We start from the raw sequence: 60,948 nt of genomic DNA, 5'->3' as shown, positions 1-60,948 counted from the left end.
CCAAGTGAAGGAGTTCAAGGACCTTGGGGTCTTGTTCGCAAGTGAGGGGGAAATGGAGCGGGAGGTTGGCTGGAAATTCGGGACGTATTCAATCGGGGGTCGGCGTATGGGGGGTATTGCATTCAATTTATCGCACCGTTGTCACGAAAAGAGAGCTGAGCTCGAAGGCAAAGCTCTCGATCTAGCGGTCAATTTTTGTTCCTACCCTCATCTATGGTCATGAAAGTTGGGTCATGACCGAAAGAACGAGGTCGCGAGTACAAGCAGCCGAAATGGGTTTCCTCAGGAAGGTGGCGGGCGTCTCCCTTAGAGATAGGGTGAGGAGCTCAGTCATCCGTGAGAAGCTGGAGTAGAGCCGCTGCTCCTTTGCGTTGAAAGGAGCTAGTTCAGGTGGTTTGGGCACCTGATAAGGATGCCCCCTGGGCATCCTAGGGAGGTGTTCCAGGCATGTCCAGCTGGGAGGAGGCCTCGGGGGAAGACCCAGGACTAGGTGGAGAGATTATATCTCCAAACTGGCCTAACCCTAACGACTCGGGGTTCCCTAATCAGAGCTGGTCAATGTGGCTCAGGATAGGGAAGTTTGGGGCCCCCTGTTGGAGCTGCTGCCCCCGCGACCCGAAACTGGATAAGCGGTTGACGATGGATGGATGATTGAAATCTCCAGCCGTGATGAAGAATCAGTCCGGATGTGCTGATAAAGTTTGCTCAGTGCCTCGTTGCTATCGCTGTTGTTGGAGCTGGGGGGGGGGATGTAGACAGCAACCAGCAAGATGGCTGAAAATTCTCTCGGCAGATAGAAAGGCCATTACTCTCATGAAAACTCTAGTGTTGCAACTTGGTGGTGCCTGATTGACGGTCTGACGCTACCGTGAGTGAATAATAGTGACTAGACTCCCTGCAGTGCAACCTGTTGGACTAGTCATTGCTCATGAGGTGTTGATTAGGATTAGGATCATTCTTCACTTTGACGAACTATAGGGAAGTTTGTTTAGAGATCTGGCTATGGAGCTGTATATGAACAAATGGAAGAGGCAAAGAGTTTATATTTACTACTTTGAATTGATAAAGTGTGCATTTAGTACATTTGTGAATGTTTACCACTCTCAGCTGGATACTACACTACAAGAAGTACCAATGTAGATCACAGGTCACCTAATCAGTTTAATCTAAAATCCCCTGGACTGGGCCAGGTAGGAGGGCTGGTTTCATTACTATGGGGGAGTGGAGGGGGCTCTAACTCCTGTCTGAGATGAATGTAACAGGAATGGAAGTGGTGACTTCCTCTCATGTCTTCATGGGAGAGTTCTGACAAGGACCATGTGATCTGATGTAGAAAACACAAGAGTTTATGACAAGTTAATATGATGACAGAGTGTGGATTAGTGTGTGGTGAGGCCAGATTTAAGGTTTCAATGACACAGATGACAGAGGCAGAAAGGTAGTTGATCATGATAGGGATGATGAAGATTATTAGGAAGGCTGACTAGGATGATTGTGGTATTTTTTAAAAGGTTACACTTCTTAAATTACTGTCCAGTAATTATTCAGTATCAGGGATGTTGACCAGCCTGATGAATGTATGTCTCTGATGAACACTAAGTCTGAATGAGAGAGTTTAAAAAGATATTTAAAGATAATGTTTTGTTTTCTATAAGTCATTTCATATCTAAACGTTATGAGCCTAAAGGTTTTCAGGACCGCTGTGACATGAGAGTGGGTGAATTGACAAATGAATGTAATATCTGTTAACTACATCTGTTTATATTAGTTACTATACTGTCGCTAAGCAGTAATGTAGTACAGCAGTGTTATGTTACCTAACACCTAATACATTTACATTACATTTACATTTATGCATTTAGCAGACGCTTTTATCCAAAGCGACTTCCAAGAGAGAGCTTTACAAAAGTGCATAGGTCACTGATCATAACAACGAGATAGCCCCAAACATTGTGGGTAGCCAAAACATGAAACATACATTGTGAAAACCAAATAAGTCCCAAAGGGAAGAACCATAAGAACATGTAGTTCAACAAGTTACGATTAAACAACATGAACCTCAAAAGTGCAAGGGTGTACCTTTGGAAAAAAGCAAGCAACAAAAATATATTTCACAGCGAGTACAATAGTTTTAAGTCAGTTACAACAAACCAACAAGAGCAACAAGTCTCTCAATAAGAGTCAGTGTGATTCTGGAGGAAACATCAGGTCCAGCCAATCATTCCTAAGTAGCATTGTACTCCCTAATAGGACGTGCACCTGCGCACTATTGGCCAGGTTGTAGTGTTCAATGGGTTTTGTGGTTTGACTAAACGACACAAACCGTTTCTCCACACACAAATACACACATTTGACAATGAACACCACTGATATATTCAGCTCAGTGTAACAAAGACCAGTCAGTGTTCCATGTCACTCTCTCTTCCCTCTCAGCAGCTGCAGTAGGTCTCAGCTGTAGCAGTGCAGTCACTGTGCAGTCTGATCGAGGGAGGTTTTTGTACGGCTCAGTATCACTGTGTGCACACCCAGACACTGTTAGGGTAGTGCCAACTCTGACAGTAGTAATCTCCTGCATCTTCAGCCTGGACTCCACTGATGGTCAGAGTGAAGTCACTCCCAGATCCACCACCACTGAATCTAGATGAAGTCCCAGACTGAAGTGTTTTAGCGTGATTAATGAGGAGTTTAGGAGCTTCTCCAGGTTTCTGGAGGTACCACGCTAGACACTGGTGACCTGATGATTGACCATTGTAACAATCTCCATACACATCACTGCTGGTTTTACACTGCAGAGAGACTGTCTGTTCTGGGAGAACAGCTTTCACTGCAGGAGTCTGAGTCACAGTGATCTTTCCTCTGGACTCTATGGGTGAAAAGAGAATGTTATTACCATACAAAAGCATCTATTTTAACTCAATTAACAGGAGGACATCATTTAATCATCCGTCGTTTGAGCTGTTTGAATAAATTGTGTTTCATAGATCTCTCTTACCCTGTATGTAGACAGCTAGAGTCCAGATGAAGATGGTGATCAGAGTCATGGTTGTTGTGGGTTCTGTTGTCATGAAGGACAGCTCTCAGTCAGGAGGTGTTAAACTCACAGGACTATAAACACTCCCAGACCACTGAAGCATGTGCTGCCTATGCAAAGTGTCCTCTCTGTACAGACAGACTTTCTTGGACCCACAGAGAAACTGTAGTTGAAGAGATGTGTGAACTGAGGCTTGATGCTGTGTCGCAATAATGACAGTCTCTGTCTCTCTCTAGTGGTCAGTGTTGGTACTGTGACAATTATGAGGGCTGATTACGATTGTGATTTCTTTTAAACTTACAATAATTTGTATGTCACGTCACAGTTGACCTCTTTTAGTCTCCAGTGTCATATTCAGTATGAGTTACCAGTTGTTCAGTAATAACAGCAATGATAATATTCTGCTCTGTGTCCTGTTGAATGTATAACAGCCTCACAGTCAGTGAGAACAGGTTTCAAACCAATCAATTAAGATTACTTTGAGTTTTTTATATGTAATTTGATAGTATGTGCAACTCAACATGCTTAAGTGTCTTAAAGACTGCTTTGACATGAGGGTGGGATGGTTGACATTATGAGCATGTAGAGAAGGTGATTGGCTGCAATCTGCCTACCCTCGAGGACCTGCACACCTCGAGGACCCTGAGGCGAGCGAGGAAGATTGTGGCCGACTCCTCCCACCCTGGACACTCCCTGTTTCAGTCACTCCCCTCCGGCAGAAGGCTGCGGTCTATCAGGACCAATACCTCACGCCACAAAAACAGTTTCTTCCCTTCCGCTGTTGGCCTCTTCAACAAGGCCAAGGGACCACACTGACTCATTGCCTAAATCACTCTGCTTTTGCACTGCACCATAACATGGTATCTTGTACATTTGTATTTTTTGTAATATTTGTATTTTTGTATTTTATATTGTAATTTACGGCAACTTATATTTATCCCACTTAGTACTGCTAGTTTATGTACCCTTAGTATAGTTAGTCCACATATTTAAATTTTAGGTATATGTTTATTGTATGCACCTTCCTGCCAAAGCAAATTCCTTGTCTGTGCAAACTTTCATGGCGAATAAATCCCTTTCTGATTCTGATTCTGATTCTGATGTATTCAACTCAGTGTTACAAAGGCCAGTCAGTGTTCCATGTCACTGTCTATTCCCAGTCACTGTGCAGTCTGACTGAGGGAGGCTTTTGTACGGGTCTGTATCACTGTGTGAACACATGGACACTGTTAGGGTAGTGTAAACTCTGACAGTAGTAATCTGCTGCATCTTCAGCCTGGACTCCACTGATGGTCAGAGTGAAGTCACTCCCAGATCCACCACCACTGAATCTAGATGGGAGTGATGGTGGCTGAGCGGTGAGGGATAGTAATCCGAAGGTTTCCAGTTCGATTCCCGGTCACGCCAACTGACGTTGTGTCCTTGGGCAAGGCACTTCACCCTACTTGCATCGGTGGGAATGTCCCTGTACTTACTGTAAGTCGCTCTGGATAAATGACTGCTAAATTACTAAATGTAAATGTAGATGGAGTCCCAGTCTGGAGGGTTTTAACAGTGTGGATCAGGAGTATGGGTTGTTCTCCAGGTCTCTAGAGGTACCACGCTAGACACTGGTGACCTGATGATTGACCATTGTGACAGTTTCCAAAGACATTACTGTTGGTTTTACACGGCAGAGAGACTGTCTGTCCTGCGAGAACAGCTTTCACTGCAGGAGTCTGAGTCACAGTGATCTGTCCTCTACACTCTGCAAAAGAGACAAGAGGCATGTTAAACACAATGTTGAACATGACAACATTTTAAATGTTTTGACTTGAAAAAGACATGCATCTGTCATTGACTTCTTACCCTGAATGAAAAGAGTTAGGATCCACACTGTTACGGTACAGCAATGTTCGGACCTTTAAAACGGACTTGGGAGGCGAAGGTTCAGAAAAGGTAAGTATTTAATGTTGTAGCGGAGTTAACAATCTGGCAGAGTCTGGATGGTGAGCAGGGTTTACATAGATCGGTGATTGCTGATCTGCCACAGGTGAGGATGGTTGTCTGTCCCGGGAGACTCCGCCCATGCACACACACACAGGGAAAGGGAGGGAGGAGAACACAAAGTAAAAGAGAAACACAAAACAGCGTCACAGCCAGGGGCGTGACGCTCCTCAAGCCAGGGGCGTGACGCTCCTCAAGCCGAAACCGGCTTGAGGAGGGAAACGTGAAAAGATGCGTGGACCTTCAGGGAGGCAGGTAACTTAAGGCAAACAACAGAGGGGTTTATGACCCTATCAACAACAAAAGGGCCAACAAACTTAGGTGCCTGTTTCTTCGAGTCCACTTGAAGGGGAAGGTCACGTGACGACAGCCAAACCCTTTGTCCAGGCTGGTAAGCTGGGGATGGCCTGCGATGTCTGTCTGCCATTTGCTGGTTACGGGCTGCTGTGCGCTTGAGGGCGGCACGAGCAGCTCTCCACACTCGTCGACAGCGTCTCAAGTGCGCCTGGACTGATGGGACAGCCACGTCTCCTTCTTGTTCAGGGAAAAGGGGAGGTTGAAAACCCAAAGACACCATGAATGGTGACATACCTGTGGCAGAGGAAACCAGAGAGTTGTGGGCGTACTCAATCCAGGGTAAACAGGAGCTCCACGTAGAGGGGTTGCGGGCCGTGACGCAACGTAGAGCGGATCCCAGGTCTTGATTGGCTCGCTCTGTTTGACCATTGGATTGGGGGTGGTAACCAGATGAGAGGCTGACTGAAGTTCCCCAGGGCTTGACAAAAAGCTTTCCAAACTTGAGAGGTGAACTGAGGTCCTCTGTCTAACACAATGTCTGTGGGAATGCCATGGAGCCTGTACACATGAAGGACCAAGAGTTTAGCGGTTTCGCTGGATGTAGGTAATTTGGGAATGGGAATGAAATGAACAGCTTTTGAAAAACGATCCACAACGGTTAGTATGGTTGTATTAGCCTCTGATACCGGGAGCCCGGTCACAAAATCCACAGCAACATTGGACCACGGTCTCCTGGGGATAGGCAAAGGGTTGAGGAGGCCCGCTGGAGCTTGATGGTTGGACTTGCTACGGGCACAGATAGAACAGGCAGCAACAAAAGAACGAGTATCTTGGCTCAGAGGGCCACCAGAATCTCTGCTTGAGGAAAACAAGGGTCCGGTGGGACCCAGGATGGCAGGTAAGTTTGGAACTATGCCCCCACTGGAGGACCTGAGCTCGAACTGAGTCTGGGACAAACAAACGATTAGGCGGACCACTGCCTAGGTCGGGTTGGTTGAGTTGAGCCTCGCGGACCTCTCTCGATCTCCCAGTGTACTGCACCGACCAGGTAAGGTGATGGGGCATTCTTGGACAGGGTGTTTGACTCGTCCACGTCAACCAAGTGGCGGGCTGAATGGAACCAGGCTGGGACTCTGGGTCATCAGGCATGGATTGGCGTGACAAGGCGTCCGGCTTAACGTTCCGGGGTCCAGGGCGAAGTGGAACCTTCCCAGAAACAGCGCCCATCTAGCCTGTCGAGAGTTCAACCTCTTTGCTGATTGGAGGTAGGAGAGGTTCTTATGGTCTGTCCAGACGATGAACTGATGCTCTGCTCCTTCAAGCCAGTGTGTCCATTCCTGCAAGGCCAGTACCACTGCTAGATGTTCACGATTGCCTATATCATAGTTTACCTCAGCGGGAGAGAGCCGCCGCGAGAAAAAAGCGCATGGATGTAGCTTCTGATCCTCAGGTGAACGCTGGGACAGGACTGCTCCCATACCGGAGTCTGAAGCATCGGCCTCGACGACAAACTGCCTGGAAGGGTTAGGGTGAGAGAGCACAGGTGCAGAAGTAAACAGTCCCTTTAGGATGGAAAAAGCCTCTTCAGCCTCTCTGGACCACTTAAAGGGAAGGAAGGTGGAGGTGAGGCGAGTCAGTGGGGCAGCCTTTCGGCTGTAGTCTTTGATAAACCTCCTGTAAAAGTTGGCGAACCCAAGGAAACGCTGAAGCTGTTTTCGGGTTTTCGGGCCTTGGCCATTCTGCCACAGCTTTTACCTTGTCGGGATCTGCCTTCACTTGCCCCTGCTCGATTACAAAACCCAGAAAGTGAACACAAGCAGTATGAAAAACACACTTCTCGGCTTTGACAAAAAGCTTGTTCTCTAGGAGGCGCTGGAGTACTAACGTCACATGCCGTATGTGATCTTGAAGAGTCCTGGAAAAAATAAATATGTCATCAAAGTAAATGAAAACAAACTTGTTCAGCATGTCCCGGAGAACGTCATTTACGAGGGCTTGGAACACAGCAGGTGCGTTTGTAAGGACAAAAGGCATCATCAAGTACTCAAAATGTCCTAGTGGAGTATTGAATGCAGTCTTCCATTCATTGCCCTGTCTGATGCGCACCAGGTGGTACGCGTTCCTCAAATCCAGTTTTGTGAATATGGTGGCTTGAGGGAGAGGTGCAAAAGCGGAGTGAGGGGAAGAGGGTATTTGTTCTTCACAGTGATCTCTTTTAACCCTCGATAGTCTATGCAGGGCCGCAGTGTCTTGTCTTTCTTATCCACAAAAAAGAATCCTGCCCCTACAGGTGAGGAGAAAGGACGAATCAACCCCGCTGCTAAGGAGTCCTTAATGTAACCTTCCATTGCCTCTCTCTCAGGACGGGAAATCTTGTACAGTTGGCTGGTAGGCAACAGGGCACCAGGAAACAGTTCAATGGCGCAATCATAAGGGCGGTGAGGAGGCAGGGACAGCGTTCGCTGCTTGTTGAACACCTCACGAGACCATGGTATTCAGGGGGCACAGCAGATAGATCAGGAGGACTAGGTGGCGGGGTGTCTGCTTGTTTGCTAGAGATCACGGCCGACCGAAGACAGCTGGAGTGGCAGAACTCGCTCCAGCTGACAATCTTGTTGTCTGTCCAGTCAATGTGTGGGTTGTGTCTCTTTAACCAGGGAAGCCCCAAAACCACCGGGGCATGTGGTGAAGAAATGACCAAGAACTTGGTGACCTCCCTGTGGTTTCCAGACACCACCAGAGTCAGCGGAACAGTGAGGTGAGTGATTCTGGCTAATCTCTCTCCATTCAGAGCATTAAAATCATGAGGGCGACCTAAGGGCTCCACAGGGACGTTAGCCCGAGAGACGATGCTGGAGTCAATAAAGTTGTCATCTGCTCCTGAATCGACTAATGCGAGAAGAGGAATGGACTCACGTGACCATAGAACGGTGCACTGGAGTTGGAGCCTTTGGGGGGGTGAAGACTGGAGAGAGAAAGTGTGGCTCACCAGGATCTCTTTTGGCAGCATGGGGCACGTGTTGGTGTAATGTCCGGCTTGTTCACAGTAAAGACACAGCCCGGACCTTTGCCAACGTTGGCGTTCGGCAAGTGTAAGACGAGTCTGACCAAACTGCATAGGTTCCTCTCCGGCAGATGGGAGACGAGCCTTGAGTGAGTGTCAGTAGCCTTTTAGCTGCTTCTTTGCCCTTAAGAGGGTGATCAAATACCTTCCTCATTTCCAAAGTGAAAACAGCATAGGAGTCACACACAGGAGAGTTACTCTCCCAAACTGCTGTAGCCCATTGAGCTGCTCTGCCAGTGAGTAAACTTAACAAAAAGGCAATACGGGACTTATCTGCATGATAGGTGTTGGGTTGCTGATCAAACACAAAGGAGCACTGGAGGAGAAACCAGCCACAGGCTCCAGGATCACCCGCATAGCGCTCTGGAGTCGGGATGTGAGGCTCTCGAGCGCCTGCGGTGAGGGGCTGGTCCGAAGACCGTGCAGGGACCTCAGGTTGATCCCTGGAAGGCGATGGTGGTGCAGCCAGCGTGGACACCTGAGCGGTGAGGTGGATCATTTGGCTGCCAAGCTGAGTAACGTCAGCGGCGAGCCCATTGAGCTTTTCTATCAACTCCCGTAAAACCTGTTCATGCTGGCCCACTCGGGTTCCTTGTGAGAACAGCGCCGTCCGAAGCGCGTGTCGCTCCGTTTGGTCCATTTGGCCATATTGTTCTGTTGCGGTACAGCAATGTTCGGACCTTTAAAACGGACTTGTGAGGCGAAGGTTCAAAAAAGGTAAGTATTTAATGTTGTAGCGGAGTTAACAATCTGGCAGAGTCTGGATGGTGAGCAGGTTTTACATAGATCGGTGATTGCTGATCTGCCACAGGTGAGGATGGTTGTCTGTCCCGGGAGACTCCGCGCCCACACACACACACACACACACACACAAAGAGAAACAGAAAACAGCGTCACAGCCAGGGGCGTGACACACACAATGCTGATAATCAAAGTCATGTTTGTTGTGGGTTCTGATGATATGAAGAGTGAGTCACCAAGTGTTGTACTCACATATAAACACTCCCAGACTACTGAAGCTCATACATTCAGTATGCAAATAAGTCCAGTATCTATTTCAGTTACTGGGGATGAGATCTGAACATCATTATATCCTTCTCCTTAATGGTGTTAAGTATGTCTATATGGATATTAAATACAACCATGAAAACATTTGCACAAATTCATATCTTTGAATAAGAATACAAAGAGTGCTTTGTAAGAATAAAGGAATATACTACATGGATCACTGTCCCAGCTGCTCTCTAGCCTGTGGAAAATATGGAGGAATACTAACAATGGATCTAATGCTGGACACTTCTGTTGTCATGGACATGGAATTTGAAATGCCAATAAAAACCACTTGAACCTTTTACTTTTTTAGTTATGTATTACATTTAGTCATTTAGTCATTTAGTTTAATGCACAGCCGTGCAAACCTGACTTCCTTTGTCCATCTCCTGTGATCTGGTTGCGCTACACATACGGGTCCCAGTGTGATTGCCAAACATGGTACACCCTTTCAAGGATAGATAGACACTGTAGCATTCTATGTATAAACTTGATGTCTAGTGCTGTACCCTAAAGGAAGTATTGTATGGAAACTGTACCTAATAACCTGTGTACATGAATATTTCTTGGTCATTCTGACAAGACCATCAGCAGAGTTCATCTTCCTCATGTGGTGATGTATGCTATCAGCAGCCTGTTCACTCATGCTTGGACTAAGTTCCTCAAATCAGTCAGTGAACACTTGTGTCAACTACAGCTGCTGGGATTCTCTGCTAGTGGAGTCTGTCCTCTGTGACTTCACCTCTACTGTTAAGTCTGGGATCAGCATGTAGAATAAAGGAATATACTACATGGATCACTGTCCCAGCTGCTCTCTAGCCTGTGGACAATATGGAGGAATACTAACAGTGGATCAAAGGCTGGAGACTGCCTCTTCTGTTGTCATGGACTCTGATGAGAACGACACATGAGAGGTTCACCAGAGTAGGTCCTGAAAAATGAAATAGGAATACAAGAAGGACCCAACTCACATGATGTTGGAGACAGAACCTCGGCTGCTGTTGAAGAGAGTGTAGCCGGTGTAGAGTGTAGTGCAGGATTGTGTAGTATGCTGTACTACAGTGCAGTGTTTTGTGAGTCCAGGTTGTAGCAGACAGCAGCTGTGTGCTCTGGTAGAGCTGCAGCATCACAACACACAGAGGTTTTTGTACGGCGACTTAACCAGAGTCAATCACTGTGGTGGACTTTTGGTGGAGGCACCAGACTGGATGTTGGAAGTAAGTATCTGAAAACGATTGAATATTCTCTTTGTTTGTGTTAATAGATCTTTACATCAACTGGCACTTCTCCGAATATTTTTTTTCAACAATTATGAAAATTCAGAATCATTGCGTTTCAGAATTTTTTATAGAAAATAAATGTGAAACTCAAAGGTTTTTTCATTATTCACTAAAGTAGCTATTAAAAGGGATCACTCAGGAAGTATTCTTGCTTTTTAAACAACTTAACTAAAGTCTAAAGAAGCTGTGAATTCAGCAGCAATAGGAGGGAGGTTTTTGTACGGGCAATGATAGGTATTGTATCACTGTGGTACACATTTGGTGGCGGTACCAGACTGGATGTTGGAAGTAAGTGAAAAACTTGACTTAAATGGATGTAACTTTTTGAGTGTCTGCTTTTTTATAGAAATGTCGAGATTTTTTTTTTTCAGTGTTCACTTCTATTTAGTATTTTATTTTATTGAAACCAGTATGGTTAGACCATTCCAACCTTAGAGATCATACTTTTTTTCTTCTTCATTGATCTACTTTCTATTGAATCCTTTAAAAAAGCTTGATCACAAAGTTTCTTGTGTTTAACACGATTTGACATGTGGTTTTTAGTTATGTAATCCCTTTCATTTTGATATCTATACTTATGTTAATATCTATTTTGTCAATTCATGAAATACACTGTAGATTTAGACATTTTGCCAGGCTCAATTTATTATATCCTATACCTGAAATGACATTGTAATTTCCTGAAAGAACACCTTCATTTGTTTCCTAATATATCAATATACTAACTCATGTTCATGTATTAAATTGCATTAATCGATTTGATACACTATGAAAACGTATTGATGTTTTCAAACTGATCCTAAGGTTCGAGTCGTTGGTTGAAATAGCAGAAGTCCATCTCTGCCATCAAAGACAATCTCTTAAACTGCTGTGTAGTTGTGGAATCTGACGTATTGTGTTTGTCTCCAGGCAACCGTGCCCCCACCCTGACGGTGCTGCCCCCCTCCAGTGAGGAACTGTCCAGTAAGAGTACGGCCACGCTGATGTGTCTGGCCAACAAGGGCTTCCCCTCAGACTGGACACTCAGCTGGAAGGTGGACGGGAGCAGCAAGAAGGGCCAGGAGGCCAGCAGGGGGCTCCTGGAGAAGGACGGCCAGTACAGCTGGAGCAGCACCCTGACTCTCACTGCCCAGGAGTGGGCCAAGGTGCTGGAGGTGACCTGTGAGGCCCACCAGAGCTCCCAGCCTACGGTCACTCACACCCTGAAGAGAGAGCAGTGTTCTGAGTAGCCCCAGGCTCACACAGCCCTGTGGAGAGGGGCTGCTTCCTCTCCTGGGACTCTGTTCTGTGCTCAGCCATTCTCTGTCCTCCTGATGGCTCACATGCAGACTAACAGGGAGCTTTGTTAGAGTCCACTTGTCGCTGCTGTTTGTAGACTGAGGTGTTATCAGTGCTAAAGTTGACGTGTTCTGCTTTTGGTCACTATTCACTCTGTTAGTTGGCTTTGCTTTGATGCTGGAATGTTGTTATTTTATTGGACAATAAAGATTTCTTGTTGAACTTGAAACTGCTGAATTTTGACTTTATTCATACAAATATTGATTGCAGTAATCCAAAAATAGGATTGTACATTGAAAAGATCTCATTACAACAAACTATTGTTGTCAGATAACGAAAGTAATAAAAAAGAATGATAGATTATCAACCATTACTGTTTCACTGAAACTAAAACTGTAACTGAATGTAGATATATCCATCCAATATATTATCACTTATCAAAAACTTACCTGTCATCATGACAAAACATATAGCTTTACAGGAGAGCTTACATTTTACCACCATGATAACATGAGATTGTGGTGTTCACACACTATGGACAGACTCAACCAAATCTGATTCAGTCTGAATAACGTTTGATTAAATTTTTTAAAGACATTAATTCCTTCTGCTGTGATACAAAGGGTCCTTAATCTGTAGGACCCTTATAATCTTATAATTAAGTGATAATCTTTCTTAATCCCCTGGGGCCATGTGAGCATCTGGTGAGAGTGCTGCTCTTTTCTGGGAGTAGCAGAACCAGCCACCCTGACTATGCAAATCTCAGTTTCACTCCCACAGCTCCAATGTACAGTTGAACAGTTGAGTCTAAAATACCCTAGACTGGGCCAGGTGTGAGGGGGGCTGGTTTCATTAATATGGGGGGAGAGGAGGGGGGGCTTGTGAGTCATCTAACTCCTGTCTGAGATGAATGTAACACAGGAATGGAAGTGGTGACTTCCTCTCAAGTCTTCATGTCAGAGTTCTGACAGGAACTGTGATCTGATGTATAAAACGTGATGACAGAAGTGAAGTGTATGGTGATGTCAGATATTAGGTTTCAGTGACACAGATGACAGAGGTAAAAAGGTAGTTGATCGTGATGGGGATGAAGATGATAATTAGGAAGGCTGACTAGGATGATTGTGGTATTTTTAAAACAGGTTACACTCCTTAAACCTTGTGCTGCCTTCGGGTCACATGACCCAAAGGTTCATAACGAACCATCGTTGTGTTTACCCAATTGTACCCAATACAAAAACAAATAAAAATTATTTTCTTTTAACCTTCACAATGTGGGGGGGCTGAGACAGCCCAACGGTTAAAAGAAAATGCTTCACTTTGTTTTTGTATGCGGTAAATTTGTCGCAATACGACGGTGGGTCACAATGACTGATGGGACAGAATGACCCGAAGATAACACAAGGGTTAAATTACTGTCCAGTAATTATTCAGTATCAGGGATGTCGACCAGCCTGATGAATGTATAACAGTCTCTGATGAACACTAAGTCTGAATGAGAGAGTCAGTGGAGACATGTTTTAAAAAAGATATATAAAGATAATGTTTTGTTCTTCTATAAGTCATTTCATATCTAAACATTATGAGCCTAAACGTTTTCAGGACTGCTGTGACATGAGACTGGGTGAGTTGACATATGAATGTAATATCTGTTAACTACATCTGTTTATATTAGTTACTATACTGTTGCTAAGCAGTAATGTAGTACAGCAGTGTTGTGTTACAACACCTAATACATTTACATTACATTTACATTTATGCATTTAGCAGACGCTTTTATCCAAAGCGACTTCCAAGAGAGAGCTTTACAAAAGTGCATCATAGGTCACTGATCATAACAACGAGATAGCCCCAAACATTGTGGGTAGCCAAAACATATTCATTTAGTGCAGCAGTTTAACAGACAAAAGGGTATTTGATGCTTTAATCGGAACACTGCTCCTAACTCACGCCTCACTTCTCGACCTCCCTCTTCCCCCCAGTTCAGTGGTCACCACATTTCCCCTGCCCTCATTGTTGGTAGGGAAACCACAGAAGTGAGGAGTCATATTAACTCTGGACTATGATAGTTGGGGTTGGTGTTAGGGTCTATTTTAATAAGGTGTGTTTAGTTGGGCTGGATGGTTAGGGGTCAGGACTTTTATATGGACAGCACTATCTCTTGTACCTTAATAAAGCTATTTATTTTTTGCAATTTGGAGTCTGCATTGCTCTGTTCACCTCTCCCTCATCCTGTACAATGTACAGTCCGCTACATGACTTAGTTCTATTTAAATGACTTGAGGCTTGAGACATGAGACAGTGAGGAGACAGTAGTGATTCCTCAAGGGTTGGGGAGGTTTTTGTATGGATGTATTTCACTGTGTGAACGCGAAAGCTACAGTAGTAATCTGCTGACAGTAGTAATTTCTTGCATCTTCAGCCTGGACGTTGATATAATGATACCTGCCTGATATAAAGGCCTCATTAAAGCTGATTTGGGAGCTTGTCCAGGTTTGTGATGGTACCAGGCTAGGTCATCATTGATGTTACTGCTGGCTTTGCAGCTGAGAGTGGCAGGATCTCCAGGCTAGACTGACACCGCTGCAGAACTCTGGGTCATCAGGATGTCACCTGCACACTCTGAGATGAACAAGCATCAGATTATTATTGAGGAAGAAGAAGTAGTGTTCACGGGGTTTTGTGGTTTGACTAAACGACACAAACCGTACTCCCGTCTCCTGCCTGGTTATTTACACAAATATTACAATGAACACCACTGATATATTCAGCTCAGTGTGACAAAGACCAGTCAGTGTTCCATGTCACTTTCTCTTCTCTCTCAGCACCTGCAGTAGGTCTCAGCTGTAGCAGTGCAGTCACTGTGCAGTCTGATCGAGGGAGGTTTTTGTACGGCTCTGTATCACTGTGTGAACACGTACACACTGTTAGGGTAGTGGAAACTCTGACAGTAGTAATCTGCTGCATCTTCAGCCTGGACTCCACTGATGGTCAGAGTGAAGTCACTATGTGATCCTGTACCACTGAATCTAGATGAAGTCCCAGACTGAAGTGTTTTAGCGTTGTAAATGAGGAGTTTAGGAGCTTCTCCAGGTCTCTGGAGGTACCAGGCTAAATGGGGAATAGAGGTTCCTGCTTGATACACATCACTGCTGGTTTTACACTGCAGAGAGACGGTCTGTCCTGGGAGAACAGCTTTCACTGCAGGAGTCTGAGTCACAGTGATCTGTCCTCTGGACTCTGGGTGTGAAAAGAGAACATGAAAGGAAAAATACATATTAAGGTTATATATTGATAATACAAAGCATACACATTGCAAAAAACTGTTTACATTAGAGGTAATACTGAAATTGATCAAATTCTTTATCTCCTACATGATAGAAGTCTCTTACCCTGTATGTAGACAGCTAGAGTCCAGATGAAGATGGTGATCAGAGTCATGGTTGTTGTGGGTTCTGTTGTCATGAAGGACAGCTCTCAGTCATGAGGTGTTAAACTCACAGGACTATAAACACTCCCAGACCACTGAAGCATGTGCTGCCTATGCAAAGTGTCCTCTCTGTACAGACAGACTTTTTTGGACCCACAGATAAACTGTAGTTGTAGAGATGTGTGAACTGAGGCTTGATGTCTCAAAAACCACAGTATGTCTCTCTCTAGTGGTCAGTATGGGTACTTCAGTGTGTGAGTGGGTCCAGAACACTCTAACTCAGACTCCTGCAGTGAAAGCTGTTCTCCTTTAAATCATTAAATCAATGTCTCAAAGACTCCTTATACCACACTCCACAAATGAATGTAGAGCAAGTATAAGTGTTTTTCAGATTCCACTATTGACAGTGACAAGGGGACTCTAGCAAAGCTTCCTGTTAGTCTACATCAGGGGTGGGGAACCTTTTTTCTGCCAAGGGCCATTTGGATATTGATAAAATCATTCGGGGTCCGTACAGAATTATCAACTTCAAAATGTAAATGTGCCTGCTATATTTGGTCAAAGGGGGGGTAGGAGAGCAGGGATAGAGTTCAGCATCCTCACAACCTGATGTGTGAATCTGTTCAGCGGTCAGGTGGAGCTGGCCCGGAGGCTCCGGTACCTTCTCCCAGATGGCAGGAGGCTGAACAGGGTGTGGGAGGGATGGGTTGCATCAGCAGTGATGCTGATTGCTATAGGGTGAGACGGGTGTTGTAGATGTCCGAGAGTGGGGGGAATGGGGCACCAGTGATCCTGCTGGCTGCATTCACTATACGTTGCAGGGTCTTCCTCTTGCATGCAGTGTAGCTTCAGTGCCATACAGCGATGCAGCTGGTCAGGATGCTTTCAATGGTGCCCCGGTAGAATGTGCACATGATACTGTAGGTGCCGGGGCTCTCGCTCTATTCAGTTTGTGGAGGAAGTAAAGTCATTGGTGAGCCTTCCTAGCTAGCGATGTGGTGTTGGTTGTCCAGGGGAGGTCCTCAGTGTTGTGCTCTCCCAGAAATGTTGCACTACTGACCCTCTCGACAGCAGCGCAGTTGTTGATCAGTGGTGGGTGCTTGGTGGGACCTCTACTGAAGTTGATGACCATCTCCTTCGTTTTATCCACATAAAGAGAGAGGTTGTTATTCTTACATCACTTGGCCAGTAGGCTCGCCTCCTTCCTATAGTTTGTCTCGTAGTTGTTGCTGATAAGTCCCACTACAGTTGTGTCATCTGCAAACTTGATGAGGTGATTGGTGCTGTACCTCGGCATGCAGTCATGTGTCAGCAGGGTGAAGAGCAGGGGTCTGAGCACACATCCTTGGTGGACCCCTGTGGTCAGCATGATGGTGCTGGATGTGTTGGTGCTGACCCGTACTGCTTGTGGTCTCCCAGTGAAGAAGTTCAGCAGCCAAATGCAGACATATGTTCACTCCAAGCCGGTCCAGTTTCCAGATAAGCTGCGGAGGGATGATGGTGTTGAATGCAGAACGAAAATCTATGAACAGGATTCTCACATACGACCCCTTAAGTTCCAGGTGTGTGAGGGCTGGGTGGAGGGCAGATGATGTTGCATCATCAGTAGAGCGGTTTGTCCGATATGCAAATTGAAGACGTTCCGGGCCGGGTTGGGAGGATGGATTTGATGTGCTGCATGACTAGCCGCTCAAAGCATTTCATGATAATGGAGGTCAGTACAACCTCCATTGCACTGACCTTCTAGTTATTGAAGAAGGATGGAGGTGACTTCTTTGGTACAGGAATAATGGTGGTGGCTTTGAAGCACGTGGGAACAACAGCCTGACTCAGAGAGGTGTTGAAGATGTCTGTGAGGACATCTATGAGCTCCTCTGCACAGTCCTTCAGTAAACAACCAGGTATGTTGTCTGAGCCAGCGGACTTGCGGGCATCGATCCTGGAGATCATTTCATGCTGGCCGGAGACAAACAATTGTAAGTGGCTACCTGCTTGAACATATTCCAGTCTGTGGTGTCAAAACAGTCCTTCAGTGCAGAGCTAGCTTCTTCTGGCCACACACGTACCTGCTTCTCAGAGGTGTCAAAAGTATTCACATTCATTACTCAAGAAGAGGGAGTCAGGTGGCTGAGCGGTGAGGGAATTGGGCTAGTAATCCGAAGGTGACCAGTTCGATTCCCGGTCATGCCAACTGACGTTGTGTCCTTGGGCAAGGCACTTCACCCTACTTGCCTCGGGGAGAATGTCCCTGTACTTACTGTAAGTCGCTCTGGATAAGAGCGTGTGCTAAATGACTAAATGTAAATGTACTTAAAGTAAAACTAATGTAAGGGGGAAAAAATGCCATTAAGGACAAAAGCTTAGGCCGTGCCACAGGGGCCTATAGTGCACTACCCCACCTCCCCACCAAAATGTTTTAAAGGCCATAATGATAATGTTATATTACAATGTTAATGTAGAAAGATTTGGGATGCATCTGTTTCAATCGCATTTATGCCCATTGAAAATGAACGCATTTTAGTACAATGCAAATACATTAAAGAACCGTGTACAACAGTACTGAGCATTAACATGTGTTTCATGGAGCGGAATATATGATGACTAGTTGCCTATAAGTATTGTAATGGTGCAAAAACTCAAACTTCAGAAGCATGTTATCAATAGCCTTTATTGGAATGTAATTGAAGCGAGACGGCAAGTTTTTGAAAGCCATTAGCTTGTGGTAATTGGGTGCGTAGAGCTTGCAGCGCATTCGAAAGTAGTTGTTTTTGCATCCAACCATTTCGAAAAATTCTTCCAGGTACGGCCAGGGATGTCGAAGGGTTGGCTGGTCTTCCTGGCTACCAACCTCCTCGCTGGTGCTTGGTTGGGTCATTTCGCTCGAGTTCTCTTGAGTCTCTGCCACGGACATCTTTGTACTAGGCTACATACGTCTGTGACGTGATTTGTGTCATGTGCAGGTGCGATGGATCGCGTACCAACCATCAACAACAATGCGGGTTCAGGTCTGGTTGTGGAATGACGTATCAGATCTTCACTCTGGCAAGGATCCTGGAGGGGGCCTGGGAGTATGCCCATCCGGTCTACATGTGTTTTGTGGATCTGGAGAAGGGTGATCCCTGTACACCAAAAGCGAGAGCTGTGTCATATTGAGGAATAGTCGGGGTGGGGAAGGGTTGCGGTTCAGTGGGCTGGGGATTTCATCGCTGCTTTTTGTGGATGATGTGGTCTTCCTGTCATCATCAGTCCGTGACCTTCAGCACTCACTGGATTGTTTCGCATTCGAGTGTGAAGCGGCTGGGATGAGGATCAGCGTGGCCATGGTTCTCAGCAGGAAACCGATGGAGTGCTTACTACAGGTAGGGAATGAGTTCTTACCCCAAGTGAAGGAGTTCAAGGACCTTGGGGTCTTGTTCGCAAGTGAGGGGGAAATGGAGCGGGAGGTCGGCTGGAAATTCGGGACGTATTCAATCGGGGGTCGGCGTATGGGGGGTATTGCATTCAATTTATCGCACCGTTGTCACGAAAAAAGAGCTGAGCTCGAAGGCAAAGCTCTCGATCTAGCGTTCAATTTTTGTTCCTACCCTCATCTATGGTCATGAAAGTTGGGTCATGACCGAAAGAACGAGGTCGCGAGTACAAGCAGCTGAAATGGGTTTCCTCAGGAAGGTGGCGGGCGTCTCCCTTAGAGATAGGGTGAGGAGCTCAGTCATCCGTGAGAAGCTGGAGTAGAGCCGCTGCTCCTTTGCGTTGAAAGGAGCTAGTTCAGGTGGTTTGGGCACCTGGTAAGGATGCCCCCTGGGCATCCTAGGGAGGTGTTCCAGGCATGTCCAGCTGGGAGGAGGCCTCGGGGGAAGACCCAGGACTAGGTGGAGAGATTATATCTCCACACTGGCCTAACCCTAACGACTCAGGGTTCCCCAATCAGAGCTGGTCAATGTGGCTCAGGATAGGGAAGTTTGGGGCCCCCTGTTGGAGCTGCTGCCCCCACGACCCGAAACTGGATAAGCGGTTGACGATGGATGGATGATTGAAATCTCCAGCCGTGATGAAGAATCAGTCCTGATGTGCTGATAAAGTTTGCTCAGTGCCTCGTTGCTATCGCTGTTGTTGGAGCTGGGGGGGGATGTAGACAGCGACCAGCAAGATGGCTGAAAATTCTCTCGGCAGATAGAAAGGCCATTACTCTCATGAAAACACTAGTGTTGCAACTTGGTGGTGCCTGATTGACGGTCTGACGCTACCGTGAGTGAATAATAGTGACTAGACTCCCTGCAGTGCATCCTGTTGGACTAGTCATTTCTCATGAGGTGCTGATTAGGATTAGGATCATTCTTCACTTTGACGAACTATAGGGAAGTTTGTTTAGAGATCTGGCTATGGAGCTGTATATGAACAAATGGAAGAGGCAAAGAGTTTATATTTACTACTTTGAATTGATAAAGTGTGCATTTAGTACATTTGTGAATGTTTACCACTCTCAGCTGGATACTACACCAAGAAGTACCAATGTAGATCACAGGTCACCTAATCAGTTTAATCTAAAATCCCCTGGACTGGGCCAGGTAGGGGGGCTGGTTTCATTACTATGGGGGAGTGGAGGGGGCTCTAACTCCTGTCTGAGATGAATGTAACAGGAATGGAAGTGGTGACTTCCTCTCATGTCTTCATGGGAGAGTTCTGACAAGGACCATGTGATCTGATGTAGAAAACACAAGAGTTTATGACAAGTTAATATGATGACAGAGTGTGGATTAGTGTGTGGTGAGGCCAGATTTAAGGTTTCAATGAGACAGATGACAGAGGCAGAAAGGTAGTTGATCATGATAGGGATGATGAAGATAATTAGGAAGGCTGACTAGGATGATTGTGGTATTTTTAAAACAGGTTACACTTCCTAAATTAATGTCCAGTAATTATTCAGTATCAGGGATGTTGACCAGCCTGATGAATGTATAACAGTCTCTGATGAACACTAAGTCTGAATGGGAGAGTCAGTGGAGACATGTTTTAAAAAAGATATTTAAAGATAATGTTTTGTTCTTCTATAAGTCATTTCATATCTAAACGTTATGAGCCTAAAAGTTTTCAGGACTGCTGTGACATGAGAGTGGGTGAGTTGAAATATGAATGTAATATCAACCTGTTTGAGGACTGTTAAATTTGCCTGAAAACGCCTAAACAGCATACCCAAAGTAAATTGAAAGCTGTTCTTGAACCATTTGGAGTACATGCATGTAAATGGTCTCTTTTGAAAGCTGACACTGAAGTTATTTCCCCTGTTGTCAGGACCCTGTCAGTCCTATTGGTGTTGAGTAATAGAAGCTTGAACACAAGGAAAGTGAAAGTTTCTATTTCCGCCTAGATTTTGTTTTGAAAACAGAGGCCTGAAGAGGCCTAGAGGTGGTAGGTATTAGCTGGAAGTCTAAATTGGACCACAGGTTGAAGCCTTACCCAATTCAAATCAAAAGTCAAACATAATACCACAATATATTCATATTTGACACATTTTTATAAGAGTACATCCAGGCGTTTTCTAAAAGGGCCTTCTGGAGACTCCAAAATGACCCTTTGTAACCAAGGTCAAATACTTAGGATAAAAAGGTATTATTTTTCATAATTGTTATCTGTAATGAAAGGTGGTACTTAGAACTATCATATATAATAGCTGAATCCCTAATTAGTATTACTGAGGGGGGCAGGGGGGGGGCAGGGGGGGGGGGGGGGGGGGGCAGGACGCACAGACCTAGTTGGCTTTAGAGGGCTGTCAACGGGGCATGGAAGCTCCTATTGGGTCAAACAAGGTGTCAATCGAAAGGGGAGGGTTCAACGGACATTTTGATGCCTTCATATCGTAAATACTGAAACAAAGGATAATGGCTATTCATGAACGTAAAACATTGTATTTGGACAAATTACTTTACATGGTTAGATACTTTGAACCCTTGGGAATGTACCCAATCAAGGTTTGATGTGTTGTTTGCATACCTGGACGACACGGAACCTGTGAGGGTAAGTAGAGACGTTTGGCTTTGTAAACAACACCAAAGTGGTGACTGGACAAAGACGTTGACTAAACCTGTTGTTGTGACTCGATCTTGAAATGGTTTACATATCTACAAGCACAAGAATCGTAGCTTTCCAATGATGTATAACATGTGTAGTAGTCTAAAAAATATATTTATTAACATTTAGTGCGTAGTAACTTTGGGAGGAGGGGGCAGTGTTTCGGGCCCACGGGCGGGCCTAGTCTGAAATTAACTACATCTGTTTATATTAGTTACTATACTGTTGCTAAGCAGTAATGTAGTACAGCAGTGTTATGTTACCTAACACCTAATACATTTACATTACATTTATGCATTTAGCAGACGCTTTTATCCAAAGCGACTTCCAAGAGAGAGCTTTACAAAAGTGCATAGGTCACTGATCATAACAACGAGATAGCCCCAAACATTGTGGGTAGCCAAAACATGAAACATACATTGTGAAAACCAAATAAAGGGAAGAACCATAAGAGCATTTAGTTCAACAAGTTACAATTAAACAACATGAACCTCAAAAGTGCAAGGGTGTACCTGTGGAAAAAAGCAAGCAACAAAAATATATTTCACAGCGAGTACAATAGTTTTAAGTCAGTTACAACTAACCAACAAGAGCAACAAGTCTCTCAATAAGAGTCATTGTGATCCTGGAGGAAACATCAGGTCCAGCCAATCATTCCTAAGTAGCGTTGTACTCCCTAATAGGACTAATAGGACGTGCACCTGCGCACTATTGGCCAGGTTGTAGTGTTCAATGGGTTTTGTGGTTTGACTAAATGACACAAACTGTTTCTCCACACACAAATACACACATTTGACAATGAACACCACTGATATATTCAGCTCAGTGTAACAAAGACCAGTCAGTGTTCCATGTCACTTTCTCTTCCCTCTCAGCACCTGCAGTAGGTCTCAGCTGTAGCAGTGCAGTCACTGTGCAGTCTGATTGAGGGAGGTTTTTGTACGGCTCTGTATCACTGTGTGAACACGTTACCACTGTGGTAACTCTGACAGTAGTAATCTCCTGCATCTTCAGCCTGGACTCCACTGATGGTCAGAGTGAAGTCACTATGTGATCCTGTACCACTGAATCTAGATGAAGTCCCAGACTGAAGTGTTTTAGCGTAGTAAATGAGGAGTTTAGGAGCTTCTCCAGGTCTCTGGAGGTACCAGGCTAGACGATTATTACTGTACACAGGACTGCTAACTTTACAGGCTATGGAGACTGTTTCTCCTGCAGGAACAGCTTTCACTGCAGGAGTCTGAGTCAGAGTGTACTGCCCTCTGGACTCTGGATGTGAAGAGAGAAGATGAAAGAAAAAACTAATATTAAGGACTCATCTTGATATTACAAAATGTAACGCATTGTCAAAAGAAATTCACATCAGAAGTAATTCTGAAATTGATCAAATTCTTTATCTCCTACATGATAGAAGTCTCTTACCCTGTATGTAGACAGCTAGAGTCCAGATGAAGATGGTGATCAGAGTCATGGTTGTTGTGGGTTCTTTTGTCATGAAGGACAGCTCTCAGTCATGAGGTGTTAAACTCACAGGACTATAAACACTCCCAGACCACTGAAGCATGTGCTGCATATACAAAGTACATGCAAAGTGTCCTCTCTGCACGGACCCACAGAGAAACTGTAGTTGAAGAGACCGGTGCATAGTGCCCGTGATAAAATTGGTGGCACACACACACAGATTCTTGGAATTATATATAGGGCTCAAACACTGATTATACTACAAACACAAACTAATCATTATACCACAAACTCAAACACTCATTATACCACACTCCACAAATGAATGTAGAAGTATAAATGATTTTCAGATTCCACTCTTGACAGTGACAAGGGGACTCTAGCAAAGCTTCCTGTTACATGTTATAAATGAGCAGGATAGAGAACAGCTGAGCACAGAACAATTCCTGTAAGTAAAGAGGATTTAAAGAAAACTGGCAGACTTTACAAATAATATACTATACAAAGTGAATTACAAAATCTGTGTCAGTACTCCATAAGAACTTCAAGTAAGTATTTTTTGAGTATCCTGTAGCTTGTTAATTATATTGATACAATGATAGTGAGATTTTTCGGTTAGGCTTTTATCCCTGCATCAACAAGGTCATAGATCATGTTTCAGACTTTACTTAGTTCTATTTAAATGACACAAGGCTTCCAGCTTGATCCAGTGAGGAGACAGTAGAGACTTATAGTACATGATGAGTTAAGATGTTGACATGTGCAGCAACCCCACTGAGACTGAGCTCCCTTGGTGCCTTCAGCACCAGACACACCACCTCCACCCAGCACCCAAGCTCTCCAAGTTCAGCACCCCTCAAGTTTCCCTCTCCTCAGCTCAGGAATAGTAAAGCTGCACCTCATTCCCTCAACAGCCTCTCTGCCTACAAAAGCAGAGACACAGCAGGTCAGAGGGAGAGAGTAATACCTGAGGACAGATGGGTGACAGGTGAAGTGTGGCACCAAGGAACGAAGACCCTGAACTGACCTGTTATTTCAATGTCACTGTGCAAGAGTAAGCCGATACATCCCAGAGAAGCAAGGCTTCCTGAGGCAGATCCTGAGGCAGAGGAAAACAACCTCCAATGACAACGATTCTACTAAAGACGGAGACCTGAGTATTCCTTGTGTTTTTCATTATTCATTAAATGCACAGCTGTGCAAACTTGATTTCCTTCGTCCAACTCCTCTGATCTGGCTGCGCTACACGTAAGGGTCTCAGTTTGATTGCCACGCATGGTACACCCTTTCAAGGATAGAAGTACACTGTAAAAACAATCTTAAGCTGTACCCTAAAAGGATATATTCTATGGAAACTGTGTATTTGTTACTTCAGTGTATATAAATCAATCTGTAACCTATCCACTTCATTCATTTGACCACCAAAACCCAAGCAGTGGTGGACCAATTATACATGCCTGCTGTTGGAGCCAATACAAACCTTTTATTCTGTTACCTTTTACTTAATGCTTGCACCCTCTACAGGCCTGGAGGGTAATACTCTTCTAGAGTATTTGTCTAGAAGAGAGCCAGGTGTGGCTGATTGGAGGCAACAGCTTCTTGCGTCTGTTTTGCTATGCTGTAGTGTACACTGTTAACAAAGCCTTTATCTTTTTATTTTAAGACCTGCTTGACATTTTCTTTACTAGGCTCAAGACGCACTTGTTCCGGGAGTACAACGGTACTTAGGAACGGTACGCTTGACCCGATGTTAGTTTCCTCAAGGATCACAATGACTCTTGCTTAGAGACTTGTTGCTCTTGTGGTTAGTGGTAACTGATTTAAATTTTTGTTCTCGCTGTGATATATTGTTTTATTACTGTTGCTTGGTTTTTTCCACAGGTACACTTGCACTTATAGCTGTTCATGTTGTTTAATTGTAACTTGTTTAACTACATGCTCTTATGGTTCTTCCCTTTGGCACTTACTTTGGTTGTTCACAATGTGTGCTTCATGTTTTGGCTACTCGCAATGTTTTTTTGGCTATCTTGTTGTTATGATCAGTGACCTATGCACTTTGTAAAGCTCTCTCTTGGAAGTCGCTTTGGATAAAAGCGTCTGCTAAATGAATAAATGTATATGTAAATGTACTATGGAAGTAAAAAGTTGAGTTTATCCTACTCCACTTCAAGACATTCATATTTTATTGCTGTATGGCGAGGATGGTCAGTAATTGAACAGAATTTCAAGTCGGTCACCAGAAGGAAGAGACAAAAGGTCACTACACCTGTACTAATAAACATCTGTAATTCTTTACATGAGCATGCAAGTTTATTCTTGGCTACTGGTGATGGTTTCCTATGAGTTATCATAAATATACCGTACCTCATTGTACCTTTTTATTAAGTTCCCTTAATGGAAAACACACAAACAGAAAACCTTCAGTGCTCATCTTGTAGCATTTTAGTTATTGAAGATAATGGTACAGTAATGGTTGTTTAAACAGGTGAGCTACACTCCAGAAAGCAGATGTGATGCAGGGAGAGTACTTCCTCATAGCTTGGGAAGGTTGTTGTACGGCTGTATTTCACTGTGTGAACGGGTTGGTTTCATTCTGCTGACAGTAGTAATCTCCTGCATCCTCAGCCTGGATGTTATTTATCATCAATCAACAATCAATATTTTATCCGGTGCCATGATACCTGCCTGATGTAAAGGTATCAGCAAAGTTGATGATCAATTTAGGAGCTTATACCAGGCTAGGTCATCATCGATGTTACTGCTGGCTTTACAGCTGAGAGTGGCAGAATCTCCACCGCTGCAGGACTCTGGGTCATCAGGATGTCACCTGCACACTCTGAGATGAACAAGCATCAGATTATTATTGAGGAAGAAGAAAGAATACCAATCAACAGAAACAGCCTTCATGTTAATTGTAAACTTCCTGATCTTTAAGGTCCTGAATGCAGATTTAGTTTTTTTGCAGAGTGAATATAAGTTCAGTAAGATCCCATTCAAAATATCTTACCCTTGGAGAGCATGGCCAGTACTACGATGGACAGGGAGCTTAATGACATGGCTGTCTTGAGGTTCTGATCCAGTGAGTGACGAGTGTTGGACAGGCATGGCTATAAACACTGCTGACTATGCAAAAAACACAACCTCTACATGCAAATGTTCCAGAGACTCTCATGAAAACACCAGTGTTACAATGTTGTGTTGCCTGATTAACGGTCTGATGCTACCGTGAGTGAATAATAGTGACTAGACTCCCTGCAGTGCATCCTGTTGGACTAGTCATCGCTGAGGTGCTGATAAGGATTAGGATCATTCTTCACTTTGATGGACTGTAGGGAAGTTTGTTTTGAAGTCTGGGTTTGGAGCCGTGTCTTATACAGACAAGGCAAATAGTTTCCACATATTACTCTGAATTGAGAAAGTGTGCATTTAGTACATTCGTGAATGTTTACCGCTATCAGCTGGATACTACATTTAGAAAAACCCTTGTAGATCACAGGTCAGTAAAGATCAACTGTGATGTGATGAAACCCCTGACAATCATGGAATGTACATTAATATCATGTTGATTAAGATGACTATCACCAATATCATTACAATTATCAACATCATCATCTTTGTTTTCAGGGAGAGACAGAGGGATGTGTACAGTATGTGATTTGATGTTTCATGAGACCTCTACTGACCAGTGTTCCATGTCACTTTCTCTTCCCTGTCAGCACCTGCAGTAGGTCCCAGCTGTAGCAGTGCAGTCACTGTGCAGTCTGACTGAGGGAGGTTTTTGTACGGCTCTGTGTCACTGTGTGAACACGTTACCACTGTGGTAACTCTGACAGTAGTAATCTCCTGCATCTTCAGCCTGGACTCCACTGATGGTCAGAGTGAAGTCACTACGTGATCCTGTACCACTGAATCTAGATGGAGTCCCAGACTGAAGTGTTGTAGCGTAGTAAATGAGGAGTTTAGGAGCTTCTCCAGGTCTCTGGAGGTACCAGGCTAGATTATCACCGCGCACTGGACTACTAACTCTACAGGCTATGGAGACTGTTTCTTCTGCAGGAACAGCTTTCACTGCAGGAGTCTGAGTCAGAGTGTACTGCCCTCTGGACTCTGGATATGAAAAAGGAAAAACAAATATTACGGATACATCTTGATAATACAAAGCATATGCATTGCAGAAAACGGTTAACATTAGAGGTAATACTGAAATTGATAAAATTCTGTTACATGACATAACTTTCTTACCCTGTATGTAGACAGCTAGAGTCCAGATGAAGATGGTGATCAGAGTCATGGTTGTTGTGGGTTCTGTTGTCATGAAGGACAGCTCTCACTCATGAAGTGTTAAACTCACAGGACTATAAACACTCCCAGACCACTGAAGCATGTGCTGTCTATGCAAAGTGTCCTCTCTGTACAGACAGACTTTCTTGGACCCACAGAGAAACTGTAGTTGAAGAGATGTGTGAACTGAGGCTTGATGCTGTTTCTCAATAATGACAGTGTTTGTCTCTAGTGGTCAATGTCGGTACTTCAGTCAGTGAGTGGGTTAACATAGTTGAGTCCAGAAGACAGAACACTGTAACTCAAACTCCTCCAGTGAAAGCTGTTCTCCTTTAAATCATTAAATTAATGTCTCGCTAATTATATCATACCACACTCCACAAATGAATGTAGAACAAGGAGAAGTGCTTTTCAGATCGCACTATTGACAGTGACAGGGGGACTCTTGTCAGCAAACAGCAGATCTTCCTGTTAGTCTGTATGTTAACTATCAGCAGGATAGAGAATGGCTGATTACAGAACAATTACTATAAGTAAAGAGGCTTCAAAGAAAACTTGAAAACACACCGAAGGAATGAAATTCTGTGCAAAGTAAATTCACAAAGTATTTGTCAATCCTCATTAAGAACTTAAGGTAAATCATTTGAGAAGAATGATGAAGAAAGTTTTCTCTTCATTAACGGAGTACCTAAGAGAGAGATCAAAGATGGTGCCCTCCCCGCAGTCATATCAAGGGACGTTTACCCAGTAATTTCTCCTGACCCTGGACATATATTCAACCTGACAAATAGACACAATCTACTCTTATCAATAGTAAACATACATGAGAACATATTAACTAGTATACAATGACTAGTTCTATTGATTTGTGAATAACATAAGTACATAGGAAATCCAATTTCTTTCACAAGAAGATAGCTTGTTATACTGTATTATATTTATACATTGATAGTAAGATGTTTCATCTAGGCTTGGCTCCTGTTGCACCAAGGTCATAGGTCATGTTGCAGACTTTTCTGTGATGAACGGAGTCTATCTGCCCAAATAAAGACAATTGGCTCATAGATGATTGAAGACTACGAGAGGTGCGTAGGAGAGGTAGAATATGAGGAGGGAGTGAGAGGGAGAAAAAGAGAGTTTTGTGTGAGTCGTGGAGAGAGGAGGTTGATTGTGGCCAGCGCTTTGACAACCGGATCCCAAAAATGTAATATATTTCTTTTTACAAGCAATGTCACAGAGGGCTTCACATATGCCCATAGAACTGCCCCTCAACCAACCTAAACTCTCAAGGAAGACAAAAAAAACTCCCAGTAAAACTCACTGAGAAAAATGGGAGAAACCTTGGGAGGAACAATTTGGTGAGGGATCCCCTCCTCCAGAGATTGTTGGTGAAAGAGAGGTGCAGAACGCTAAACATAGTCATGCATCAGGAGTACAGACATCCAAAGTTCAACTCAGTGCTCAGAGTTTGCAAATGTTTTCACATGGCTTTACAGGACAGCCAGGTAGATGGACAGGTAGGGGCCAAGAACTCCCTGTTGTCCGTCAAAGGAGACCGATGTCCACTTGGTGACTAACTCCAACATTGGCAGACCGGCGACCAGGCAGATGTTGACAGCTCAGGGGTGACAGAGAGAAGATATCAGGATTAGAGAATACAAAGGAACAACTAACAGTTACAATAACAGTGAGGGTGAGATCTCCACCGGTCAAGTGTTAACTAGTGCAGCAGTTTAGCAGACAAAAGGGTATTTGATGCTTTAATCGGAACACTGCTCCTAACTCACGCCTCACTTCTCGACCTCCTTCTTTCCCCAGTTCAGTGGTCCCCACATTTCCCCTGCCCTCATTGTTGGTAGGGAAACCACAGAAGTGAGGAGTCATATTAACTCTGGACTATGATAGTTGGGGTTGGTTAGGGGTCAGGATTTTTATACCGACAGAACGATCTTTTGTACTTTAATAAAGCTATTTATTTTTGCAATTTGGAGTCTGCATTGCTCTGTTCACCTCTCCCTCATCCTGTACAATGTACGGTCCGCTACATGACTTTGTTCTATTTAAATGAATTGAGGCTTGAGACATGAGACAGTGAGGAGACAGTAGTGATTCCTCAAGGGTTGGGGAGGTTTTTGTATGGATGTATTTCACTGTGTGAACGGGAAAGCTACAGTAGTAATCTGCTGACAGTAGTAATTTCTTGCATCTTCAGCCTGGACGTTATTGATGGTCGATGTGAAATCAATGGCATATCCGGTGCCATGATACCTGCCTGATATAAAGGCCTCATTAAAGATGATTTGGGAGCTTGTCCAGGTTTGTGATGGTACCAGGCTAGGTCATCATTGATGTTACTGCTGGCTTTGCAGCTGAGAGTGGCAGGATCTCCAGGCTAGACTGACACCGCTGCAGAACTCTGGGTCATCAGGATGTCACCTGCACACTCTGAGATAAACAAGCATCAGATTATTATTGAGGAAGAAGAAGTAGTGTTCACAGGGTTTTGTGGTTTGACTAAACGACACAAACCGTACTCCCGTCTCCTGCCTGGTTATTTACACAAATATTACAATGAACACCACTGATATATTCAGCTCAGTGTGACAAAGGCCAGTCAGTGTTCCATGTCACTTTCTCTTCCCTCTCAGCACCTGCAGTAGGTCTCAGCTGTAGCAGTGCAGTCACTGTGCAGTCTGATTGAGGGAGGTTTTTGTACGGCTCTGTATCACTGTGTGAACACGTACACACTGTTAGGGTAGTGGAAACTCTGACAGTAGTAATCTCCTGCATCTTCAGCCTTGACTCCACTGATGGTCAGAGTGAAGTCACTATGTGATCCTGTACCACTGAATCTAGATGAAGTCCCAGACTGAAGTGTTTTAGCGTTGTAAATGAGGAGTTTAGGAGCTTCTCCAGGTCTCTGGAAGTACCAGGCTAGACGGGAATAAGAGGTTCCTGCATTATACACATCACTACTGGTTTTACACTGCAGAGAGACGGTCTGTCCTGGGAGAACAGCTTTCACTGCAGGAGTCTGAGTCACAGTGATCTGTCCTCTGGACTCTGGGTGTGAAAAGAGAACATGAAAGGAAAAATACATATTAAGGTTATATATTGATAATACAAAGCATACACATTGCAGAAAAACGTTGACATTAGAGGTAATACTGAAATTGATAAAATTCTTTATCTCCTACATGACAGAAGTCTCTTACCCTGTATGTAGACAGCTAGAGTCCAGATGAAGATGGTGATCAGAGTCATGGTTGTTGTGGGTTCTGTTGTCATGAAGGACAGCTCTCAGTCATGAGGTGTTAAACTCACAGGACTATAAACACTCCCAGACCACTGAAGCATGTGCTGCCTATGCAAAGTGTCCTCTCTGTACAGACAGACTTTCTTGGACCCACAGAGAAACTGTAGTTGAAGAGATGCGTGAACATGGCTTGATGCTGTGTCTCTATAACCACAGTCTCTGTCACTCTCCAGTGGTCAGTGTCAGTACTGTGACTATTATGAGGACTGATTATGAATGTGGTATTTTTGAAACTTAAAATAATTTGTATATCACATCACAGTTGGCCCTCCTTTAATCATTTAATGTTATATTCAATATGAGTTACCTGTTGTTCAGTAATAACAGCAGTTTTTAACAGCAATATAGACATTGTTTAGTTTTTAAAGTAATTTTATGGTATTTGTAACTTAATGTCCTGGTGTTTTCAGCAGTTTTTTGACATGAGGGTGGGTTAGTTGACATTTTGACAACACTGATGTACTCATTGTAACTCATTGTAACAAAGGCCAGTCAGTGTTGCAGTTCACTTTCTCTTCCCTCTCAGCACCTGCAGTATGTCTCAGCTGTAGCAGTGCAGTCACTGTGCAGTCTGATTGAGGGAGGTTTTTGTACGGCTCTGTATCACTGTGTGAACACCCAGACACTGTTAAGGTAGAGCCAACTCTGACAGTAGTAATCTCCTACATCTTCAGGTCTTCTACAAGTCTCTGGACGTACCAGAATAGACAAACGTTACCTGATCCCGAACTGTGGGTAGTGACCGAAAGAACAAGATCGCGAATACAAGCGGCCAAAATGAGTTTTCTCCGCCTTCCGTTTCTCTCCCTTAGAGATATTGTGAGAAGCTCGGTCATCCGGGAGGGGCTCAGAGTAGAACCGCTGCTCCTCCACGTCGAGAGGGGCCAGTTGAGGTGGCTCGGGCATCTGATAAGTATGCCTCCTGGACGCCTCCCTGGTGAGGTGTTCTGGGCACGTGCCACTGGGAAGAGGCCCCGGGGAAGACCCAGGACACGCTGGAGGGACTATGTCTCTCGGCTGGCCTGGGAACGCCTTGGGGTCCCCCAGGAAGAGCTGGTGGAAGTGGCCGGGGAGAGGGAAGTCTGGGCCTCCCTACTTAGGTTGCTGCCCCCGCGACCCGACCCCTGGAAAAGCGATGCATGGATGGATGGATGGTACCGAAACATTTTAATTATATGACAGGATTACATCATTTAATCATCTGTTATTTGAGATGATTTAATTCATTGCATATCATAGATCTCTCTTACCCTGTATGTAGACAGCTAGAGTCCAGATGAAGATGGTGATCAGAGTCATGGTTGTTGTGGGTTCTGTTGTCATGAAGGACAGCTCTCAGTCATGAGGTGTTAAGTTCACAAGACTATAAACACTCCCAGACCACTGAAGGAATAGATAGGATGAAAGACAGAAAGAGGATCTAAAAGGAACCTTGAAAGACAGAAGAATATAGACAGTAGTGCCAAACGTGATGGAGGGTGCAAGAGAAAAAGAAGCACTGAAAAGGGAAGTTGAGAGTATCTGAGTGAGAAAGATGGAAAGACTGCAAGAACAGGAACGCCAAGAGAAGGAGAGGGAGGTAGCAAAATAAATAGAAAATAAACGACAGAAAGACCACAAGAGGACCTTCAGCGGATAATTGAGAGACTTGAAAGAGAACTGCCGTGGGAACTTGGGAGTCAGGTGGCTGAGCGGTGAGGGAGTCGGGCTAGTAATCCGAAGGTTGCCTGTTCGATTCCCGGTCATGCCAACTGACGTTGTGTCCTTGGGCAAGGCACTTCACCCTACTTGCCTCGGGGGAATGTCCCTGTACTTACTGTAAGTCGCTCTGGATAAGAGCGTCTGCTAAATGACTAAATGTAAATGTAAATGTAACTTGAATAAAGAGAAAGACGGCACAAGCAGGATAGACAGGAGACGGATAAGAGGCAGATAGAGCAAGGAAGCAAGACATAAAGAAGGCCTGCAGAAAGAATCTGAAAGAGAAAATGATAGAGAGAGACATTAAAAGACTGCGCGAACATGAATAGGACCAGTCCAGACAGACAGTCCCTGCAGAGAGAGAGAACTTGAACACTGCTTCAAAGCTGCTGGACAGAGGCTCGTTGAGGAAGAGATGGATGATCCAATGCATGCAGAGGAGGGGGACAGATCAGAGAAGGAGAGAGTAACGGAGGAGAGACACAGGGAGGAAATGCAAATGGAGGAAAGGAGGCTAAGAGAAGAGAAAAGCGATGGAGTTGAGAGGGAGACAAAAAGGAGCCGGGCAATGGAAGGAGACGGAAATGATGAAACCGGAAGAGCTCGAGGAAAAAGGTAGCAGAAGAAAAATGAGAAAGAGAGGGAGGAGGAGGACAAGGAGAGAGTGAGAGTGATGAATTAAACCCAGCTGGTCAAGTTGTATGACATGAAAGTAAAAGCTGCATACAACTATCGTCTCCAAAAAGCATTTCCTTCACAATTAGATTTCATTAAAGATAGGGAACGAAGAGAGGATAAGAAAATGAAAGCGTTGGAGAAGAAATGGGAGGAGGAAGACAGACAATGACAGGCTTGTGAACAACCATCAGATGCAGTGGCAGGAGAAGCAGCGACGGGCAGTCGTGAGGAGAACGGAGAGAAAAGAAAGAGTCGCGGAGCTGCAGAGACGGCAGAACATACAAGAGGAGCAAAGACACACAAGGGCAGGAAAAGGATGGAGAAACAAGACACAATGTCACAGAGGAGAAGGTTAATAACAGCAGTGATGATGTTGTGCACTGAGTTCGGATAAAAGTGTGAATGAGTCTGAGTCTGAATGAATGAGTGTCAATAAGGACAGGTTTTATAACAGCTAAATAATGAATATTGGATCATCATAAACAACATCATAAACAACTTTACATGTTGAAGTGTTCTCAGGAGTGCTTTGACATGAGGGTGGGTTAGATAACATATGAGCATCACTGATATATTCAGCTCAGTGTGACAAAGGCCAGTCAGTGTTCCATGTCACTTTCTCTTCCCTGAGCTGTAGCAATGCAGTCACTGTGCAGTCGGACTGTGGGAGGTTTTTGTGCGGCTTTTTGAGAGAAACGAGTTGTCACGCGTTGCACACAACACACACGCGTGCAGACATAGCCTACCGAGAGAGAACCCCCAAGTCGATTTTGAAAATAAGCTCGAAATTCAAGGAGATAGACGACATCAAATTAATTCTCGAAGTTGAAAAGCACAGGGAGTTGTATGACCGCCAGCACCAATTTTACAAGGACAACGTAGAGAAGGATCAATGCTGGGATGCTGTTGCATATAGCCTATGCCATGTTTATGTACCATGTCAGCGTGGAAGCCGTGCATCTGATGTCATAACACCTTGCTGTAGGCGACATAGGGTGCCTAGGGCGGCATGAAGAGGCGGGCGGCAATTTCCCGAGTGCATACAAATAAATTAACCCTCCCGCTGTTTCATACGCATGATGCAGTCGATGATTAAGATGCCAGTAAAACACACATATATAGATAGGGCACAGTACCTGCAATAATATCGATGACACACAGATTTCTGGAACTAAAGATAGATTGTGCAGTGCCCGTGATGCAGCTAATTGACAGTGTCAATTGTCAATTTCTCATTATTTTAAACAAATTGTCAATGCTCTGGTATATTCATGCAAATGATTACATTTACATTTACATTTATTCATTTAGCAGACGCTTTTATCCAAAGCGACTTCCAAGTGAGAGCTTTACAAAGTGCATAGGTCACTGATCATAACAACAAGATAGCCAAAAAACATCGCGAGTAGCCAAAACATGAAGCACACATTGTGAACAACCAAAGTAAGTGCCAAAGGGAAGAACCATAAGAGCATGTAGTTAAACAAGTCACAACCAAACAACATGAACAGCTATAAGTGCAAGTGTACCTGTGGAAAAAAGCAAGCAACAGTAATAAAACAATATATCACAGCGAGAACCAAAAGTTAAAATCAGTTACCACTAACCACAAGAGCAACAAGTCTCTAAGCAAGAGTCATTGTGATCCTTGAGGAAACTAACATCGGGTCAAGCGAACCGTTCCTAAGTACCGTTGTACTCCCGGAACAAGTGCGTCTTGAGCCTTTTCTTGAAGGTGGAGAGACAGTCAGTGTCTCTGATGGATTATGTAGCCTAAGGGGTGTTTGCTATGTTTATATTAACTTTGTATTCCTTTGTGCTATGCAATGCTGTAAAATAGTTTTGCGTTTTCTTCATGTATTTAGAGGTCATTCATTTATTCCAAGATGTAAACTATTGTGAAGCGAGGCAGACTGTGTACATGGAACATGTAGGCTAAAGAACGTGATCATCATCTAAAACAATGTTATCATTTTCTTATTATGCCAACTAGATTTTGAAATTCAGCTGTGTAATTGCCATGCAAGTAACTAAGCTATGCAATGAGTAATATTACGTAAAGTAAACTGGGTGGTGGGCTGTGCAGTCTGTGATGATAAAGACAATCAAGACCATTGAAGTGAGATTAGCCAATAAACGTGAGAACTCTGACGGTCTGTGGCGCCATCTGCTGGAAACATTAATGGAGCAAACAAATTATTCACTTTTCATGAAACCAAAAAGTGATGTAGCAAATAATTAACTTAAGTCACCTGTCAGTCAACTAAATTAACTATGAAAACATGAACACATGGAAACAAAATTAAACAGGAAGAGAAACCTACACGTCAAATTGGGACACAAAACAAGAGAAAATTGCGGCTGAAGAGCGGTCCTGTGTTTCGCGGAGCGGAAACGCCCACAAAACCCGAGAAGGGAGTTTGTTGAGCATCATATAGTAGTTGGTTACCGAAAGGTGGTTGAGTTAAACCAGTCAATTAACGGGAAAGCTTTAACGGGCGAGCACGAACGGTTTTTTTCTCCAAGTTTTCCCGGTGAACCTTGCAGTTACAGGTGAGCTGTGTCATTAGTTGAGAATAATAGCCTGCCATAATCATTTTTGCCGTTGTGTTGGCAACTTTGTTTGTAGAGGGGTTAATGCGTGGAGAGGCCGTGTAGTTATCTGGTAAACCATTCATCAAATCACTAGCAGTATGCTATATTTTAAGTCGTTATTTAACGACACATTTTGTTTGTCTTTCAGGCACCTTGGCGGATTTCTGATGGAGTGGCGTGAGCACACCACCGTAAGCTGCGAAGATGCCTATAGCGAGGCGCAGCGGTGGCTGGAGGTCAGTTTCGTTACAACATCTAACATTCTAAACTATTTACTGCTCTATTCCAAAGACTGTGCTTGATTCCTTCTTATTAACCTTTTTACTAATTGACACAGTCTAGAACATGTTTAGTCAGTCAGTTAAGTCAGTAATAAATTGGCCAGTTTTTGTAGCAAACACATTATTTTACCCACACACACACACTTGGCTATAGTGAGTCCATGCTATACTTGATAGCCCTTACATCATCACAGGCAAACAATGTGGTAAGGGTGTTTTGAGAACATGATAATACTTAAATGGCTGGTAGTGCCAATAAAGTAAGCGTTTGCTTAGTTTTACAGCTCATGTACTGATACAAGTATTTTTTGCATTAGCAAATGAGCTCAGATAGACATTGTAGATTCAAAGTCCTGTAGGCCTACTGTGTTTTTCAGGCATGCTAGCATGAAAACTCTGTTTTGCATAGTCGTTCAGTTATGAATTGGCTGCTGTTCATTGCAGTCTCAGAGCTGGGGTAGTTGGTCGCACTATTCTGGTGGACAAAGGGGAGAAGGAAAGCTGCATTACAACCTCACAGAGAACACAGAGAGTGTATGTGAGTTGTGCAAGGGGTCTAATTAGGGTGAGCCAGTGATAAGTGGAGAGGTAAATTGTGAGACTAGGGGAACATCAAAGAATGAGAGGAGCGCACTGATGAGGGACCCATCCCCTTTCACCCCACATTCTCTCTAGCCCCCCCCCACCCCCCTACACACACACTGGCCCACCTCACTATGAATGAACAATGGGGGCCTGCTCAACCCCCCATGTGTCCCTCCTCTTGGTTACTGAAGTGACCCCGTCACGTACCTGCTCAGCTGACCGTGTGAATCGCCCTCAATCAGGAAGCAGCTTTCGGGGTCATTAGTACCCCTGGCTGTTATGGAACCCCAGTGCAAAGTTAACCTACCAAGACCTGGCATTCCGGTTGGCACCCGGCCCATGTCATGCTCTCTTAACTAGCTGTTCCCCCCCAAATTATCTTTCTCTCCCGTACTCCAGTGAACATTGGATGAAGGAAGGGATAGTAGGAGTGTCTGTTCCTGTAGAAGTCAATAGTGTGTGTGTCCATGTTCCTGTGGACGCTATGGTTTGTGTGTTCCTGCGAAAGACGAGATGGTATGCTAATTGGAGGTCATTATAGTGAGGGTCAGGTCTAACAAATCGTTAGCCAGGTGTGTGGAGCTGATGGACCCAATAGAGGGTGTGAGAACTGGGATCTGATTTGAGCAGACAACTATGAATGCCGTTTTCCTGTCTCCACAGGAAGTGACACATAAATCATTTAGAAGTAGCAACTTCCGCTGTGCACTAGAAGATGGGGTCCTGCTTTGCGAGTGAGTACTATACGATACTAGACCTGATACTAGGGACACTAAAGCAGGTGTAGTGACGTGCTGTCCAAGTATTCTACCCTTACTTGGCAAACAAAAACATAATATCTTAAAGCCAAACTACTAATAACAAACACAACATACTGTCTCTTTACACCTTTCTTATTTCTCAGTCTGATCAACCAGTTGAAACCTGGGGTCATAAACAGAGTCAACAGACTGTCTACTCCCATTGCTGGACTGGTAAGAGTGTGTTTGTGTGCAAGCTCACAGAGTACCTGTGTCTGCCAGGAAGTCAGCTCTGCTGTGGTTTCCTGACAGGCTGATTTTTCTGCTGCTTGACTGATCTAAACCTCTCCTATCCTCCTCCTTGCAGGACAACGTAAACGTGTTTTTGAGGGCTTGTGGGAAACTTGGTCTGAACGAGGCTCAGCTGTTTCATCCTGGTGACCTGCAGGACCTGTCCACTCGTGTCAACCTTCGGTACACACACACACACCATTCTCCCTTTGACCCAGTATTAATAACAACGGGAGATCCAACTTGTCCTCTGTGTACATTTGTCATCAGTCATTTGAATTTCCATGTCAAGTGAATCTGTGGTTTTGCAAATGGAACTGAAAACTCAAACACAGGTCATCTTGTGACTTAACCAAACAGAAAAACGAAACCTAGAACAGGCACGCACACACACCTCGTTCCCTTTATAACTATATACAGTAACCAGAGCCCAGACACACACACACACACACAGTACACATGCTAAGTCACTAAGAACAGTTGGACCATAGTTTTGGGGTACAGCCTGGTAACTTCACTACTGACTGAACTGGGAGGATGTCAAAGCAAGGAGAGTTGGGATTGAGAAGGTTATTTATAGGAAGACTACTTAGTAGGGCTGCACAATTAATCAAATTGTAATCACAATCCCGACTTTGGCTTCCCACAATCAAATTTGCGTGATCGAGCGATATTTAAAATGCATCATTCCGTATACGTTTTTTGGTCCTTTTTTTGCAAAGCCAATCTAGCGCTCCGTAAACCAATAGGTGCGTTCAACATTCGCTGTGGCTGCATGAAAGGACCAGCGAGAGAGTTGCCGCTTGCAGTCGGGGAGGAATTGTGAACGGCTCCGTAAAGTCGGACATTCCTGCCTCTCGTGGTTTGCTGCATTGACGTCAGTCATGGCCGATCAAGCACCGTTTGCTTACTTTATCACTGACGAACTGCATGGTATAATTAGGCTATGTGACAATAACATTTGTTTTGGTTAAAATTAACAAATAATCGTGATAATTAATCGTGATCTCAATATTGATCAAAATAATCGTGATTATCATTTTGGCCATAATCGTGCAGCCCTACTACCTGCTGTGTGTGTGTTGTGTGAGAGAGAGAGACTTTGGCTGCTGACTGCTATATACACACTGTCATGTTGACATTCTAGTGCATAGTGTGTGGTACCAGTCTGTGCCTCAGTATGCTACATCTTAACCGGGCCACGATGAGAAGTGTGCAGTTCCTAATATCTCTTTTTCTTTCAGACGTGACGAAAGCAACAGAAGGTCGAAGAACGTGAGCACTCTTGTTTAGTGTTTCTATGCCATGTGAAAGTATGCATATGTTCGCATGACATCCTTACCCCTTTTCCTCCTCCCCCCCCCCCCCCCCCCCTCTCTTAGGTTCTGATCACCATCTATTGGCTCGGTAGGAAGGCCCAGGTGGACCCCTGCTACAGTGGGCCTCAGCTCAACCTCAGGGCCTTCGAGGGCCTGCTGGGCATCGCTCTGTCCAAGGTAACCGCTGTGTGTCGTTCTTTCACGACTCTGTCCAATCGCAGCGTCCGTGTACGGCTGATGTGCTGTATGTATGTGGCTTTGTCACAGCTGTCAGTCCAGGATTGCTCTCAGTCCTCTACCCTCAACAGTCGTTTTCTATTCAGTTCACTTGATTTGCAGTCTTTCTCTCTCTCTGTCTCTGTCTCCGTCTCTGTCCCTCTCTCTTCCCTTCTGTCCCTCCCTCCCTCCCTCCCTCCCTCCCTCCCTCCCTCCCTCCCTCCCTCCCTCCCTCCCTCCCTCCCTCCCTCCCTCCCTCCCTCCCTCCCTCCCTCCCTCCCTCCCTCCCTCCTGCCTTCCTCCTCAGGCTCTGGAGGAATCGTCATGCCCCAGGGTGGGGGCAGGTTTGAGGGACAGTGGTTACAGTGAGGCCTGGTATCCAGAAAAGGAGCAGCTCCAACACCCAGCCTACTGGAGGGAGAAGTCTTTGGATGGCCTGGACTCCCTGGAGACATGCACCATCAGGGCCAGCAGTCAGGCCCTGCGTCTCCACAACGCACCTCTCGGTACCCAAGAACCCTGATGCCTTACACCGCAACGCTCTTGGTCCTGCCTATGCTCTTTTAGCCATCTGACATATTTGGAATGTTTTCTTTTCTGAACGCACCCCTGCCCTGCATGCTCTGCTTTCGTCAGTGAGACATTCCGGCATGTTCCACATGGGGGTGTGGAGGGTAAGAGGGGGGTGTGGAGGGATGGGCCCAGGACTGGAGCTGGGCCCTGGGGCAGGGTGCGTCACACTCCTCCTCTGGATCTCTGCAGGTTCTCTTCCTGTTGCCTTTCGTTCTTCATTCCGTTATTTGGATCTCTTTGACTTCTGACTCCCTTCATCTCCCCCCATCTTCTCTCTCCTTCCACCTGCCCTCTTACTCACTGGGCTTCTGCCCCTGTCTCTCCTCCCCACTCCCTTTGTCTCTCCAGGTTGTGGGAGCGAAGCAGAAGCAGAACAGGGCTTCAGGATGGAGAGCATCTCCAGACCCACTGACCCAGCGGCCCAGCGAGATCGGGGGTACATCCCAGCGCCCCTGCGCAGGAAACGGCTGGGGCAGGAGGAGGACCGGAGAGGAGCGGGGGCGGCCCCCCCCAGCCCTCTCATCAGGTATGGACACCACTTTCCAATGGCACAGCCTGCCATTGGCTTTTACACACCCCAGCTTGAGGCGCTCTTTAAAATATTGTTCTAGAAGCTTAACTAATTGTACAGAAACCCTAATACGTCTGTATAAGCTTAATATATATTTACAAATTGTTGTCAAGGTCATTTAAACATCAACGGTTGTACATACTTTTTAAGGAAGCTTAAAATGCTCTTACATAGTTTGTATTTTTATGCTATGCTGGACAGCAAGCAAGTTACTTTTGAACTTGTTTGTGATGATGGAAAGTGCTGGATCTTGGGGCCCTGCCTCTCTCACAGTATAGTTGTTACTGAAGAGCTCTGTAGCTTAGCTTGGCTGAGCTGGACTCTAGGCTACCAGGGCATCGTGTGAGCATCAGTATTCAGCATGTTGGTGTGATGAAATGTGCTGTGGCTTTGCTGTGACTTACTTACATGGTGAGATATTAGCTTAATTTTTTCGCGCAGATTTGGCATTTCTATATACATTTGTCATAATGCTGTGTTGCTTGTACACAAAAAAACATGACCAATAAGAATGTACACATAAAGTAGTTGTGTTAGATTCCGATTGCTGATTATCTCCACGGTGACCAAAACCCAGACAGGACCACACCCCTCTGAGCCAGCCCCTTTCCCATCTCCCACCTGTCAACGAGTTCCTCCAATGGGCTTACGATCACCATAGCGACAGTGACTCTGACAATGCTGATAGGCCGGAACCAGACCTGGTGACTGATGATTGGGCCAGCCGCAGGTTTCACTTCCCTACTCCCGCCCCTCCCACAAACTTTGCCATTCCCATGAGCGTGCGGGCCAGCCGGTTGACCTTGGGGAGCCCTCAGAGGTGGGCGAAGGTCGCGATCCCCCTCAGACGAGCCTTGGTCTCTCCCAGTTCAGACTGGAGGTCAGTGCTTTTGGTGCTCTGCAGTGTTGATGACCTACTTACCCGCTGGAGCTAACCCTGTTAGGTATAAGAGAGGAGAAAGCTTGATCCCTGTACATCATTAACGCTACTGTGGTGTCCACTGATTGGAACTGCACTGTGTGTGTGTGGTGATTGGATGTCTTCCATCCTTAAACGTTACCTACGTGTATTTGAGGTGTATTTGATTTACTTTACAGAGGTGGCACTCTGGGACCGTTTCATAGGTTTCAATGCATTGGGTAATGGAAATCAAGCACACCTCAAGTAGTTTTATCGCAAATAACGCTTGACTCCAAGTGTGGTGTGTACCTGTCTCCGGGGCAGAAGCTCCTCCACCTCACTGTCCTGTATCCCCATGCCACGCTCCGACACGGACCGAACCTTGGACGAGGAGATCCTCCTACGGGCTCTCTGTGAGAGAGACTCTGAGGACGAAGACTCTGAAGGTGAGCTGGGGAAGGCGGACCCCGTCCTAGATGACCTGTACACCAGGAGGCTGGAGCAAAGCCTGCACCAGACCTCCATCAACCCAGCTTCCGACCGCTTCCTGCCCCAGTACTGGACCCCCGAAGAGGAGACTCGGGTGGGCCGCATCAAGCTGGGCTCCCAGAGGAGACCCTGGTACCGCAAGATGGTTGGCCTCAGGTTAGGCCTGGGTGGGGGAAGGCAGGATATCGTGGGTTAAGGAGTTGGCTCCGGGGTAACTGGATTTGAAGTTTGGGAACTGGAGCATAGGGCTGACTTGAAGTTATTTGGCACTGGGGTTGCAGTGGTCTCAGCTCGAGTTGGGTGGTGAGGGTGGTGGTGCGACTTGGATGCAGGCTTCTCAGAGAAGACCCTGTAGGGCCTCGTGGCAGTGTTGTTGGTTGGCTGGACTTGGGGCTTAAGAATGAGGCTTGGTGTCTCATAGGAGACCCAGGTACACCATGGTACACGGGCCTTTGGCCGAGCCTGAGGTTCTGACGGGGCTTGGGGGGGCAGGTGGGGCTGAGAGTGTTGGGGAGGCTGGAGATGAGAGAAGTTGGGGATCCCATCACCCTTTTCCTTAGCGTTTCCCCTCATGTGGTAACTTATTTTTATTTCTCCTTTCCCTTTCTTTCTTTCTTTCTTTCTTTGTGTCTTTCTTTCTTTCTGTTCATTCTCACTCTCTTTCTCTCCCACTCCCCTACCTCCCTGTCTGTAGCAGGAAGATGTTGGGCTCGTATGAGGATGACTATGATGGTGACGTCACCCCCTGGCTCCGCTCTCCTGTGTCCCACCCCCCCTCCATTGCTTCCTCCTCCCTCCCACACCACACCTGAACTACCTTTTTGAAACGGTCACAATCTCTATCCTGTGCCGTGTTTCTGTGAATCATGCAAACCAGACGCAGCTCTCTCCCTGTAGATCTGTTCTCTCTGTGTGTGTTCTAAACTTTATCTCCAGCCTCTTCTTGGTTCTGCACGCGTTTATCTGCTTTTGAAACACCTCGGATGAGGGCTTCTTGACAAAGAGATGCTTGTTGTTCTACTGATAGACTAAAATGACATGCGCACTTCTAGAGCAGGCTCAGTTCGCTGTGTACCACTGTGCGAAAGAGACCTCGAAATACTGCAACTTGCTGTGTGTTTGCTAAGGATGGACCAAAGCATCTGTATAACTGAATCTGCAATAATAAAATACTCGTCACAAGAAGTAGCTGTTTGTGTAATGAATGTGTGTGTGGGACAGAGATGGAGAAGACTGATTTATGTCTCACACCATTGTGTGATCAGGGTCATCACACGTCAACCACACTCTTCTGTCAGGAACAATGTGTCAGGGACAATTCTGTCAATTCCCCTACTAGGGGTTTGGTATCATTTGCTATGGAACAGCGTCACAGCATGTTTTCTAATTGGTTGGCATCTGCATGAGGTTAAAGTTCTGGACTCTGGTTCTTTCAATAATTGTTAGTGCTATTGACAGTTATTGTTGTTTCATTATTAGTTGAGTAGTTCAGTGACTATTTGGGTTGGTTTTTCTGGTTCTCTAGGCCCCCCCAGGTCAACCCTGGTTGGATATGGTAAGTTGACATTCCCTATACCCCCCCCCGCCACCCTTTCCCTGAATGTGATTGGCTGTTGCATGGTTGTGGTTGCTTGGTTGTTTTCCAGTCTTCGGGACGCGATTCGCAGATCTCACAGAAGTCGTTTTCAACAGCTAATCAATATGACATTTGACGTTTGTTGCATGATTCCCTGGAACGCATCTGTAAGTGTATGTTTGGGAATGGTCTACTTTTTGCCTCTGACTGTGTGTGGAAGAGAATGGTGCCCTGCCTTTAGCCTCCATGACTCCCCCTCCCCAGTTACTCTGGCTGGCTTGTGTCCCAGCATGCCGCTTGCTCTCCCTCCCAGCCTGATGTGATGCTCCAAGTATGAATGCTACGTGGCCCTGCTGTGTACTGTGCTTTCACCTTCTTGCCTTCATGGTGATCATAAGGTTGATGATAACGTCTGCTGTTCATCTCGTGTCTTCTGCAGCCTGCTCACTCGTCGAAAGGTCTTGTTGCTGTGTGCCCGTGCCCTATGCTTGCTGTGCTGTTTACAGCATGTTTGACTCCTGACTTCAGTGTTTGTCATGCCCTGACCAGAAGAGGGCGATGTTTCTCTATGCATTTTTCTATTAAGCATAATGACGTTGCAGTAAAGATAAAGGGGGCTCTCGTCTGTCATAACACTGCCATGTGTGATCAGCAAGTCGCCCTATAAGCAGATAACCAGTGTTATGATGGTGATCAATTTCTCCTCGCCTAATTAGGAGCAAGTCTCTGAGTGACATTGCCGTGAGCCAGTGGACCCAGCAGCCCGTTCGCCAGGGGTCCGAGGGGCGTGTTGGCATGGCAACAGATATCAGAGTGAAGGACAGCGAGGCAAAGTGGCAGGATGTGAGGCCCAACCCTATCTTTTCTGCTCTTCAATATTATAATGATATACTTACTATATTCCAGTAATATACTTACTAAGTTCCATTTTACTCAGCTGTTAAGCCATAAGGTAAACAATGACTTTGTGTATTGGTGTGTGGTTGTGTTTGTGTGTTAGGCTCTGACCAAGTGGAAGAATCGTCGCAGGAGCACCACCTCTGACCTGCGCAGAAAGGTACAGGAGAGGGAGGTGACTGGCGAGCTGGCTAATGGGAGTGGTGCAAGCCCCACAGACACAAGGTCACTAGGCGGACTGCAGGAGAAAAGGTGTGAATACACACTCACATAACATAAACAAACTCGATTGCATACTTTGTGAAGAAATAATTCATCTTCAGTGTGATTGTGACTTCATTACCAGGCTTGTTTGACACCTTATCTTTGTGTGTGTGTGTGTGTGTCTCAACCCAGACTGAGTACCTGCTGCTGTTGTTCATGCATGATGATAGCACCGTAATCTGACCCCCATCCCTCTTCCTCCCCTCTCCTTTCTTATCTTTCCTCCTACTCCTCCCTTTTCCTTTCATCCTTCCATCCTCCAGGGACCAGCAGCCTCCACGCCGTCAGGCTTCCTCCTCCTTTCCCCTTGATTCCCCCACAGGCAAGGAGCCCTCTGCTGTGCTCAGACCCCAGACACGAGCTCTGCTGTCCCGTGGCTACGCCACCGAGAGCCCCTGCTCCCTCCAGGCCCAGGGGCCTTCCAGCCCGACCATGCTTCCCTCCGATGCCTCTCCTCTGGACGAGAGTCACGCCGTCTCCCTGGCAGCAGACCGAGCTGGAGGAGCTCCCGTGTCCACAGTGGACTTCCCGTTGTCCTCCCTGACTGTGAAACAGGACCGGGCTCTAGTGGTGGACAGAACCACATCTGTGCCGGGTCGGAGCGGACCCACTCTCCCAGAACAGACCAGAACCACAACAAAGCTCTCCAATGGGACCAGCTCTACCCCTGCCAACAGTGCTGTCCCACAGTCGTCTTTCTCCACTATGGACCCCCCAGCTGATGCCCAGCTGCTTGTGTCAGTGGACCTCACCACTAGGGACTCTGTACCAAACCTCCATCTCGAAAACCATCCACCCCAGGGTGGATCCAGACCCTGGGAAGAGGCTAGGCTCAATGACCACCATCCCATGGATAAGCAGCCTGAACGGGGCATGGCTGAGCCAGACGCTGGCCTGTACAGATACAGCTCCAGGGCTGGGTCCTGGTCTGGGGGGTCTGGGGCGGCCACGGGCAAGCTTGGCGGGGCCAGAGTATCTGCCACTCTCCCCCGGGGGTTTAGAAGGTCAGAGGGTAGCTGCCGTCTCTCTGTGGTCGTCACACCGAGGCCTTTCGGAACTAAGTCCTCTTTAGTGTCCACCCTACCCAGGCTCTTCAAGGTGAGTGAGGTGTGTTTTGAGAAATTTGGCATGTGTATGGTGTGTTTTGAAGCCTAAATTGCTTAAGTCGTGACCTCAGCTGACTTCCGCAACACTGGACCTCCACAGTGGCCACTTCCGTGAACACTAACTACTTACCTACCTGGCTTCAGTCAGTCATCCACGATTGTATTGGCCCACTAACTACTATACACACTGTGTGTGTGCTTGTGCAAGGGCTTGTGTTACCCAGTGTTCTCTGCTCACCTTGCATCTCTTATGAATAATTGAACATGCTCTTGGTGACCGCTGCTAAACACGCACGCACACACACTCACACACACACTTTTGTTCGAGTGATTTAACCTTTCATTCTTTCTGTGCAGGTAGTCAACCGTAAGTCGGTCACTTTCAATGCAGAGAAAGACCAACCACCAACCCAGACCAGCCCCTCCTCCCTCAGACAGGTTAAAAGTCAATCCTGGCCGGGGGACAATCAGACTAACAACAGCGAGGAAGATGGAGAGTATGACGAGGAGGAGAGAAGAAGTTTGGCCTCTCTTCAGACCAAAGCTTCATGTACTGAATCACAGACCCCCGTCCAGGCCCAAGCTTACCCCAAGACCCACTTCCAGACCCAGGCACGTGGTGGTAGTGCTGCTCTCCCTTGCCCAGACACCCCCATACCTGGACACAGGCAGCACATCCCACAGGTGAGTGGGATTGTGTGGCTTTGTTTATTTTGGTTGCATGCCAAAGATGTATGAGAGAGCTTATGTGAGAGTGTATGCGTGAGAGAGCGTGTCAAACATTTTTTTGGTGTGATTCTCACCTCGTCCTAGTCCATCATAATGTCAGAGGGTTTTAGTTACCGTCAGGAAGCACAGGATACCAGATCGGCGTGTGTGTCTGTGTGTGTGTGTCTCCCAGCGTCGTCACAGTGACATGAGAGTGAGCTTGAGCCTGAAACCCAACAGCAGACCAGACTTTGGTTTCCAGACACAGTGGGACTCTACAGGAGCGCACGTTCAACAGGTCCATCCAGGTGAGTTGGACCCCTCCTCTCCACCCCCAGGCCTGTGACAGAGTGAACGCTTTCTTCTCATCCAGAGGTCAAAGATGGTGACTGAGAGAGTTTACTCATTCGATTAGAAATTGAGTTGGCTGCTAAATGTTCGTGTGGTTTGCGAAGAATCAGAGGGTATTTAAAGGCGTGCTTGTGATATTGTTTTGTTGCTCCTACTGTTCAATGAGTAATTTAGGTTCTGTAAGTCACTGTTTGTGGCCTGTTGAACAGTGAGTCTAAACTCTGTGCCTGAGTATAGTTCATCAGTGGTAGAGGTTCAATATGATTTTGTTGTTTGTTAGCAAAGGGCTAGTGTTGCAGATAAGAGTTGATTCATTTGGAACCAAGGCAAGTCTTGGTGGAGAGAGTGGAATTAAGCTCAGGCTGGGACTACCCATGTTTCTGAGCGTGTGTCAGTGGGGTATGTTTGTGTGTGAGTGTGTGTGTGTGTGGCCACGAAGCATGAGAGGTTCATGAATGTTTGACGAGGGAGATGTGAGAAGTGTGTCTTCCCAGGGCGCATCACACTCAACACCAGAGTACCTCTCACTGGATCTATGACCAAAACTGGGGTCAGGGATCTGGTCTGGAGATCTCTGACCAAAACTGGGGTCAGGGATCTGGTCTGGAGATCTCTGACCAAAACTGGGGTCAGGGATCTGGTCTGTAAAACTTTGACCAAAACTGGGGTCAGGGATCTGGTCTGGAAAACTTTGACCAAAACTGGGGTCAGGGATCTGGTCTTGTCGGCAGTGACCTCCTCTTGCCCTCTCGTCTCTCCGTCCCGTCCTCCCCTTCCCCAGGTAGCCCTGCCGAGCAGTGCCAACTGCAGGTGGGTGATGAGATAGTGGCGGTGGGCGGGCGCAAGGTGGCACAGATGAGCTACACGCAGTGGAAGGGCACCATGAGCTCCGCCATGCAGACTGGTAGCCTCACCATGGACGTACGTCGCTACGGCAACAACGGTGAGAGAGCCGGTGACCAGAGCTTCACGTTCTCGTTACAATATCAGATATCGGAATCCTCTAGCCAATATAGAAACATTTTCTAACCCCAATTGAGCCATTTCACCAATTAGTTGATCAGTCAATCAGAGATCATGTTTTCTCGGTCCTCTTGTGCTGTATTGTGGTCCAGACTGGGCTAGTGGTGCCTCGCAGCATCAGAGCTGTCATAAGACCGTCAACCTGACATCAGGAGCTCCCACTCTGATTGGTCGCCCCAACCAGTGTGCAAATGAGCAGTCGGAAGATGCTGACGTCTCCAAGACAACAGCTATGACCAAACCCATCCAGGTCAGTGGAAGTCCTGCTTCAGTGGACGCGAGCATTAGATGATCAGTTATTAGAGAAAACCTCTTACCGTGGATCCCCAGTCGGACTTTCCACATGTAGAAAGGTCCATATGGTTTGTGTTCCAGGGTCTCTGCATTCCACGTTCCTCATGTTTACTCTCTTCATTCCAGGAGGTGGCATCAAAAGGCAAGAATAGCAATTTCCATGAAGACCCAGTCCCCATCAGAAGCAGAGGTAACTACAGACCAGAACAGGAACGTAACATTCAGATGCTTTACAGGGTAACTCTTACTGTCTTCCAACAACCTCCTTTTCCTTCCGACACTCCTTTCATCTCTAACTCCTCCTCCTTCCCCTCTCTACCTCCCCTTCTCCTTATCTTCTTCTCTCCCTCCATTTCCACTGAAACATTTCCTCCTTCCTTCATCTAGAGGTGAACCGTATTACTCTGACAAACAGGAAGAGGAGAGCAGAGTTCTTTAAGCAGAAAGGTAAAACTGCGTGAACTCGGGTGCTTAGTCTCCCGGCTTGGTACTGGGGCACGCCTCTGCTTCCGCGTGTGCCAGATCATTCTAATCTAGAAACGTCCGGGTACGTGGAATAATAATCCAGATGCGGGTTCATAAAATAATCCGATCCAATTCCGGAATCATACCGTTTTCTCCACACAGCTGGAGCTCCACAATCCTGGTTGAATTCTGTTTGTCTGCTGTCTCTCTGAGATGTGTAACCTTTCTCCTCAGGGTCATCTGGGGTCAGCTCCTGGGTCTACCTCTGTGGTAATCATTTACTGTGTGTGTGTGTGTGTGTGTGCGCGCATGCATGCATGCATTGATCAAGGAAATAACACACTACACAGAGAGCAGGTTTGCTGGTGCTGGCTGGGTCATATCCGAACTGTGATTGGTGTGCAGTGCTTTCTTTTGTCTGAGAAATGGCCAATCAGAAGTGACTTAATTTTGTTTAAACACTCAAGAGGAAACTCGTACTGCTCGCGCCAACTCGGTTTGTATTTATGTTTTTTTTCCCCCTGTCAACCATGCTCTCTCTCTCTCTTTCAGGGGGCTCGGAGTCCGCTATATCAGACGTAAGTCACATGAGGCAGACACTTCTTCAAGAAATGTGTTTGTGTGGAGTAATGTGAATATGACCTGCCCCCAGCTGCAAGTGCCCTCCATCAGCCCCCTGCCCTGCAGCTGGTCCTGGGACCCAGAGGAGGAGCGCAGGAGACAGGAGAGGTGGCAGGAGGAGCAGGAGCGCCTCCTACAGGTCTGGCCTCCCCCCCCTCCCCGTCAAAACACGCACTCGTGTACACACACACACACACACACATCTACTTAAAAATGCTGCATGTGACTTACCACCTGACTCGCGTGTGTGTGTGTTTTGTAGGAGAAGTACAGGCGTGACCAGGAGAGGATGGAGGCAGAGTGGCAGCGAGCTCAACAAGAAGCAGGCTGGGAGGTCGACAGAAAGCCAGAACAGACCAATGGGACAGCCGGCTCTGCGCCTACCACCCAATCATGTCTGAGCCAGCCCACGCCCCCTACCAATGGTGTGACCAATCACAGGAATAATACCGAGTTGGTCCAAAAGGAACATGTGTGGAAAGAGGCGAAGTCCGAGCCAGAGAAGCAGGGAGAAGAGAGAGATGGACAGTGTGAGCAGAATAACTGGTGAGGATGAGGAGCTAGTACTGAACTGTCTGAAAACGCTTCGAACCACTTTACTTTGTGTTATTTGAATATCATAATGTATACGTGTTTTGAGTTTACTTGGCTAAAGCGGTTTTGTAAAGTGCTTTGCCTCTCGCTCCCTGACTCTCTTCCTGCTCTGCCTCCATCTCTCCTCGCCCCTCTCCTTACCTGCCTCTCTTCTTGCCCTGTCTTGCACCTTCCTTGCCTCTCTCCCTTCTTCTGGCTCTCCCTCTGCCTATTCCTCTCTCCTCCCCTCTCTCCCTGTCTAACCCCCTCCCTCCTTCCCTCTCTCCCTGCCTATCCCCCTCTCTCCTGCCCTCTCCCCTTGCATATGCCCCTCTCTCCCTGCCTATCCCCCTCCCTCCTCCCCTCTCTCCCTGTCTAACCCCCTCCCTCCTCCCCTCTCTCCCTGCCTATCCCCCTCCCTCCTTCCCTCTCTCCCTGTCTATCCCCCTCTCTCCCTGTCTATCCCCCTCTCTCCCTACCTCTCTCCCTGTCTATCCCCCTCTCTCCCTGTCTATCCCCCTCTCTCCCTGCCTCTCTCCCTGTCTATCCCCCTCTCTCCCTGCCTCTCTCCCTGCCTCTCTCCCTGTCTATCCCCCTCTCTCCCTGCCTCTCTCCCTGTCTATCCCCCTCTCTCCCTGCCTCTCTCCCTGTCTATCCCCCTCTCTCCCTGCCTATCCCCCTCTCTCCCTGTCTATCCCCCTCTCTCCCTGCCTATCCCCCTCTCTCCCTGTCTATCCCCCTCTCTCCCTGTCTATCCCCCTCTCTCCCTGTCTATCCCCCTCTCTCCCTGTCTATCCCCCTCCCTCCTGCCCTCTCCCGCTTCCCCCTTGCCTATCTCCCTCCCCCGCTTCCCCCTTGCCTATCTCCCTCCCCCGCTTCCCCCTTGCCCATCTCCCTCCCCCTTGCCCATCTCCCTCCCCCTTGCCCATCTCCCTCCCCCTTGCCCATCTCCCTCCCCCTTGCCCATCTCCCTCCCCCTTGCCCATCTCCCTCCCCCTTGCCCATCTCCCTCCCCCTTGCCCATCTCCCTCCCCCTTGCCCATCTCCCTCCCCCTTGCCCATCTCCCTCCCCCTTGCCTATCTTGCCCTAGGTCAGGGGGCTCCTCCTATGGCTTCACCAAGCTGTCTGCTGCTGACAGGTCAGTCTCTCCTGAGGCTGGGGTACCAGTCTGTGTTGATCGTCTCTGCTGTTTGTAATCACTGGTGAACTCTTTCCTGTGTGTGTGGAATGTTTCAGGACCAAGTCCAAGTCCACCCCGGCGTTGGATGGCCTTCACAAGCAGGAGACAAAAGGTCAGAAGAGCCCTAATCGCTCTCGCCTCTCATAACTCGTCATTGGCTTTCCCCCCCTGAGTGCTGGCCTGTTGTTGGTGATTGGCAGGAGCGGGGCCGGAGGAGCGGCGGAAGAGGCGCGGCCCGGGGGGGGCGTCCCACGTGGAGCAGGACAGGCAGCGTATCCTGGAGGAGATGAGGAAGAGGACCCAGCTGCTCACAGACAATAGTTGGATCCGCCAGCGCAGCAGCAACAGCATCTACAAAGAGCCCGTCTACGTAGGGATACCCATGAGGAGGTAGGGAGATTGGGGAAGGCGTGTGTGTGGGGGGTAAAAAAAGGTTGTGGAGGAAGGGGGTTCCCTGAGTTTTTAAAAGCTGTTCCTGTCTCCATAGATACGAGTCCCTGGATAACTTGGACACCACCACTCCCATCTCCTCCTCGGTCAATCAGAACCGCCCACACTCCGCTGCTGGCTACTCCGCACCCAGCAGGATGTCTGCCTCCCGCTACAGTCTGGGGGCGGGGTCATCAGAGCATCACCCCCCCACCCCTGGAGAGGAGCCCCATGGCCAATCACAACCCAGCTTTCAGCCTGCTGCCAGGTATGGGCCAATCAGAGCACGAGTTGTGCCGCTAAGGTGGTCTGTTTCTGTTCCATCTTTTCCTGTGTGTGCGTATTGGTGTATGTTCACCAGTGCAGTGGAGGGTATACAGAACACAACCCCTTCTTAACAACCACTAATTCCTGCAGAGATTACAGCCGTCACACCTGTGTGTGTGTAAGTAAAAGGTGTACGATGTATGCACGATATTTCCTGTGTGCCCCTCCCTCCTCTTCCTCGTACGTGTGCCTACTTGGCTGCAGGGTGGTGAGTGGCAGTCTGGCATGCTGTGTGTGTGAGCGGTCACTGGGCAGGGGGGCAGCCATGGTCATCGAGGCCCTGGCACTCTGCTTCCACCTGGCTTGCTTTCAGGTGAGGGGCCTGGGTCTCAGGGCCTGGAGCATGGGTCTTGGCCCGAGTACTTACTGGGCGTTGGCCTTGTTCTGTTAAACCGCTCTTCTCTTGCACTGCCTCTGTAGACACTTCCACTCCTGTGCACCTGAGCCTTTTTTGGGGACCCCCCTCCATTGTTCCCGCACATATCCATACTCCCTTTTCTCCAGTGTGTCTCCCCCCCCCCCCCCCCCCCCCCCCCCCCCCCCCCTTCCCCCTCCTGATGGGCTAGGGCACTGGTGTTTAACTAGCAGGGTCTCTGGTCGGCTTTGGGCTGTGTGGCTGGATGCTTCACGTTTAATCCTCTCACTAACCACATGTTGTCTCCCCAGTGTGTGGACTGCAGGCATCCTCTCGGACGGTCAGAGGATGGAGCCCAGGTCAGGATCAGAGACCGCAAGCCCTACTGTGACCGCTGTTACCTCAGGCTCAGAGGTGAATACCGCTCTCTGTCTATGTCTTTCTTTAGCTGTCTGTCTCTCAGTCACTCTAGTTTATCCCTTTCAGTTGGACCCCCCGCCTTCCTGTGACCAGCATGCATTGCAACACATCGAGGAAGAAACGGCACTCTCAAGTACGACCTTGCAGAGGCTAACCACGACCACTCCCACGACTACACAATGACCACAGAACCACCACAAATATGTCCTTCTGTCTGCTAGTTATTCAGAGGCCTGAGTGTTAATAGCATGTCGTCTACATTCTATATCATTAACAGAAACAGGGGTTTCTATTAATTGTCCTTAAGTCTTTAAAGACAGAGAAATGTAGGGAAGAAAGGGTTACGCAGTAATTAATTAAACGGGTTATACAACATGTTTTTTTTTCAGCGATTAAATTTACTTCCAAATAGTTTGACTGAAATTAATATATAAAAAATAATTATGATCACGTGCTAAATTTCTGTGTGCGCAAACCTTTATTTTTTTCGTTGTATTCTCTTTCTCCGTCTTGTCAGCTTTTTAGAAATGTTCTTTATTCGAAGGAGAGTATGTCTTTTCTTTTTGAGATTCCTGTGTTATACAGTAATAGTTATAGACACATATCTGGTGAAAACCATGTTTTGGTAATATAAGTCAGCATTGGCTACCATACCAGGGGCACTTTGTGGCAAATATGGGGGCTGGGGTGGTAAATTTGTGGAGCTCAGTGTAAACAATGGCATTTTAATTAAGAAACTGATATAAAAATGTATTGTTTGTAAATAAAAAATACTTGACATGAGTTTGTACTTATGCAGCCTCTATTAAAAACTTTAGTGCCTGACAAATTGTGGTAGTGCATCCACAACTACTACTCTTTAGGAAATACAAATGGATTAGCATATAAATTGTGAGTTTAGTAAAAGTGGAGGTGTCACCTACTGTCCAGCAGGTGGCAACATTTCAAATAAGGTTTTGATGTCAACCTCTAAATTTCATATAATGTATTTGACATTGTGGTAAGAAGTCCAAAAGTCTTACAACAACAAGAGACAGATGTGTCTTAACCCTTGTGTTATCTTCGGGTCATTCTGACCCATCAGTCATTGTGACCCACCGTCGTATTGCAACAACTTTACCGCATACAAATACTTTACCGCATACAAAAACAAAGTGAAGCATTTTCTTTTAACCGTTGGGCTGTCTAAGACCCCCCACATTGCGAAGGTTAGAAGAAAATTATTTTTCTGTTTTTGTATTGGGTAAAATTGGGTAAATATAACGATGGTTCGTTATGAACCTTTGGGTCATGTGACCTGAAGGCAGCACAAGGGTTAAGAGGGTGGTATTTCAGTCTCAATTTCTGTCTAGTTATTTTCATTTTCTGTTTATACTAGAGACCCCCTCATAGAAAGATACGCACATACCCCTTACACAGAAAGCCTTCCATACACATGAGAGGGCATGGGAAATGGGGACTTGTGAGGGATCAAGTGTTCTGCTACCATCCCATGCCCCTCACACACACGCAATAACCATCTCTGATGTGTTTTGTTTAGACAGGATATAACTGTAATAATGGGTAGACTAACTGGGATGTAAAACTGTTTACATTAACATAATGACATTATTAGTGCCTGTATGAACAGAAACAAGTTCTGGTGGCATGTTGACAATAGAAAGACAGCAAACATCAGTATTCAAGTCCTTTTCTATTCTCTAGTAGCTGTTGTTTAAATATGTGCCTGTTTCCTCAGCAGGAGAGAAACTGACTGAGTAGAGAGTTTATACTGACTGCCGTATTCATACCCCGTTTAGCAAAATAGATTTTGATTTCAACGAGACCAACCTCCTTAAATTAAGGCATAAAAATCTCAGTGTGTTATGAAACCACATTAGGCAGACTGGAGTGGTTTCATGCAGAATGCTGATCTGTTAGTTCTAAAACACTCCGGAAATTCAGATGGAAACTAGCAATCCAGCAGAATTGTGTTCCATGGTTGGATGTGATCTCCTCATTGACTGACAGAGAAGTCCATGAGCCATCGGATGTACTTCCTGGATGTACAGTAGCTCTGGGACTACATTTCCCAGATGGGTAATCCATCAGACGCATAATTAATGGTACTAGGATTACATTTCCTATATGTGTTTGGTTAACCCTGGACCTTCCTCATTTGATTCTTGTGACTTCCTGTATCAACATGCTAGGGTCATATACAAAGCATTGACCATGTGTAAGCTATTTTTACAGGGGAGTGAAAAAACTGAATGTGTGTATACCCTCATGGGATTTGTTTTGAAAGTTTGCATGTGGAAAAATACATGCACACTACTTATCTCTCTCTTTAAGACATGTTCTACGAAGGTCTCCTACTTCTCTCAACTGTTTACGGCAGCTGAGATGTTTACACATATACTTAAACTGGTTCACTCTATCCAACATTCCTCTCTTTTCCCATTGGACAATAGCTTGACCTTTTGACTTCTGACCTCTGGTTTAACGGTCTCTGGAGTAAGTGGGAAGAGACAGTGATTCTCTCTGGACCAATAAGAGGGCCAGATTAAAATGTTAAACATTTAGAGTTCCTGTGGCTCTTGGCCCAATGGTTGGAAATTGTAAACATTGAATGTGATTGCGTCTGAAAGAAATACAGAAGAGAGGAGAGAGAGGCCCAGAGGCTGGAGGAGAACAGAAGAGATAAGTCACATAGTGACATGGTAAATCAGATTGCCTTTTTGTCCCTGCTGTGACCCCATAGATGACTGGCCTGTTGGGAGCAGTTGAGAGGGCTGTATTATACATACTTTTTTTTTAAAGGGAGAGAAGGAATAGCGAGAGAAAACAAGGGAAGATGGGGATGAATTACCCTAGGGAGATCAAGAAAGAGTTTGTGCAGAGAACATGATGTTTAGGTTTTAGGGGAATTCAGAGAGTTGGGATAGAGACGGGAGAAATGGGGTCAGAGGGGGAACGAGAAGAGGAGATGGAGAGAGAATAGGAAGAGTTGATTTAAACGGCTATTCCATCCAGCGATGCTGTCGGATAATCTAACTGTTCTGACAGATGGACGACCCAGTTTAACTCGGAGGCTGGGTCCAGATCTGATCAACAGCAGACTCTTTCTCTTTTTGCGCTGTTTCTTTCTGTCTTTCGCTGTGGCCCCTTTCTTTACTGGTTTCTTTTCTGGTCTGGTTCTCTTTGAGAATATTTGGCAAGGATTTAGAATTCTGACTTAAACCAGCTGGTGAGTTGAAAGAAGAGGTGATGGATAAACAGTGGAAAAGAGAAGGAAAGTTATGTAGCCATTTACGAGTGGATTATTTCTGGAATGGTTGACGAATGATAAGCCATTTTTTGTGCATATGTACAGTTTGGGTTTTTCACATAAAACACGTTTGTTTTGACAGAGTTTCAGGCAGGGTGCCTGTTTTGTAGCTTTTCCATAGAATAGATCATAGATCCCAGAATTGTATTGATGGAACACAGGGTTATTGTACTGGTTCTACTGGTTCTCATGGTGTTCCTGATCAACGTCGGAACTGTGAGGCCAGGGATTCGTAGGTTCCCACTGCGGCTCCAGGAGGTGCTTGGTTGGTGCCCACTCAAAGGCTGTTGTCAAGGAGACTGTCAGTGTGGTAATGATGGGGGTGGGGTGGGTGGAGGGACAGGTGAGAATGAGTCACTCTTGTATCCATCCCTAAAGAGTCCATCTAACTAACTTGAATGCTGACCTTTGCTGGAGAGATTGACAAGAGGTTGAATAGGATGCAATAGGGCAGTACCAGACAGATATGCAGATTTACAAGCTGGCAAATAGACAGTCAAGCAGGCAGATACACAGGCAAACAAGCAGGCGGGCAGGTAGATAAGCAAACAGGCAGACACAGAGAGTGGAAAACATAGACAGAAATAACAGGTGTGTACCTGTCTATTTATTTCTGCCAGACAGATAGGTACAGGAGACAGGCAGGCAGACAGAGAGGTAGACTGGCAAGCAGGCAGGCAGACAGGTGGACAGGCAGACAGACTGGTAAACAGGCAAGTAGAGGGGCAGGCAAGTGTGTCAGACAGCTGGCTCTATATTGGCAGGTGTGAATATTCCAATCAGGAAGTGTGAATGTACTGCAATCAAAATGATTCCCTCAAACTAAATGTCTCAGCTCAAGGAATAAGTTCAGTCTCACACCTCTTGTTTACAGTGTGTGCGTGTGTGGCGCGCGTGCGCGCGTGCGCGCATGCATGTGTGTGTGCGTGCACGTGTTCATGCATGCGTGTGTGTGAGTGTGCATGTGTGTGCGTACCATGTGTATATGGAGGCGGTGGAAATAGATTCACTGGAGAAAATCTATTTATCAATTTTTTTGTAGATAATCGAGTTCAGTTCACAGACAACACAAATAATCAGTGTTAAGAGGTTGAGTAGCGCCAAAGTGCAATGTCCTAACCTTCTCCACTTCCACAGTCCAGCCCCCATCCCCCATCTCTTTAGCAAAGCCTTTTCACTCTGGTTTTGTACACCAAGCCCTTTTTCAATTGATTAATTGGTGTATTGGAAAGCTCTGGAGTGGAAAGAAACATCTTCATGGTCGTCAAGAGAACCTACGTCACTGATTGCCATGGAGATATGACTGTCCATCTGTCTGTTTCTTTGCCTTGACTCGCTCATCACCGTGGTGACCGGCAGGCGCGGTCCTGGTTCAGTGATTGGCTGAGAAATGAGGGGAATCTTATCGGCGTGACACAGGAACCAGGAAGGAAGAAGTGGGAGGCGTCTGGAGAATGTCTGTACTCTGGAATACTGCTGTCACTGCTGGGAGACAAACTCCAGACCACTAGGACAGACAGATGGACAAACAGACAGATGTATAGCCAGCCAACCATGGAGACAGACAGACAGGCAAACTGTTGGACAGATGGACAAATAGTTATATTGGCACAGACAGACAGACAGGCAGGCAGACAATTTGTATGTGTATGGTGATACTGCATCTCCACTCGCTAATTTGATCTCTCTTTCTCTCTTTCCCTGCCTCTCTCACTCTAACTCCCTCTGACTCTCTCTTTCTCTTTGCGTCTCATCTCTCTCACACTCTCTCTTTTCTTTCTCCATCTCTTTCTCTTACTCCTTTCATATCACTCTAGTCCCATGTAACCCCACTTTCTCTCATTCCCTGAAGCTGAAACAGAAAAAAGCACAGATCTCTTTTGTTTCTGAAGTAGTTGACTCTCCAGGAATGACCCCCAAGGACGATTACTTATTTAAAATTGATGTAAAGAGGCTTTGTATTGAATCCCCCCCCCCTCCCCCACCAAAACACCAACCAAATTATCAGGCTGTCTAATGGACGACAGAGTTGGGTGTAACCATCGGACTCAATGAATAGATTGATCGTCAAACGCATCATGTGCTCCCACAGCAACACAAGAGCGCACACACACACTGTGGTCATAAGAAAGTTACATTATATTCTATGTTTAAAGTGCCAAATTTCAAGCTACTGCATGATTCTGAGCTAAAAAGACAAAAGTAAGAACATAGATCACTTAACTTTACTATTTTATTTTAGTATTTGATAAGATGAGATCTGTCAGAAGGCTGGCCGGAAAGATGCACGACAATTAAAAAGAGTTGACTTCATTAGAACGAGCTGCTCGGATCATGTGACCTTTCCATGACAGAGTGGTCAGATGAGTGAGGCACATGGTTCACAACCGTCCTTATATACAATGGATAGACAAGTTCAAATATCGTGTACACAGAACATTTCATTACATGGCCAAGCATAGTCAGCAAATGGGTACAGTAGAAAAGGCAAACAGTTCATAACATCATAACTCATGGAAGTCCTGTTTATAGATATTTCCTTCTAACTGTCTCCAGAGAGTCTGGACATAATGCGTTCCATATCTATATGCGGACTGTAAGAGGCCCACTTCATGACCTCTTGACCTCAGCAAGAGACAAGTCTCTTGTGTACAAAAACTCTGCGTATCAGTATTGTACTCTTTAGTCTAATTATGATTTCTTCGTGCTACTTCTTTGTAAGTTTGTCATTTTATGAAGTCCAGTTTCTTGGCATTTAAAGCATCGTTTTGAAGAGAGCAGGGGCGGATCTAGAGATTTTCATTCGGGGTGGCAGAGGGAAGTTGTTGGGTGGCCTCCTGGAGGCGAATCAAAATCCAAAGTAGGGGGGTACAGTACTCCCTATGGTAAATGATTAGGCTATAACATTGTAGTGTAAATTAAACAGTAACATTAATATTATTTATTGAAATGTTCTGTAACGTACAAATAATATTTTCCATGGGAAGATTGAGGTTCATGTTGTTTAATTGTAACTTGTTTCACTACATGTTCTTATGGTTCGTCCCTTTGGGCTTTTTTTTCACAATCTATGCTTCATGTTTTGGCTACCCGCAATGTTTGGGGCTATCTCGTTGTTATGATCAGTGACCTATGCACTTTTGTAAAGCTCTCTCTTGGAAGTCCATTGGATAAAAGCGTCTGCTAAATGCATTAAAAAAGTGGGGTGGCAGTATTTTTTATTGGGGTGGCAGCCGCCACCCCTTGCCACCCCTTAGATCCGCCACTGGAAGAGAGGCAGAGAAGAACACGGGGGAGGAGAGCAGAGGACAAAGAGAAGAGGAAAGAGAAGAAGAGAGGAGGAGAAGACTGGAGGACAACAACCTCAATCTAGCTCAGTGGGAGCGGAGGATAACCCCTGTCCTCCTGCCTCTCTTCCTCTCCTCCCTGTCTCTTCTCCTCCTCTGCTGAGCGCCCATCCTTTGTTCCCTGCGGTTGATAGATGCTGGTGGCCTTTACCGGTGCTTTTAACGGGGCTCAGCTGGCTCACCGGGAGCAGTGCCGGTGTACCACTGGGCCCCGGTATGAACGGCTCACTGGCAGCAACCGAAGACATTTACACAGTCTCCTCGGTCTGACTGATTTACTGCAGTATACAGAACAAGATGGGAGGGCGAGGAAAGGTAAAACTCATAGTTGTAAAGATAGATTTGTATATCTACAAATATACCATATGAACCTCTTTTGCCCTCCCTCCTCCTTTCTCTCTTCCCTGTAGATGGGAAAGAGAGAGAGACAGAGATTCCTGGAGTGGAGTTGGGGTTATTTAGAAGGAGACTGGAGAATATCAGAGACAGTATAGGCAAGCCTGGCGTTTATTTAGCAGAGGGGAGCTGAGATGATAGCTGTTGCTATATTTCAAAATGGCTAGACACTGAATCTGGCTTTTTAAAAGACGGGTTCATTTCTCCAGGGAGATTGGCTGGGCGTTGCTCTAACTGTTGTCACTGTTGCTGGGGCAGAAGAGTGTGTGTGTGCATGTCTATGTGCGTTTTTGTTCATGTCGAGGGGTTTAGTCTGACCAGTTAAGGTTTTATTACTTTAATTTCCTGTTTTCTGTACCGGCCTTTCTCTTTCTATTCCTCTCATGCTCCTTCTCACTCTCTACCCCCCCCCCCCTCTCCTCCTCTCTCCATCTGGCCAGGGTCAAGGATGTACTCTTCTCTTTACAGAGGACTTATAAGCCTGATCACACCGAGCCTAGCAGGTGCTGAACCTTGGTCTTCCACTCCTCAAACATCAAACTGTCAATCCTAACTATACATATTACAACAGCTTCCTGCACTAGACTGGCAGTTTGTGAAGGGAAGATGGTGACAACTCAACCCCCCCTTCACACACACACACACTTCCTGTTTGGCTCTACTCCGTTCTGTTCTCGCCTTGGGTTTAAGGAAGGGTGCATGAAGAATAAACTGTGACCTCTGGGGTGAAAGTTGCAACAGGCGGACAGTCACAAGTCTTTGTGCTCACGTGTGTGTGTGTGTGTGACCCACACTGTGTTCCACAGAATACAGAATTATTCTGTGCAACATCAGTGGAAGTCAGAATGGCTCCCCAGGACATAACCCCCCCCCCCTCCCCCCCAGCCCCCCCATCCCTTGCTCTCCATCTCATGGTGACCACAGTGCCAGAGCACACTTTAACTGTATTTTCACATATTTGTCTCCCTCACCTCTCCCTCTATCCCTTGCTCCATCCATTCCTCCAGCTCTCTATTCCTCTGTTTACAGTACAGAGTGGAGCTATGATATAATAGAGCAAACCGTTTTATTGGTTAACAGGAAACTGAAATTACTTTCCACTCTTGCCCACAGGATTTGCAATGAGGTTTGTGTGTGTATATGGTCTTGTGCATGCATGTGTTTTGTGTGTGTGTGTGTCTCTTTGTGTGTGTGTGTGTGTCTGTGTGTGAGTAGGTGTGTGTAAAGCAACAAAACAATTCTGACAGTCTGGCAAACTGAAATAATGCGCTGGGCAAAAATGAGGTAATTAAGTCAACAGTGACGCTAAGCCTGGCAAACACACCACTCATCTGCACAAGTAGGAAGACAGCCTAAGATTCTGATCAGTTAATCAGTTAAGTTTCCACTTGATCTTCTCCATGATCCGTGACTGTCAGTGCCTAAACTCACCCATGAACAGTGGAAAAGAGAACATCTCACAGAGGGTGTAGCTGTGAGGGTTGCAAAACCAACGATATGGCCTAACTGAATAACACATTGTAGCAGGTTAAGGGGTGTGGGGTTTCCACACCATCAAGCTCAATAACAAACCGGCACACGCAGTCCAATTTCAATGCAGATGTATATTTAATCTGTCACACACATCACAGTTTCTAGTCACACTCCCTTCTTATATGCAAACACTCAATCAATGAATCGCTCAACGAGACACAGCCTGTCTGTCTCGTTGCTGTAGGAAGTTCCTATATGGCTCGGGGGTGGATCCAACGGCCTGCCAGATATCTTCCCTCAATTACCACTCCCCTCACCTCTCCCTGTCGTCTGGCCACTGTCTCTACCAACA

The 60,948-nt window shown here is 46.1% G+C and overlaps 1 protein-coding gene and 5 gene segments (V, D, J or C); 2 read left to right on the top strand and 4 right to left on the bottom strand.

The window, feature by feature from the left end:
* Positions 1–2,510: 2,510 nt before the first annotated feature.
* LOC136966525 (Ig kappa chain V region K-25-like) lies at positions 2,511–3,041 on the bottom strand. The segment is given in 2 exon segments: positions 2,511–2,863; positions 2,993–3,041. Coding segments are annotated over 2 exon segments (402 nt in total).
* Positions 3,042–10,489: 7,448 nt separating this feature from the next.
* On the top strand, positions 10,490–12,208 carry LOC136966191 (Ig kappa-b4 chain C region-like). The segment is given in 2 exon segments: positions 10,490–10,645; positions 11,618–12,208. A coding segment is annotated over 1 exon segment (246 nt).
* A 2,680-nt stretch (positions 12,209–14,888) lies between these two features.
* LOC136966524 (Ig kappa chain V region K-25-like) lies at positions 14,889–15,427 on the bottom strand. The segment is given in 2 exon segments: positions 14,889–15,226; positions 15,379–15,427. Coding segments are annotated over 2 exon segments (387 nt in total).
* Positions 15,428–22,434: 7,007 nt separating this feature from the next.
* LOC136966523 (Ig kappa chain V region K29-213-like) lies at positions 22,435–22,953 on the bottom strand. The segment is given in 2 exon segments: positions 22,435–22,751; positions 22,905–22,953. Coding segments are annotated over 2 exon segments (366 nt in total).
* Positions 22,954–26,736: 3,783 nt separating this feature from the next.
* Positions 26,737–30,512, bottom strand: LOC136965792 (Ig kappa chain V-III region PC 4050-like). The segment is given in 3 exon segments: positions 26,737–26,936; positions 30,165–30,287; positions 30,440–30,512. Coding segments are annotated over 3 exon segments (396 nt in total).
* A 4,879-nt stretch (positions 30,513–35,391) lies between these two features.
* On the top strand, positions 35,392–52,853 carry lmo7b (LIM domain 7b). Of its 4 annotated transcripts, XM_067260270.1 has the most exons (29): positions 35,392–35,472; positions 35,663–35,750; positions 37,044–37,114; positions 37,285–37,354; positions 37,488–37,594; positions 38,656–38,686; positions 38,794–38,907; positions 39,254–39,419; positions 39,868–40,045; positions 43,006–43,035; positions 43,773–43,899; positions 44,057–44,205; positions 44,481–45,315; positions 45,681–46,007; positions 46,225–46,339; positions 47,164–47,325; positions 47,498–47,655; positions 47,826–47,889; positions 48,087–48,146; positions 48,717–48,742; positions 48,817–48,924; positions 49,048–49,331; positions 50,450–50,497; positions 50,596–50,651; positions 50,740–50,929; positions 51,027–51,236; positions 51,500–51,608; positions 51,962–52,064; positions 52,137–52,853. In XM_067260270.1, the coding sequence occupies exons 2-29, from the start codon at positions 35,682–35,684 to the stop codon at positions 52,157–52,159; spliced, it is 3,990 nt and encodes a 1,329-aa protein (XP_067116371.1). In that variant the 5' UTR covers positions 35,392–35,472; positions 35,663–35,681; the 3' UTR covers positions 52,160–52,853. The 4 variants fall into 4 exon arrangements, with proteins under 4 accessions (XP_067116371.1, XP_067116375.1, XP_067116374.1 ...); XM_067260274.1 differs by lacking the exon at positions 48,087–48,146; XM_067260273.1 differs by lacking the exon at positions 50,450–50,497.
* Positions 52,854–60,948: the final 8,095 nt, after the last annotated feature.

The sequence above is a fragment of the Osmerus mordax genome, chromosome 22 (genome assembly GCF_038355195.1).
Source record: "Osmerus mordax isolate fOsmMor3 chromosome 22, fOsmMor3.pri, whole genome shotgun sequence".
Classification (NCBI taxonomy): domain Eukaryota; kingdom Metazoa; phylum Chordata; class Actinopteri; order Osmeriformes; family Osmeridae; genus Osmerus; species Osmerus mordax.
The sequence above is the reverse complement of the archived record's forward strand: the minus strand, read 5'-3'. Positions and strand labels throughout refer to the sequence as shown.

Excerpts from the sequence above, each read along its gene's own strand:
- lmo7b (XM_067260270.1), top strand. The coding sequence starts at position 35,682 with ATGGAGTGGCGTGAGCACACCACCGTAAGCTGCGAAGATGCCTATAGC. Across the intron at positions 44,206-44,480 it reads GGCGGACTGCAGGAGAAAAG|GGACCAGCAGCCTCCACGCC; the intron begins GTGTGAATACAC and ends TCCATCCTCCAG. Across the intron at positions 45,316-45,680 it reads CCCTACCCAGGCTCTTCAAG|GTAGTCAACCGTAAGTCGGT; the intron begins GTGAGTGAGGTG and ends CTTTCTGTGCAG.